At 38.2% G+C, this 72,089-nt stretch overlaps 1 long non-coding RNA gene across 1 annotated transcript; it reads left to right on the forward strand.

Moving 5' to 3' along the window:
- The first annotated feature begins 31,167 nt into the window (after positions 1 to 31,167).
- On the forward strand, positions 31,168 to 40,468 carry LOC136748858 (uncharacterized). The gene is made up of 3 exons (XR_010816630.1): positions 31,168 to 31,373; positions 39,561 to 39,676; positions 39,981 to 40,468. It is a non-coding gene; the product is annotated as an uncharacterized LOC136748858 (long non-coding RNA).
- Positions 40,469 to 72,089: the final 31,621 nt, after the last annotated feature.

Consider the following 72,089-nt stretch of genomic DNA (forward strand, 5'->3'; position numbering starts at 1 on the left):
TGACATAGGTTGGGAAACATGACTACCTTTTTCATAACCTCAGCTTTGTTGTCTAATGACAAATCATATTGATTGTAATGGAATAAATACATTTACCATGTTGCAGTTTTACACTTTTGCTATATGGAAGAGTGCAAATAATGCCATCATTTATACATGTTTATAACCACATTAATAATGCATGTATTGTTTGTAATTCATATTTTATTAATGGCATATAGACTGTTTAACTATCATTCATGTAATGTGTTAACAGACTTTAAACAGACAGTCTCCTATTCAATTCCAAACCAGAGAAAATGTACTATGTATTACATATTAAGTATTACACTAGTCTATTTTTGTAATGAAATACATTGTTTTGCACACCTTATTGACATGACCGCACACCACTTTTAACAATCTTTAAAACGGCAAAAGCCTTTTCAGTGTCAATCAACAATGAAATGTTGCCTCTCACTTCATCACTAAGTTGTTGCTGACATGATTTTATTAATTTGTTAGCTTCACATCACTTTTAAGGGTAAATAGCAACTCACTGCCATCATTTTTTCTCATGTCCATTCAAACAATAGCCATGTAGTTTTAAACACAATTCAGTAATTTTTACCCAGAACAAACAAAAAAACTAAAAGAAAGCCAAAACCCACTGAAAATATGTAATTAGTTAAGGTGCAATGATTTTTGTAGATCTTATATAGTATAGATAGATTTGTTAAGTAATATATTAAGTTGTTTTAGTCACACTCAGAATAAGCAATCAGTGGTGCCACCAAGGGGTGGCCAGGGGGGCCACGGCCACCCTGATACAGTCACTGGCCCCCCCAGTGGCCCGCCCTCGCAAGTCACATATGTATAATATGCTTCTGAGTATGGATAATATGCTTCTGATATTTTACATTAGGTACTATTCATTTAAATCAATGAAGAACCCAGTCTGGATGCATAGATGGTAAATGTATTTATTTAACATACCAGGCCTGGAAGGGGCCCGACATGGAAGCATTCTACCTCAGCAGAGACTTATTGAACAGCCCAAGTAGTCAGCCTTATATACATTGCAGGACATGTGGATCTGTGGCTGGGGTCTGCCAGAGTGTTATCTCGAGATCAGATTTCTGACCCTGGTAATGTTCATGGTAGTCTTCCTCGGAAGAGGTGTGGGATCCAAAGAACAGATGTCTTCCTTTGATATACTAGGAAAGGTCCGATCCCACGGATCTTATTTAACAACTGTCAATCGCTCATTAACAAAAACAGTTCCTGCCTATCTGGAGAAAAGATTAAGTCCACAGACTTTTAACAAACAGCTGTGGGCCCTCTCTCTCTCTCTCTGCAGTTTGATCTTTTCTATTATTGACAGAAATGTCTAGAGGGTATGCCCTGAACAACTTGCAAAATGGTTGTTGCTACCATAATACATTTACTTTGCTTGGTCTGCATATTATTATTAATATAAAACATAATACAGTTTATATAAAACACTAATAACGGCTCTTCAATCAATAATGTATATTTTTTATAATAGATCATGTGAAAGAAAATAAATGCATAGCCAGCCAGCCGCTTTTGACTCTCATATTGACATGGTTTTCAACTAGCCTATACACTCACCTAAAGGATTATTAGGAACACCATACTAATACTGTGTTTGACCCCCTTTCGCCTTCAGAACTGCCTTAATTCTACATGGCATTGATTCAACAAGGTGCTGAAAGCATTCTTTAGAAATGTTGGCCCATATTGATAGGATAGCATCTTGCAGTTGATGGAGATTTGTGGGATGCACATCCAGGGCACGAAGCTCCCGTTCCACCACATCCCAAAGATGCTCTATTGGGTTGAGATCTGGTGACTGTGGGGGCCAGTTTAGTACAGTGAACTCATTGTCATGTTCAAGAAACCAATTTGAAATGATTCGACCTTTGTGACATGGTGCTTTATCCTGCTGGAAGTAGCCATCAGAGGATGGGTACACGGTGGTCATAAAGGGATGGACATGGTCAGAAACAATGCTCAGGTAGGCCGTGGCATTTAAACGATGCCCAATTGGCACTAAGGGGCCTAAAGTGTGCCAAGAAAACATCCCCCACACCATTACACCACCACCACCAGCCTGCACAGTGGTAACAAGGCATGATGGATCCATGTTCTCATTCTGTTTACGCCAAATTCTGACTCTACCATCTGAATGTCTCAACAGAAATGGAGACTCATCAGACCAGGCAACATTTTTCCAGTCTTCAACTGTCCAATTTTGGTGAGCTTGTGCAAATTGTAAATTTGTAGTGGAGATGAGTGGTACCCGGTGGGGTCTTCTGCTGTTGTAGCCCATCCGCCTCAAGGTTGTACGTGTTGTGGCTTCACAAATGCTTTGCTGCATACCTCGGTTGTAACGAGTGGTTATTTCAGTCAAAGTTGCTCTTCTATCAGCTTGAATCAGTCGGCCCATTCTCCTCTGACCTCTAGCATCAACAAGGCATTTCACCCACAGGACTGCCGCATACTGGATGTTTTTCCCTTTTCACACCATTCTTTGTAAACCCTAGAAATGGTTGTGCGTGAAAATCCCAGTAACTGAGCAGATTGTGAAATACTCAGACCGGCCCGTCTGGCACCAACAACCATGCCACGCTCAAAATAGCTTAAATCACCTTTCTTTCCCATTCAGACATTCAGTTTGGAGTTCAGGAGATTGTCTTGACCAGGACCACACCCCTAAATGCATTGATGCAACTGCCATGTGATTGGTTGGTTAGATAATTGCATTAATGAGAAATTGAACAGGTGTTCCTAATAATCCTTTAGGTGAGTGTATATATATAATTAAACTGATTTGAATAGAAGGATAGAAGAATACTCTGCTATTCATCCTGGAGTGCTGCAGTTTCTAGTTCACTAAAATCAGATTATTTCAATACTGTTCTGCTCAGTATCTGTTCAATACTCTCAGTTTTGAGACCCATTACTTTATCCATTGTTATTGAGGTTTGTGAAGTCAAATCACTATGGGACTGATGTCACTCTAACAACATTACATTCACAGTGAGCCCTCTTCTAGTACACAATTGTTCATGTGGTAGTCTGCGACTGAAGTCTTATGTAAACGCTTGACAGAACTGATTTGCTTCAGTGGATATAGTGTAAATATAGCTTGGTGTGTCCCACATGACAGGAAGTGTGCTGTTAAATCTGAATGCTCTCCAGCACACATTAATTTAAGGTTATAGCAAAATAACCCACCAGTGCTGACTGAGGTAAAGACCTCTATCTGTCATTAAACTGCAATAAATTCACCCAGTCTACCTCATTAGTCTATTAGGAATCCCAGCTGCATAGTTAAGAAAATAAGGGTCACCAAAAGTTGAAAATAGTGTTTCCTCAATTATCCATGCTGCAGTGATGATATATATAAAAAAAACAAGTATGTAATTCCCTTTATAATCACCTGTTCTATATTTAAGATGTAATTCCCAGCACTGTCACAGTTGTCATAGACTATTACCAGTGTATTTATTATTTGCTATGATCACAAATACTTCCTATCCACTATCCAGGTGCTAGCTATGATAAAATCCTGATAAGTCATGGTATTTATGCTGTTAACGTCAATTAAACTAAGGCAGACACTTGCTTAATTCTTAATAATTGCTTGTTGCTTGTCATTGTCAATGGTTGTGTACAGAGCCCAAGTATTTTAAAATGAGAGTGGGGACAAAATACCAAGTCCAAAATGGACTAGAAACAATTGCATGTGCATCTATTAGCTTTGCCTACAGGATTATACATGGAGTTGCCTGACACAAGTACAGAATGCAGATGCAGGCATTTCTTGTTCATTCTTTTTATGTTAGAGATGCATTAATTTCAAGTGTAAGAAAAAAAATCCTTCTGTTGATTTCTCAATGTTGGATTTTAACTAGAAATTTAAGCCCCTAGTCCTGATATCCATCCAAACAAATCCTCTGCAACCCAATTCAAACTGGAGATGGGACGCCAAAGCAGGTGTTTTAGCTGGGAATCCTCATGTCCAGGTAAGCCTGTGGTGACAGTTCAAGCTACAGCAGCACTGACCACAGGTTCACTATGAGCACACAATTTTACACCGACTATAGTCTTGGATATATGCAAAGGAAAAAATACAAAAAAAATGTGACTCATGGGATGAAAGCCAGGAAGAAAAACTGAAATCAAAAATTCTGCTATACCCTCCCCTTCTCCTACTTTACATATCGTCTCCTGAATTATGGGTTTTCAAAATCCAGTAAGTTTCTTGTCAGTGCCCTTTGACTCCCATCTTATGTTCGCCATGTAAAGACATTGAGAGAGTTTTTGAATAAAAAAACAAAAGAGAAACATGTTTAATAAACTGTATGTGTGTGTGGGGGCATTGCTCCATTGCTCTGACTGCTGTTAGGATCCTGGCAGTTCCTCTGCCAAATTGTGTAGGTAACATAGTAAAGAAAGTGACATAGCTCCCAAATCACAGCGGTGTGACCAACCCTGACTGTATTATTAAAAAATGCCATTTAACATGAGGCTTCTTGGCGGCTCATTCTGGTTAAAAACCTCTACTCAGAGGACAGGTCGAGCCCTTTAGTCCAGTGCTGGTGTGAACTGGAACTCCAAATCGAACTCCAAACTCCAGTCTGAATGTGTCATAGCCAAGATTCCCTATGGGGCTGAATGCAATCATATAATTTTTTTTTGGAAATGTATAAATAAGTGTATATACAGGTGTTTATGCAGGGTTGGGTGGGCTTCGGCTGTCCAGAGTTTCCTAAGCATATCAGTCAACACCATTCCCTGCAGATTATCGATCACCTGTGGGCCCTCCATGGTATCAGTGAGAGCTGTTTTAACTCCACTAGAAGAGGCTTTAGCTGTGCTGTTTGCACTGCATTCTGGCAGGATGACATGTTTACGGCCTACATCTCTTAAGTTTCATAACCTGTTTTAGGTCTGCCATTTTGAAGCAATTTTTTAGAGGGTATATCTATAAATTTGATTATTTTCTACTACCGCTAAAGGGACAGTCTAGATACAGGGATGGATTAAATCAAAACTTTGACCCACCCACTAATAGAAAACTACAAACCTGTACAGCAGTTACATTTATGATTAGAAGAAAGTGCCATCTTACTAAAAATGAAGCCGCAATTGAGAACAATTCTGTACAGTTTTCTATTAGCGGATGGGTCAGTTTTAATTTAATCCGTCCCACAGTCTCTAGCTTGTTGTCGGGATCTGTTGTATTTAGCCTATAATAGTCGGCTACAATAGTTGGTTCAGCTTCATATACTCGATGCACCTAATCATGCTTGTTTAATAATGTTTGACCTATTTAGGGACAGTTTTATTCTAATTAGGCACATGACATTGTCCCTTATTTGCAGTCCCACATTTTTAACACCGAGTCAAATAAGGCTTGCAAATTGCCACCTTACCTGCGAAAAACGATTAATGTTTTGTTCATATATGACAACAGTTTAAGTTTCATGACAAAAAAATATCTCTTTGAAATACATCAAATCCTGTATCCCCCATTGACTTTAATTGACCACATATAGTCTTACACAAAATCCAGTCCAGGGCAAATGCATGCATAATTGATGAACATCTTGTGAATCCAGAATCACCGCTGAGATTTAAGTAGGATTTAGCTCTTGGTAAGCAAGCTGCATTACTCCCTGCTCGGGTTTTAAATATAACAAATTATCCAGTTTCCAAAATGTGACCTTCTTTCAAACTGACATATGATCATAACAAGTATATATCTTTATAGTGTATATGTCCTCCAGCCTCATCTCTCTCTGCAGATGATTTTGCCTCCTTCTTCTCCTCCAAGATCACAGACATCTGCAAGCTCCTCAACAGTCCCCCCTCCTCTCCCATCCCACCCAAGTCTCCCACTGATCAGGCTTCATTTTCTTACAGTTACCTTAAGACCCTCATCTTTCTATAAATCCCCTCCAGACCACAAAAGTCTTCCGGTGCCAGAAGACTAACTCTGCCTCCTCTTTACTCCTCTTCCTCCAGAGCCCGCTCCTTGTCATCCCTGGCCCCTAAGTGGTGGGACGACCTTCCCACTGAAGTCAAAACAGCAGAGTCCCTGACCTCCTTCTGGCGCTTACTCAAAACAAATCTTTTCAGGCTGTACTTGTAATTTAATAATTTACTCTCCTGTATGATTGCACAATGTTTTGTCATACCATTTACATTGCATTACTAGTACTTGTATTGTTTATTTTGATTTCCCCTATGCTGCCTATCCCTTGGCCCTTGACTGTGACTTAACATCTTGTCTGTATTTATCAGCTTTTAGCATCTAGGATATAAGACCTTATATATTGTTTACTTTACATCTCGTACACACTTGTGTAAATTTGAATTTGTAAAATGTATTATGCCTTGAACTGCACTGTATTATTGCACTTGCTGTATTGCTCTTATTTTGTAAGTCGCCCTCGACAATGGCGTCTGCCAATAAATAAATAAATAAATAAATAAAAACACACACAATAAAAACACATCCACACAACAAAGACAGAAAACTGCAGTGATACTCGGCAGTCACAACATGCTTAGAATATACCAAATGACACTAGACTAGGGGTGCAAGATACCAGTGCTTCAGTCATCAGGGCATCAGCCCAGCAGGGTTGATAGGTTTCTTTTAAATTGCCAACACCTTAAAAACTGCTGTATAAATTGATCCAATTCTTCCAACAATTAATTGAAAAAGGCAACTCAGGTGGAATGAAAACCCAAGGTCAACGCAGTTCTCCAGGGTGAGGAATTATATCTCTACATTAGATTAACACAGGGGGAACCTATTATCTTGGTTACAAAGGTACAAGTAATTCTTAAAGACCACCAGAAACAGATTGGTCTCAATGGCATATGGGAAGAAGTGACAGAGCAAGACGTGGCACTATGACACCAATGCAAAATGTGAAATTAATCATATCCAATTACTGCCCTCAGTATATACAGTTAGGTTCATAAATATTTGGACAGTGACACAGTTGTCATCATTTTGGCTCTGTACGCCACCACAATGGATTTGAAAGGAAACAAATCTAAAATTGGGGGAATCACATATTAAAACGGGTGTAATTCCTACACTGTTCACCCAATTTGGATGTACAGGAATTCTACATTTAAAGCACATTTAAAGCACATCTTGATTGGTTCCTTTCAAATCCATTCTGGTGGTGTACAGAGCCAAAATTATCAAAATTGTGTCACTGTCCAAATACACTGATCAACCATAACATTATGACCACTGACAGGTGAAGTGAATAACACTGATAATCTCGTTATCATGGCACCTGTCATTGGGTGGGATATATTAGGCAGCAAGATAACATTTTGTCCTCAAAGTTGATGTGTTAGAAGCAGGAAATATGGGCAAGCGTAAAGATCTGAGCGACTTTGACAAGGGCCAAATTGTGATGGCTAGACGACTGGGTCAGAGCATCTCCATAACTGCAGCTCTTGTGGGGTGTTCCCGGTCTGCAGTGGTCAGTACCTATCAAAAGTGGTCCAAGGAAGGAAAAGCTGTGAATCGGCGACAGGGTCATGGGCGACCAAGGCTCATTGATGCACATGGGGAGCGAAGGCTGGCCCGTGTGGTCCGATCCAACAGACGAGCTACTGTATCTCAAATTGTTGAAAAAGTTAATGCTGGTTCTGATAGAAAGGTGTCAGAACACACGGTGCATCGCAGTTTGTTGCCTATGGGGCTGCGTAGCCGCAGAACAGTCAGGGTGCCCATGCTGACCCCTGTCCACTGCCGAAAGCTCCTACAATGGGCACATGAGCATCAGAACTAGACCACGGAGCAATGGAAGAAGGTGGCCTGGCCTGATGAATCACGAGTTAAAGGTGTTGACTTGGCCTCCAAATTCCCCAGATCTCAATCCAATTGAGCATCTGTGGGATGTGCTGGACAAACAAGTCCGATCCATTGAGGCCCCACCTCGCAACTTACAGGACTTAAAGGATCTGCTGCTAACGTCTTGGTGCCAGATACCACAGCACACCTTCAGAGGTCTAGTGGAGTCCATGCCTCGACGGGTCAGGGCTGTTTTGGCGGCAAAAGGGGAACCTACACAATATCAGGCAGGTGGTCATAATGTTATTTATTAATGTCTATTTTTGAAAGCATTCTTACTTTACAGCATTTTTTCACATCTGCCTAAAACATTGAATCATTTTAAAAATCATTTGAAAATCCATTGCACAGTTAAATCAAAAGGGATGTGTTTAAGTGCTGCACATTGTAGCTGTGTTAATCCATTGTTTACATCTTGAATTTAGAAAGAGTTAATCAATTTATTTTCATTTTAGCAAGTGGTCTTAAATACTCATTATTATCTATATTTACTGATTTGCAGGATTTGCTGCTGACTGATGAAAATAACAAAGGTCACACAATCATTATTTCAACTTCCATCTGATTGAATATTCTACCAGAAGGCTGAGTGGCATAATTGAATTGCATTTTAAATAAATACATTCAGAATTAGCCTTATTTTATATAACCACAGTTATAGTAAAATCATATTATTTTTTATATTTTAAGCCCTTTCCTTCCAAAGTGAAGCATAAGCAAAACATTTTTAAAAAGTTCCATTCGAACACAAGTATCATCCTGACTACAAAATACTTTGGTCATACATTATTTTTCTGCCACTTGAGGCAACCAAACTCCGGATGGTACAAACCCAAAGCAAAATGCTTAAATTGCCTTACAGATTGTTGGAATCTTGTATTTTCTTCTAAGGGGAATAATTTAATGTGCCTCCAGTGTTTATGGCAGCAAAGACAGTTTCAAAAGACATTCAGCTACCTCAAAGTGTTAATTGGAAACCAAGCAAATAAGATGCAATTTGATTAGCACGATGATTTACATAGCCTCTTTCGATGGTTTAATCCGGAAGTTGCAAGACACAAAGGATTTTAAAATAAATAAATGATTTAATACTTTTATGGAAAACATATTTATATTTTTTCTCATGAAAATAAAAGAAGGGTGAGGGAACAGCTGATAAATGTATTCCTAAAAAGTCACCCATGGCTAACATTCTTCAAAACAAATGCATTCATGCAATCCATCTGCAAACTATATTAAATGGTTAGTAGGTAAGGGAACTTTCAGTTGGCAACTCTCTTGTTTGGGGAACAAGAAGGATGTAACTGACTTTCAGGCCCCAAGAAAACAGTACAAACACGATGGCTTTCATCTGTGATAGTAAGCATAAGTAAATGGGACCAAGGAAGACCAGTCATCAGGGGAGTAAATGAAAACTCAAAATCACTGTCTTTCAAATTTGCTTATCAAAACACACAGTTGATTTGAGTTTCTTCAAGTGGTTGACACAATTATGTGGTTAGTGGGATTGATTTATGTGAGGAGAAAGTTTTGATTTTATGGCGGACTTTTAGAAAAGTGGTTTATCTGCAGTGACTCTGTGTGCAATGGAAACCATTAGATTAAGAGAACACAGCCTCTGGAGGGTTGTGGATTGTGTATGTGTAGGCTGACACGGCAGCATTTTTGCTGAATCAAATGATTCCTTTGGTGGCAGCTTTAAGAGGTTTCTTTTTCAGCATGGAAAGCCCTGTGATTCAAGCACAGGTATTGACTGTGTATTCCTCTTTGTGCATAGCAGTGGTCTCCAACCTTTGAGGTACCATGTTACAGCTCCAGGTGGTCAATCAAAGGTTAAATTAGTTAATGAAAGCAATTATTGTCTCATTTTGATAAGATCAATGTTATCTTTAGCCATAAAGATACCTATAAACCTGAAGCATTGCAGCTCTTTGGTGTCTAGGTATCTAGAGCTCTGGTACAGTCAGAAATAACTAAACAAAAATAACCAGAAGTTATTCAGTTACCAAGTTTCTCTTCCTAAACAAAATTAAAAATCAATAAATAAATAAATAAGTAATTAAAGAGAACAGGCTCTGTGTGAACAGTGTGCACATTTTTAAAGGGTTATGTTTTAATTTTTTTTATAAAGACATCATTAGTTCCTGCAAAAACATCAGGGGGTTCTTAGCCCACCCACATCATGACTGAGGTCTAATGCACAACTGTGTATGACTAAAGTTAGAAATGGTCCCTGTTTATTTCCCGTTATTAGCATTTTTGACTTTCACCCTAATGAACTGCCTAAAGGAGATTGAACATATCCCACAAATTAATAGCCAGGTTTAATGAGCTCGTAAGCACTTTTTCAGCATTGTGCTGATCAGAATTGCTCATTTGATGGTTGCCTACTGGCCAATCTGTTTTTTTTTAAGGATCCTGAAGCCAAAATAGGCATTTTCCCAACCTTTGGACTTGCTTTTTATGGTGTTCAGATGTTTGTTATTCTGTGCAAACTTTGACCACAAGTCTGCAACTTGTGTACTCACCCATAGAAAATTCACAATATTCTTTTCCCTAGATGTAATTCTGGATTCAAAATACATCTATAATAATAATAATAATAATAATAATAATAATAATAATAATAATAATAATAATAATTATTATTATTATTATTATTATTATTATTATTATTATTATTATTGCTGTTTGTTATAGACATTACGATTTGAGATATTTGAGCTATTAATAATGAATCCCCAAACAAGCACATAAAACAAGCCCTAAAAACGCAAACTGCGACTCTTACAAAATTCAAGCATTTGTAATATATATATATATATATATATATGGTGTAAGTTCATTTTAAAAGCATTCTGCTATGAATAATGGACCTGCTGCGATAGTATTTTATTAAAATGTTACTTTGCTCATATTCATAATTTCATTGAATAATAGTGTAGCTGAGCTGCAGTTCTGTCATGTTTAATAGAGAAAATTGCTATCAATAATAGCCTGTAATCAAATATAATTTGCCCTAGTAAATAATTGCATCCAAGGATAATAATAATAAAAACAAACCGGGTTGGCATCTCTACAACTGCCACATTGTGAAAGAAACGTGAAGTGCTATGGACATGCAATTGTTTTCCTTATGGTTCTGTGTTTCCTCTATTGTTGTGAGCAGCACAAAGCTTTTCATTGGTCACTTCCCTAAATGCTGCGCGACAAAATCTCAGACTTGGAAACAGTTTCTATTTTAATTGCATCACTTCAGTGTCACTACAATGTCGCTTCAGTGTCGCGTTCCCAATCTAAACAATGAGTTATATTTTTTTTGTTGCATTGCGTCCGCTGTGAATAGACCTTAAGAGTTGACTGTATTCCCCATGCTTTTTCTATAGCCTACTGGCCATGCTGTAAAATGTCTGTAAATGTATTTTCTCATTAGAAGTCTAGGGGCTGCAAGGCATGCCAGTCACAAAGGTCCAGTCTTCACAATGACACACTCTTGCAGTCCCCTCCCTCTGAGACAGACTCTTCAGACTAGGGGAGCTGGCGGGTTGTCTCCTTACTCCACTGGAGAGAGCAGAGTACTGCCCATTAAGGCTTCATGATTGGCGCCTAATTCCAAGAAGACAGCCTTTCAAACCTTGCATGAGGAACACAGAGAAAACTAAATTAAAAGCCAATTTACCCAATTACACTAATAAGCCTTACTGACTGTTTCATATGCTCTTCTTTTGTGTGATAACAGAAACTGACTGAATACATTTATTCAGAGTTATAGGAAGACTAAGCTTGACTTCTTAGTCAAGATAAAGTTATATTCTGCTTTGCATTTTTTTGAATGTTTGTCCAGCTTTCTTGGGTTTCTTAGTCTTGGATACACTAGATGATCCTTAATCAGTGGTCCCATGTAGCCCGAATCCTTTATAATTGTATAGGTGTTTTTAATCTTTAATCAAAGATAATACTAATCTTGAATAATTAAGCCAATCATTGCTTGCATGCATTAAAGGAGAGCTGGATCGAAATGAGAATTAGAAGGCACTGTATCTCTCCAGGACCAGGGTTGGAGACCCCTTTCTCCAATAGTAAAAAATGTATATTTCATTTTTTCATTTATTTTTCTACCTTAGAACATTATTACACGTCCCATTGCACTAAAAATCAGCTGACATCGAGGACATCATTTGCAATAATTAGATAATCTGTTCCAGCAACAAGGGGTTACAAATGCTTGTGTCGTATTTATTTTTTATTCTTTTGGCTAATTCACAGTCGTACCTCAAGGGATTAATCAAATGTAATACAATTAGGCTGGAAAAGTCAAGGCTGTGAGAGGACACTGATTAAACCTGCCCCTGGTGTACAAATCATTTTTCAGATCACTGCATCTCATATTTACGAGTAGTACTTAGGGAACATTGTGTCTCCGGCCATAGAGATAATGTTGAGGAAAAAAAGGGAAATAAATTGACTAACATATACTATGTACACAAGTTTTAGGTGAGCATTCTTACAATAAATACTTTTTTATTGTATGGATTATTGTAATAAACAATCAACCAACAGCAATATTTTTTTGTGAGGGAGGGAAACACCCCAAAAATTGGTTTTGAATTCAACAATTTAAATGTCTTTAGTGCTCTCTCTCTCTTTCTCTGTCTCTCTCTGTCTCTCTCGGATTTCCATTTAAAGGCAGTTTTTGAATTCTGTCCTGTCTCATGTTGTCCCAGTGACTATGAACTCCCTTGGTCTTAAAATACAACCCTCTTTTCTAAAATGCAGATGCTAAACCACCCTTAAAGAGTGAGATCTTTGATGTGATTACTCTACACGATATGAAAAGGAGGGTTTGGTTCTGATGTATACCTCCACTCATGTAGATTCAACTTCTAAATCACATGACTGTGAGTGATGACACTGATTTGTTCAAGCTGCAATCCCTTCAATCACTAATTTGCCTGCTCCCCTTTTTGCTACACAGAATAAATAGAGTTGTATTAATCAAGGTGCTTTTGTCATGTCTGATTTGCAACATGTATTTGTAACAGTAGAGCTCAAAGGCTACTCTATTCCCTCATTATTGTAGGGCAAGACTGCAATTGCGATGCTACCCAGAGGCCCTTTGCCCCTGGAATCTGTTCTGAGTTTGTATAAAGCCTGGATAATAGAACAGAGGTGCATAGCAAGAACACCACCATGAGAAATCCAATCTCAAAATAATAAAATGTGGTTTTCCACTAGTGTCAAAAACAGATTCAGATTTGCATTACTAGCTAGAGCGAACATCAAATTTTCATCAGATGCTAGATCTTAATTTCATTCAGCTATATAGTTTTTAATCCCATGTACAGGATAGAGGAGTTGAGATGAGACTGATCTCCTTCAACGATAAGAAAATGAAAAATGAAACATAAAACAACTGACATGTGGAGAATATAACAGAAAGGAAGAGGAAGAGTAAGTTAGATTGAATGCATCCCACACAGAAGGGAATTGTGATGCATATGGCATTATACACATCTTTAGTTTTTAACAAAGAACAAATGGAAATGGCATGTTGCGATTTGGAATGTGGACAAATAGTTGTAGTATAGTTTTACACTGGTTTATTATGGTATTAACACGTTACATTTACTACTTCATGGGTAAATCATGGTTCTGCTATACTGAACATGCCTTATCATGGTATACTATGGTATTGCTATGTGTAGTAAAGCACAGTCAAGGCATGTACAACCCTTAGGAAAGCACTGTAAAACTATTGTTAAAAAAAAAACTAAAATCAAAAAACATTAAAATCATGTTCAAAGTACAAGAACCCTGTGGTAAATTTACCAAGATAACCTTTCATAAGGGATTGTGAGCTGGATGTGGTATCCATAGTGTTTTTTGTTTTCTTTTATCTTCACACATTTTGAGTCAATGGGATCTCTTCATTTAAATATAAGAAAATAATCACTGGCTGATCAGTTTTCTTCTCCTCAATATAATAACCCCATTTGGTGATAATAATGCACAATTAAATGAAACACCTGATTCAAATGTTAAGATGGTAATTGTGTGTGTTTGTTTACCAGATTCTGAATTTAAGAAAGAAGGAAAAATTCTTATTTTTATTATTTTTATTTTTCTGTTTATCGCCCAGACATTCCCACATTTTATATTTACAGAAATAGCAGAAGAGATGTGGTCTAAGCTATGTCACAAAATAGACTGAAACTCCTCTCACTTTTAATAGGCATCACTGCATTACATAAGGAATAGATAGCTTAATAATAGTAATTGATTAGAGCTATAAAGAGGCCTAGTTGCGTGGCAATACATAAGCACTGAAAACAAAGGGCCTGGGATAGCATAAGGGTTCTAACAATACCATATGCGTGTGAGCAGGGGGTTAATCAGGGTCATTACATGGCATTAATTAAAGCTCTCAAAGATGCAAGTCTTCAGCAGAGGTAATAAATTACAGCCAATGTAAACACGAATGAGATTTAGCACCAGGTCAGATTGCATATTGATTGCCAAAGATAGTGGGATTAGTGTGAGTAAGGGCACCAGTAATTATCCTGTAAATCCATCAGAAAGTTTGCCAGCCTGTAGGAGAGTTCAGTCCAATAGAACTTCTGTAAAGACCTGAGTTGGACACAATTCACAAACTGCATAAAGGGCACCAAAGTACCTGCTGAGATAATTTAATGAATACCACACGCCTTACAGCACTTCCCAGACGGTCACAGGAAATCAAGGTCTCGGTCTCCATCTCATTATATAACACGGCATATTTTATAATGTCAATGTGATATTAACTGGCCTCTACTAAATGTAATATTCAAATATTAAATTAATATTAAGTTCTGTTGGTTGATTTATTTATTCAGTGTTAATAGCTTGGTCACTCTACATTTATAAACTACCATGTGTGTACCTGAAGCCAAAGAGTTGCCAACGAATTGAACATAAACCAACAAGGGCACAATGTTGCAGAATGCCAAAAATGTATGAAACAAGCTCTAGGACTCAATGTACAGCATTCTTGTATGGAGTCACAGAAATCAGTGTTAAGTTAAAACTCCCCTCTAAGAGTAGGGAACAGAGCAGGGCAGAGGGCAATTCCAGTCCTCGTGGGCTGGGTTCCTGCAGGTTTCCTAGGTACTTTTCAATCAGCAGCCAATTAATTGGAATTGCCCACCACTGGAATTGAGGCTTGAAAAAGCTTCCGAATATGCATGCCAGGATTCCACAGTGTCACTCTTGGTCATCAGCACTGATTTATAATACTTTAACACAGTTTTGAAGGGAGCAATCAGCTTCAGTGGAGCAGTTGATGGTAAAACTGCTGAAACATGATAAGTCTGCCAAGCTGCCTTTTGTGGCATAGTGCTAATGCACTCGCCTAAGACGGGAGGTGTTTGAAGCTTAAGGTCAGGCATCCCGAGTGGCTGATCCAGTGAAAACCTCTGCTCAGAGTGCATGCATCCCTCACAGAAAATACAGACTTCTGCTTGGCCATAGTCTGTAGCCCAATAGTGGTAGTGCAAAACATGTGCAGCAATATTTGGTTAGCAGAATAATTGTATATATATCATCATCAGCAGCAGCCTTTATTGATCCAATGCTGGGTCAAGGACTCCCCAAGAAGTTCCCACTTGTTTTGATGGACAGTGTCTCTTTTCCAGGTCACACCAGCATATCTTTTTACCTTACTTGCTGCTTATGGAGTGCCCCAGTCCAGCAGGTTTTGCTGGCCACCCACTGAATCATCAATTTATTGATTTAAATTGAGATTTTAAATTCTGATACAGTAAGCAGGTGTTTGAATAAATTCACTAATGTAGAGATTCCCTTAATTGGTGTGGGGGGGGGCAGCCCAGGACCAGGTATAGAAATCTGTAGACCAATAGATATGTGTCAAATCAGGAAATACAGAATCTACAGAGTTTATTTTGCTGATACTACAGTTAGCTGTATGCCTTGTTCCGGTCCTGTCGATATTAATGTACATCGGATTAGGGTTGCCGCCTGGCTGACTTTTCAGCAGCCACACAAATATTTGTATGGGCTTGTCAATTGCTGATGAGATAGTGTAAACAGGTTCTTCAAATGTGAGTGGATAGGTTTGCACGTGGGGATAGGTCATCTAAGCTGTGTTTTTATCCACTTAAAGACTACAGTATGGCCTCTTTTCCAGCTGAAAGTCCTGCTGACAAAGACAACTGATAGAACACTTTGTTAATACTATTGTACAGCTTGACAGTGAGTTACTATGAAGTGAAAACGTATATACCCTCCAATGGCATATTATATTGATAATATTTGATGGGGACTTCTTATACGACAGGAGATTCTTTCTTTAACCAAATGCAAATCTAATATCAAGTTTCAAGTTTTGTTATGATTATTGTGTATAAAGTGAGGGTCTTCACTCACTGGGGTGGTTGGGTGGTGGTGGTGGGTGAATGTACATGAGAGTATCTTCCCATTTCCAAGGTGCCAACATGACTGTTGCTTTTCTTTTAAGAAAATGGAGGGTTTAATACCAGCAATACCTACACCACCAAGACAAAACTGATAAAATACACAGGAAAGTCCTTCAGTGAAACTTACTGTTTGTTTTCAGACTTCTTTTAAGAAGCACAAGGCAAGCAAAATTACCATTCAACTCCCTAACTTTCCAAAGCCATCTTTAACTGTATTCAATTTGAATGAGTCACTTCCACATCTTTTTAACCAAACAGAAGTAAAATTCCCTTGAAAAAAAGCCTCCCTCCTAATTAATTAAAATTATATTTAAATAGGTCTTTGCAAGTCAAAACCTATTTGGTTGCCATACAAGATGTGAGAGATGGGGATTGAAAAGAGAGGTTAGAAAGAACAGAGACACACAAAGCAGCAACTAGCCCCCATCTGAATATATTTAATTGCATTCCCAATCAGCTAATTTAGATGAAAAGTTATCAAAAGCACCTTAATGGAATGTTAATTGTACAAAGAAAGTTATTTAATGAGGTAAATCTGCCTACATTTTTTAAAAATAGACTGACCTCTTTGACATTGTCTGTTTAATGAATAATGGATCTAATATTAACCAATTAACATTATTTTAAAGGTGAGTGCAACCTTTATGTTATTTTTTCTTGAGCTCTTATTCTTTTGATCTAGACAGTTTTATAGTTTTGAGGATAACGAAAATGTGCAGATACAGAAATATACTACTCCAGTTAGGAAAATGTGTAACTATACTTATGCCTGCTTCACACACATTTGCTGTTAGCAAGACAACCATATAAATGTGTAAGTGTGTGAAAATGTATAGCCAATATGATTGGCAAACATCAATCATTGCTTACTTACCTTTTGTTACTGAACTGCGTGAAGACATACACTATTAAGAGCAAAATATGAACTTGCAACTGTATTTAGGCTGTATGTGTAGGAGGCCATAGTAATCAGGTGGGTTAGTATTATTTGTTCATATTAATGTTACTGGTTGGATACAAGTAGCACATTTTGCAAGTGGATATCTTGGGTCCTAACTTCTCAGTAATCTCAGTGAAAATGGTAATGGTAACCAAAAAGATTCTTACAGTCCATAACTGTATTTTAATTACACTCTTACTACCTCTAATACAGATGCCCTTATCCAAGTAACAAACAGCATGTTTCTTTTGGTTTACTTATCAAGACAAGAACTGATATAAAGTGGTGGTTCTTTAATTCTACTTCCAACTACTTTAAAGGTGTGCTGTGTCTCAAAAGTCCATAGTTAAGGGGTGTATGAACATCTTGATAGAAAGCCATCATTCAGGAGATGAAACTTCTGCCAGCTGCAGCTGAGCAGTCAATTAGCACTCAATACTCAAACATGGGATCCACCAAAAGGGAACATATCACAAGTGCCAGGACCACAGCCCACAGCTGTAAGTAAGCTTAGCGCTCGCATTATAGCTAGTAAAAATGACCCGAATTACTTGAATTCACTGCACCACATGCTCTACAGGCTTCCAGAATAAGTGTTGCCCAGATATACAATAATTATCATATGTGTACGATATCTGAAGCCTCTGTACGATCAACGCTTTAAAACATTATCAAATGTAACTTAATTTCACCTGTGCACTGGACAGTCAGGACATGGAGTCAAAGGCACCCAACCACCCCCTTGAAACTAAACAATGCTGCTCAATTTCAGTGCTGGTCCCTGGGTGGAAGTAAGCATAGTAAGATGAACAGCACATTCAGTGCTTTTTGGGCAATATTATGCAAATCTAGAATGTTACACTTTTTATTGAAAAGCTGGCAGTTTGTGCAAATTGTGCATGTTGCCTGGCCTTTGGACAATTACCAGCCGGCTAGATGATTCTGTTGATGAATTTGGAAAAAAGTAATTCTGGATTCCTTGAACGGTGGAGGGACAAGATCATGCAGAACATAAAAAACGAAGTGATGAAAGTATCTAAATATAGAGGGTGTAATTGGTGCAGTTTGTATGCATCTGATAAGCTCATTCCACCACGGTGGGGCAAAAGTTGAAGAATGAGCCCAGGCAGTCAGACATCTGACATCTAATGTTATCAAACATTATTACAACACCATTGGAATCAGAGTATTATAATTGTGCAGCAAGACAGAATGTTAAAGAGATCACCATCATAGCCTCCTAGACAGCTTTCTCAACACTGAAAAACATTCAGCATAGATCTGAGCTTTACTTTGATGTCATCATCAGATCTGATATGGTAAAAAGTGAGGCAGAAAAAAGTATTTTGTCGTCTGTAAAATCATCACTGCTACGCTTTGCAGAGAAACTTCTTAAAGGACCAACTGTGACTTTCAAATGAAAAACTAAAACTGCTATATCCCTTTTTGAGGAATTCGTTTTCCAAAATACGTGAAAGCAAACCATGGGAAGCTTGCACTGAGAAATCAATATGTCCTTGTTCTAATATAGATGACATAAAAGGCCATGTAAAAAATGTAAATTCACCATGTATAACACCAGATTGTTTCTTTTCAGTTCTAGACTACATAATCAAAGACCCTCTGGCCACTTGTTTAAAAATGCAGTGTGATGTTTTTCTGCCAATTAAAAACTCACATTCTTTTACATATAAAATGGCAATATTAGCTTTCATAAGCTTGGAGGTACAGTATTTAAAAGGAATATACATGCAATACATTAAGGAGGGAAAACATTCTCGGAATATGTAAAATATTATCTCTTAGTGCAGTTTGTAATTCATATTTTTGAGCAAGAAATAATGTATATCTGATATTCACCAAATGGGCAATTATACACATATTAATGTATCATGTTTTTTTCAGACTTAATAGGTGATATTTTACCTTTTGCTACCAATACATAATTAATTAAATACCAATTATTGGATTAGGCATGATTTAAATTGTATGGAAGCTATATGTTCATGTAGTACAGACTCTGCAGATTTGAAACATGTTACACATGGGGAAAGAAACCTGGAAAACAGGGCTTATCAAAAGACATGCTTGATAAGGAATGTATTCATCTCTGAATCCCTGGGTTTGTAATTATGTATACTTCACCATGAATAGCTGAATTAGGCTGGATGTTGCAGCAGCCTACACATTATGCTAAGATATGTGTAGATATGATAATAAGTTGTATAATTCCTAATATATGCTTGTAGGTGTCATAAAGTAAAGTCTCTTTTTAGCCGATTGCTTAGTCTTACAAAGAGGCATGCTGAATTAAATTTGATAATAAAAATCAGCAACAATCATAATAAAATGAATACATCTTGTAACTACAGCTTGGACTAAACACAATGTTTGATTGTCTCCAATTCAAATATATAATGGTATAATTTTGTCTCAGAGAGGAATTTTCCTTCTACCTAATGCAAATCTGCAATAAGTGCTTTACTTTGAAATTTACATCTGTTTTGTTGGTTGAAATTTTGAACTGGCCTGCGTGTTATATATTAAATTGTGATGTTTTCAGCACTTAAATTGTGATATGTATAAATATGTCAAGATATTGTGACATCTATACACATCAGAAATTAACCCTTTACACAGCAATGGATCAGTTAAGCCGTGCTTTAATAAAGGAAACATTAAAAATCTGTTGGAATATGTGCTATTTTTTTTTATTATTTACAAGGCATTTACAGAATATGCATGTATTATTGTACTACCATTTAGATGATAAAGTGGGGGGTTGAGTTTTTTTCTCTGACTTTGAATTACAGCAGACACAGAAGGATAAATTGTAAGATTATTACAATTTAGTAAGAATTTAGAAAACACTTAAGACTTCTTGTTATTCAGATATATATATATATATATATTTTTTATTTTATTAAATTTTTTCATGAAAACAGAAATTAATACATACAGTGAGGGAAAAAAGTATTTGATCCCCTGCTGATTTTGTACATTTGTCCTCTGACAAAGAAATGATCAGTCTATAATTTTAATGGTAGGTGTATTTTAACAGTGAGAGACAGAATAACAACAACAAAATCCAGAAAAACGCATTTCAAAAAAGTTATACATTGATTTGCATGTTAATGAGGGAAATAAGTATTTGATCCCCTATCAATCAGCAAGATTTCTGGCTCCCAGGTGTCTTTTATACAGTTAACGAGCTGAGATTAGGAGTACTCTCTTAAAGGGAGAAAATCAAAGGGACGATGGACGGGGCCATGTACCATCAAATCTTGGGTGAGAACCTCCTTCCATCAGCCAGGGCATTGAAAATGGGTCGTGGATGGCTATTCCAGCATGACAATGACCCAAAACACACAGCCAAGGCAACAAAGGAGTGGCTCAAGAAGAAGCACATTAAGGTCCTGGAGTGGCCTAGCCAGTCTCCAGACCTTAATCCCATAGAAAATCTGTGGAGCTGAAGGTTCGAGCTGCCAAACGTCAGCCTCGAAACCTTAATGACTTGGAGAGGATCTGCAAAGAGGAGTGGGACAAAATCCCTCCTGAGATGTGTGCAAACCTGGTGGCCAACTACAAGAAACGTCTGACCTCTGTGATTGCCAACAAGGGTTTTGCCACCAAGTACTAAGTCGAAGGGGTCAAATACTTATTTCCCTCATTAACATGCAAATCAATTTATAACTTTTTTGAAATGCGTTTTTCTGGATTTTTTTGTTGTTATTCTGTCTCTCACTGTTAAAATACACCTACCATTAAAATTATAGACTGATCATTTCTTTGTCAGTGGGCAAACGTACAAAATCAGCAGGGGATCAAATACTTTTTTCCCCCACTGTAAGTACCCCAAGTCTGATATTTGGTAGGTGATAAATGAGCATCCTTGATTATGTAAGTACTTTATTTCAAACTTATTTTTATTAATATGGGCACATATGATGTCTCTTCTCTGGAATAACAGCATCAACCAGTCAATCTGTTCATTCGAGCCAAGAGAAAATCTGGGAGAGATTACAGCCGACATCAAGACTAGCCTGGCTGACAGATTGGACAGGCACACAAGAGCTGAACTGAGAAAAATACTATTTCAGATCTCTGACTTAAAGACACGAGTGATAAACTGCAAGTGTGACACAAGGTGACAATTTTTAAGTGGCTATTTCCATATTTTTCTGCATGATTTCAACTGAGCAGGGTCATCCTGTGTCTCTTGTCAGCCCCAATAAGTGAATCTGTCAAGGAAGCTGGCAAACACAAAGAAGGTTAATTCAGTGGCAAGACAATGCACAGACATACACATGTAATATATATGGTTATACAGGAAGTTCATTTCATTCAGATTCATTTTTATTTTTACCATGCCCATCCTATGTTTTGTCTCCAGTGGAATTAGCTAGCATATGTTTCTTCTTTATTTCCAAATGCCTGTTGCTAAACTGGGTATTTTGAACATGATTTTCTTTGCATTGAATTTTCAAACCAAACAGTATAGTTTCACTGAAGTTAAATTAATAGAGTGGAACATTTCACTTTAAAAAATGTCAAATGTTTAACTTGTTTAAATTTGAAGTACACATTCACTTTATTTCTCTCATTCTCTTCAGGATAACCAATATATGAATAGAGTATGTCCTAAATATGCCTTTTCTTTTTATCCTACTGAAGAGATAAGCATTATATTTAGCTGATGTCTTGATAATGGACTCAAGCAAACATCCCTTGTAAAATCCAGGCTCTATCCTGATTAATGAAATGCAAGGTTGCTGTCATTGGTTCCTGATAAAGAATTATATTCCATTTGGACAAACAAAGAAAGCAATTGAATTAATTCCCAAAGAACCAAGCCACTAAGACTAATTTATTTCCTTTACTTCTCAATTGAGTGTTGCAGGCATCTTAAAAGCAGTCTATTTAAATTTCCGAAAAGGGCAGAGAATATCAAAAATAAGAATTGCTTTTGCTCAGGCCTGCTAGACAAAAACATGCATCGTGCCGAGTTTCAAAAAGAGGGGTCTGTTCTCCATCATTAAACATTATGGAAACTGAATGTGCTTAAATTGATGTATGTATATATTATGTCTGTTAGTTTAGGAAATATCTGTGTAGACTTCTTTCCATGGACAACCCAGAACAGTTCCTCACAATAAACTTTCCTCATGATGTACAACATAACATATAATGTAAAGGATGAATATAAAAACACAAATCCTGCCAATGTTAGAACAGTTTGCAGTTAATGGATATCCTTGTTTTCAGTCTGTGGCTGCAGTTTGGATTGTCTTCTCATATGTAGACAATTAAACACCATGAAACTATAAAAGTATAATATAGTTAGAATCAGGTAGTGTTCCCTTGCACATTGTGGCTGTCCTTTTTTACAGGTTACCACAGTAAAGTTGCACAAGAATTTGGCAATTTTCAAATGTTTTTCTCATGCATGTACTTGCTTTATTATGACCTTCCATGGTGATTAACATGGTTCAGTATACCTCACAATCTTTACACTTTGCTTTTGCAAATTTTACTGTGGTTTTACCAGTGTATTCTCCAAAGAGCATTGATTACAATTATGTGTAGATACAATATGAGACATTTCAGAATGTTTGCACATGTGGCATATTCTAATATGTGATATACGGTACTAAAATAACTCATTGGATAGATCATTCCAACCCTTGCTAACATACAGCATGCATGTACACAGGAACACAGCCCTACGGTATTTAAGCTTTGCATTGAGTAGTTTGGAATAGACAAACATTTATTTATCATGGAAAAATACATATGCAGAACCGTTTTTTGCCTATAACATACTCTATTTGGATAATTATGACATAGCTGAGGAGGACACGGTCTTGATTAATTATAATTGCCATTTACTTTACAGGAAAGTGTTTCAATTGGATTGTAAATCCATCCTCATTTAATAAAAATGAATTGCTCTATAAATAAAGGTCTTAGTAACCGAACATAATACGGCATTTGTAGATGAGGCCGTATAGAATGGAAGAGTTAAAATTATTATTAAAATGCATAGAGCATATGTCCCCTTGTAACAGCGCAAATACATTTTTTATTTTATAGCATGCATCATTGAAGCTGACAAAATGTAAAACATATTTGGAGGACCCCATTAAATATGTATGAAACAGGATTTTCAAGGTGGGTAAAGACAAGGAAATCCATCATTTGGTTTGAAATGTGTAATGCCATAAAAAAAATTATTAACTTATATCTTTCATAACACAATGCAGTGATCCTAAATTTAATGTACATTGTGGGTGTTGTTTATTAGGCAAAATGTGATTTAAATGTTTTTTTTTTCTTCTCTCCTTCACTCTCTCTGCCTCAGTTTTATTTTCTTACTTGATATTTAGAGAGACATGGAAGCAGTGGAACAGTTTTGACTTTGGACTTTTTATTGTCTATGTCTGTTTTTGAGCATTATATCCATTTCTAAATTACAATTGTTGAGTTTTATTTAATGTGAACTGTCTCAAAAAATGAATGTGATATAAAATAGAAGTAGCTATTGTGTGCAACAGAATGCTGAATGAGTTGCTCAGAGGGTAGGATTTATTTCATATTACGTCCATCCATCCATTTCTACACCGCTTGTCCTGGTGAGGGTCGCGGTGGCAGCATACTAAGCAGGGCAGACCAGACAGACGTGTAAACCGTGAGCCTTGTCCGAGGTCTCAGCTCCTGCTTTACTACCACAGACCGAAACAGTGCCCGCAATACTGCAGATGCTGCAGCGATCCACCTGTCAATCTCATGCTCCCCCTTTCCATCACTCATGAACAAAACCCCGAGGTACTCAAACTCCTCCACTAAGGGCCGCTCGAGTGCGTGTCGGAGATCACAATAGGAGGGGGCAAGAAGCACAACATCATCTGCAAACAGCAGCGGTGACACCTCCAAGCCCCCAAACTGGATACTCTCCCTACCTCGGCTGCGCCTTGATATCCTGTCCATGAAAATCACAAACAGGAGTGGAGACAAGACGCACCCCTGGCGGAGTCCAACACCCACCTTGAATGTTTTCAACACCAAGAATACGGACACAGCTCTCGCTTTGGGAATAAAAGGATTGGATGGCACGCATGAGTGGCCCCGGAACCCCATACTACCACAAGACATCCCTGCGAACATGGTCGTATGCCTTCTCCAAGTCCACAAAAGACATGTACAATGGATTAGCATACTCCCATGCCCCCTCAAATATCTGTGAAAGCACCTTGAACAGGTCCGTTGTTCCACATTGTTCCTCCTGAATCCATGGTTCAACTATCGGGCTAAGACTCCTCTCCAGCACTCTGGCATAGGCTTTGCCAGGGAGGCTGAGGAGTGTAATCCCTCTTTAGTTGGAACACACCCTCTGGTCCCCTTTCTTGAAGATTAATTATTTCATTTATTTCATTACGGTTTTATATTTTTTTTTACAGTTTTATTGTACAATTCAACCACAAACTATAAGGATGTTTATGAATATGTTAATTATGGTGGCTTGTTGAGAACATGACCCTAGATCACATGATAATTTACCTTGCTATCTCAAAAGTGAGATATCTTGTGATCACAAGATAATTTATTTACTTTCATCTCAAATTTGACAGTTGTTATTGCAGGATAATTAAATATTTTGTCCTAGGATCACAAAGTATCTGTTCCTTTATCTCATTATCATATCATAAAGCAGATAAGTCCTGTATTTCATAATCAATATATAAGTACTTAAACATCATATAAAGACTTAGGTCAGGTGTGTTAATTGTTAAGCAATTTAAAGCCTGGGCACATGATTGCAGCCCCTCCAAAGAAGCCTCTACATTATAAGGTTTGAAAGGAAATATATATCTGGTCAATAGGATAAACATTTTAACCAAATATGATATGCATATGTTCCTACATTGACTGGTTACAGTGTGACTGACCAATTTACAAACAAGCTAAAACATCCTTAATATTAAAGCTCAATGCAAATTTCTTTGTTACTTTCTAGCCATTTTCTGTTCGTGTTCTGTGTGATGGGTGTAACCAGAGGTCCGCAGTGGTGACAGTTGGACAACTGCAACAGGAGATATGCCAGGGCCATTGTGGTTAAAATCAAACCAACCTGGCTCACCAATTTGGGATGGATGTGGGGAGTGAGCGATTAATTTTGGGACCTGCTGTTCTAAACCAAAGAGAGAGTCCCTTGCAAATTGGTGGAAACAGGAGGTTTCTCTGAACGACAAGGACTTGGTTGAAACAGACGGTCTGCAACTCCCACAGAGTAGAAGTTAAGGCCTCTTGGGATGTGGATCAGTAATTGCATTTTTCTGCAAAGCTGCATATTGGCAGAACAAACACTACACGCATTAAAGGCTTGTTAGCTTTCAGGGGAGTTTAAAAATAAATAAATACATAAATAATGACATTAACACTGCATGTTTTTTCTTCACATGGATTTAAATTGTCTTTAAAATTGCAATTCATATATTTTTGCATTAGTCTCAAAGAAGTAGGATCTCAATGCCAAATATATTGATCTTTGAATACACTGTGATCAGCTATATACTGTTCGGCTTGTGAAAGCACAAGATGCATAAAAACAATGAGAATGACTTATTATTACGAATAAGTAAAACTATACTGCAGTTAAATTTACTTTTATAACAGTTCTAGCAAAATAATTGTACCATTATATTTGTGACTGATTGGTTGGAATGACTGTAACCATTTCTAACGTACTCTGTTATTACTAATGTCACAGATAGAACTCTGTATCAGTACAAAGTGTCATTGTGACTGTGTCTACTGCCATGGGCTGTTCCTTAGTAGTACATATGCAATGACAGCACCTTATTTGTACTCTAAAACTGCCTGAAGGGGTGTCTGTTACTACACTAAGTAAACTAATTGAACCAATTACTGTTTAAATTAGGTTTTTTTATCTTGAAACTCAATTTAAGCTGCCTCTCGAATGAGCCCTACTAAGACCAAGAATACTGAATGCTAAGGTTTTGTTGTATTATTTTTTTTTTTGCTGCAGCTAAGACAATGGAAAAGTACAGAATGATTCCCTGAACGATTTAAACAGCTCTCAACCTCTCATCCTGTGAAGTGGGTGTAAGCACCTCACACTTCATTCACAAGGAAGCATAGTGGTTCAAATCAAGCAGCAGCACAACAGACATTTATTCTGAAGGGCATGCAGAAAGAAGCATAATAGGGAAATCAGAAAACGGAACGATGTAGTTGTTACAATGTTAAAAAGTTTTTACACTGGATTCGCAGGCAAATGCAAACACCTTGAAGACATTATTCAGTTTCTCTGCATAATTCAAGGTGTTCATTTTGCCTCTTAGAACCGCAACTTGTTACCCATGATGCCATTTATATAAGCTTCCTATATCTGTGTCCCCCCCCCCCCACACAGTTTCCCATCTTTACTGTCTTAAAATGTCCCTTTAAAAGAGGAGCATTCTTGTACTTTTATCTCCCTTTCAGGTTAATAAAGTTAATCATGACATTTTCCTGTTGGTTTCCATGATTCTTTACATTGTGCTTAGTAACACAGATATCCTTTACACGGGTGAACATACTCAGGTACAGCAACCACAGCAATGACCAGTTTTTGGGCTGCCAGTTAATAAATGATAATTCCCAATGTCTGTAATTTCTTCCTTTAAATACTCGGCCTCAATGAAATACTGTGCTGCAGTCATTCCAGAATATATTAATAATTGCTTCATTTAAAATCTTTATTTAGCCTCTACTAGTTAAAGAAAAAACAAACAAAACAAAAAGAAAGGAATTATGCAGCTTTGGTCAAGAGCAAGGTTATAAGACATGACTAGTCAATCATTCTTTATCCACTGGCACATCTATTGGTAGTACCTTTTCAATTATGCATCACTTAATCAAAGAAGCAACCTTTAATTGCTTTCCATGTACTTAAAACTAAATAAAATGTGACTTTATAGCTTCACCAATATCATGAATTTCTGTCGTGTCATTGCCTCTAGGAACACTGGTGTTTGAAATATATCTTCTTCAATATTAAAAAAAAAAAAAAAAAAAAAAATCAGGGTAATGCTGACATGTGAACACTTGTGATTCACACCATATATCACAACTCCAGGTTGGGGTCCAAAACCTCTAAGGGGTTATAATAATAAAAACAAGTCACCAGAGCATTGTGTGTGTATGCATATGTGTCTGACCTTGTAAGGTTTTGGGAAACTCTGCCATTTGTTTTTAGCATTGACAAACTAAAACAGTAAAAGTAAAATATGCTCTAGGAATTTCTCTGCATTTCTGTTCCTATATTTAAGACTTGAATAGAACTGTGATTCCTAGAAAATAGGTAAATTCCATAGCACTGTTGCTGGGGAAAATTACATTATTTTGCCACTTTCAAAAAGCTGTTAATTATCTAAAAGATAATGTGCAGGGTGGATAATGTATGTGTAACATTTTTTATTGTTTATGTCTAAGAAATAGGTTTATATGTGAATAATTATTTTTTCTCTTTACAGGGGGAAGCTGTAGAGATTTGAATAATGGCACATTATGATGTGTAAACACCTATTCATACATCTTAAATATTGCACTGTTGTTGCCACTCAGAGAGAAGTAGACCTGGTTTAGTGCAATACTGTGAATAATGTATAGTAGCATATTCCTATTTCAGACTGAGACAAACTTCCCATGCTTGTACTTCACTTTTATATAATTAAAACTTTATGTTCTTTGTTCAGTTTTGTTTCATTTCAAAAATAAATATGTCATATATAAACAGCCCATCCTGTATTTACAAAAAAATGTTTCCTTTTTGGTTCAGATATTTCTCACATACAATTTCAATGGCACCCCTGAAGCATAAGAATAGGCTTTATCATACTGCACTACTGCTGACGACTCCTCCCCAGCTTCCCACCCCTGCTTGGGTCACATTCAAAGCTTTCATTCATCCTGAAACAGGCCACAGTAAACTGGTTTTTGTGGACCCCACACCAAATATAACCTTCGTAGTATTGAAATTTGAAACTTGTGCAACTTGACACTGGAGGGAAGAGCATATTAGGAAAGGTAGCCTTTGCTTAAAGATGTCAAGAAACCCTTGAATCTAATACAAATACATGTGAAGTATGACTCTGCTGTCACAAGCTAAGGTTGGCACAAGCAGTGAACACAATCGACTACACCATCCAACCACCGCACATGCAACAGGTAAGTTATATGCAATTGTTTTATTATAATCGTCAGCAAACAACAGTCAGTATGGCTCCTCTCGTTTATAAACGTTCTTATGTTCTAATACTCAGTACAAGGCAAGAAGTCTATACCAGGCAGTCTTTTACCAATGGGGACAACAATATATAAAACCTAATTAAAACACCTTTTAATAGCCCAGGGTAAAAATACTATAAAATCCCTACCCAAGAATAGAAGAGAAAAATACAAGAGAAAGAAACAATATAATAAGGATCCTAACTAAAATGTATAAAAGGATCTAAGAAATCCCCCTTATTTCAGATTGTATGAAGTGCAGAGAGTTCAAACTAGTCTTTGGCTTGTCCCCACAGACAGCAACACCACACCACCACCACTAGGTGAGTATACACTCACCTAAAGGATTATTAGGAACACCTGTTCAATTTCTCATTAATGCAATTATCTAACCAACCAATCACATGACAGTTGCTTCAATGCATTTAGGGGTGTGGTCCTGGTCAAGACAATCTCCTGAACTCCAAACTGAATGTCTGAATGGGAAAGAAAGGTGATTTAAGCAATTTTGAGCGTGGCATGGTTGTTGGTGCACGCACAACTATTTCTAGGGTTTACAAAGAATGGTGTGAAAAGGGAAAAACATCCAGTATGCGGCAGTCCTGTGGGCGAAAATGCCCGGTTGATGCTAGAGGTCAGAGGAGAATGGGCCGACTGATTCAAGCTGATAGAAGAGCAACTTTGACTGAAATAACCACTCGTTACAACCGAGGTATGCAGCAAAGCATTTGTGAAGCCACAACACGTACAACCTTGAGGTGGATGGGCTACAACAGCAGAAGACCCCACCGGGTACCACTCATCTCCACTACAAATAGGAAAAAGAGGCTACAATTTGCACAAGCTCACCAAAATTGGACAGTTGAAGACTGGAAAAATGTTGCCTGGTCTGATGAGTCTCGATTTCTGTTGAGACATTCAGATGGTAGAGTCAGAATTTGGCGTAAACAGAATGAGAACATGGATCCATCATGCCTTGTTACCACTGTGCAGGCTGGTGGTGGTGGTGTAATGGTGTGGGGGATGTTTTCTTGGCACACTTTAGGCCCCTTAGTGCCAACTGGGCATCGTTTAAATGCCACGGCCTACCTGAGCATTGTTTCTGACCATGTCCATCCCTTTATGACCACCATGTACCCATCCTCTGATGGCTACTTCCAGCAGGATAATGCACCATGTCACAAAGGTCGAATCATTTCAAATTGGTTTCTTGAACATGACAATGAGTTCACTGTACTAAACTGGCCCCCACAGTCATCAGATCTCAACCCAATAGAGCATCTTTGGGATGTGGTGGAACGGGAGCTTCGTGCCCTGGATGTGCATCCCACAAATCTCCATCAACTGCAAGATGCTATCCTATCAATATGGGCCAACATTTCTAAAGAATGCTTTCAGCACCTTGTTGAATCAATGCCACGTAGAATTAAGGCAGTTCTGAAGGCGAAAGGGGGTCAAACACAGTATTAGTATGGTGTTCCTAATAATCCTTTAGGTGAGTGTAGTATATAGTATAGTACTGAGATGCATACACTACATAATGAGATGCATATACTATATACTGAAATGCATACACTACATACTTAGATACTTCGGTATGCAGTGAGATTTCACATCCGTTTACACTGAGATTTGACTCCGCATACAGTGAGATCAGTCATCAGTCACATGTCCGCTCAGCTCCACCCATTAGGCACACAAGAGCCATTTTTACGATATAGCGGGAGGTGTATTAGCCAGGGCAGGGGTTTATTTCTTTAAAAATCCAGTCTTATCTGACAATACGTCCCACTAGAATTAGCTCTGTCTGAATAAACAGCTGTCTCCACAACGAGTGTATGCATAATTACGATAATGCTGCCGGGCTATATAAGTGTACTGGTGCAGTCCAGTACAATCTCGTGTGTTTCTATTGATCGCCCCTATGTCCCTCCCCTGAGTGACCTCAGGTGAGGTCACTGCAATGCGGCGCACGGAGTCCGGGTTCGCGTCCCTGCCCTGACAGAGACTTTATAAGTGAGATAATATAGCTTTTAATTTTCTTTTCAAAGATTTTTATAGCCCGGCAGCATTATCGTAATTATGCATACACTCGTTGCGGAGACAGCTGTTTATTCAGACAGAGCTAATTCTAGTGGGACGTATTGTCAGATAAGACTGGATTTTTAAAGAAATAAACCCCTGCCCTGGCTAATACACCTCCCGCTATATCGTAAAAATGGCTCTTGTGTGGCTAGTGGGTGGAGCTGAGCGGACATGTGACTGATGACTGATCTCACTGTATGCGGAGTCAAATCTCAGTGTAAACGGATGTGAAATCTCACTGTATACCGAAGTATCTCACTGGATGCGTCTCAGTATAGTGTATGTACCACGGGTTGAATTATGTCCCTAACGGCGCCTCATAGATACGGGTGGATGCACGTTGGAATGCTCGGCAAATAGAATAATGAAACACACGTGCAAGTAATAATGAAAAGAACATAAATCCAAACACACAACCAATATGCCAATCATAGTATATAATTACTACCAAACGAAAGAAAACCACACAATAATAAAATATCATAAGCAAGTAAATATAGTGAGGTTGATACATTAAGAAAAATAGAATAAACACAAGGTGATTATCGCCAAGTCACAACTACCGTGTATGACGCTGCATCTACCATTATCCTCTATCCCCCTTGGGTTAGTCTCAGGACCTGGAGCTCTTCCTGTCTCTCTCGGCTTTGGCCTTTGGCTTAGACACATGGATCCAATAGAACCACTGGTGAGGACAATTCGTTTTTCACTCTATAAACTGCACTGAAATCATGCACATGTTAATTAGAGAAGTGGTGCATCCCTCACTGACAATGCCTTGCAAATCACTAGCAGTCAATGCTTTAGTTGTAACCCAAGGAACCCTAGCCATCTGAAGCTGATTGTATCCCAGCACTTGGAGAATAATGGTCAGTCAGCTAATGACAAGTGCCTTTTTGAAGTTTCCCAATTTTGGAATTTTTTTCACAATTTAAAGAGAAAGTAATAAGTGCAATATGGCATCCAAGTTCCATTCACCATTTAAACACTTTCAGCACCAGTCATATGAACAGGAACTTTCTGTAACAGGTTACAGATTGCTTTCATATGTATTATTTATTCATTAGCAGACCCCCTTTACACATAGCGACTTACAGTTACCATAAATATATATATTTAACAAACGTTTTTTTTAAATTGGGCAAAGAGTAGAATTCAAAATATAGTCCTTAGAAGTCATTTAAACTGAAGTACAGTGCATGATTCTTATACTAGGTAGTGCTGAAGTAACTTTAGCAGAGGTGTAGAGCTATGTGCAGTGGGGAGAAAAAGGCATAATTTACAAAAGGAAGGAGGTTAATTCAGTTAAGACAATTTAAAATGTTAGAATAAATACATCTCAAATATGAGCAATAGAGAGTGACAGGGTGAGGAGTAGACAGGCGCCAGTTAAGGAAGCACATTCAAGTTTGAAGAACATATTAATCAAATAATTGCATTATTAATTATTGTATACATTTCAACTTGTCACAAACTCTTATAGAGCATGTAACCTCTAGTGCAATACATTAACAGCATAGGGAAGCTTTTCCCAGTCCTTTTTGTAATATAAATTATGTAAAGTCCTATTGAAATAGCCATATTATTTTTTGAAATATTCTTAAGGGTACGCCTGTAGCATCCTAGAAAATATAATTATAGGAATATTTCATACAACAAAAACATGTAATCCCGGCACCACTGGGATTTCAGCTGGGGGTAAATAAGCTGGCAGGCAGAGACTTAAATACTGGCGCAAGTACACTGACTGATATGTTGAAAAAAGAGCTTGCAAAAGCTCATAAAAAAAACTACAAGTTGTTAAAAAAATCAATAAGATTGAATGGGAGTGCATTGTATTAGGCACGTTCTCATTGTGTGATGAAATACTAGCCTCGAGTGCTTGAGTTTCCTAGAGTATCCACAGAAATTGTGTTTGTCATCGTGTTGAGTTGCAGGGCAGTGCATGTGGGATTACAAAGTAGCCTTGAATGCACAGAGCTCCTTGAGAAAAGACATACACATCACAGTTTCTCATAGGAGGTAGTAAAGCTCTCTTGCAGTTCTATGCTTTGCTTTACTTTTTAATCTGTATATTTCAATTCCATGCATTAATTACACAAATTCACTGGTTATAACTAGAGAGCAATATTAATCATCTTCACCACAATGGTGGGACCTTTATTTTCTGCATTGTCATTTATTTCATTGTCACATCAGATTTTCTTCTGTCCTTACATTCACAGCTAAAGCCAGTGCCCAGTCTGCATCTCGAAAAGCTTCTGTCTTTGGTAAAATTGCTTAGACATTCAGGCGCAAGTAACAAGCTTGTTCTTCCAGACTGGAGCTGTTCATTTGGCTTTTATTGTAACCAGTTATCACACCTGTTTAGACTGCACTTGTTGATCTACCACTCCTCCTCACACCTAGTAATGAGCTTCAGCACTGAGTTACTTGACTCTTCCGATTACATTTTTCTTCAAATTTTGGAAACAAGAACTGGCTTGCTGCTAGGACTCGTTCTGGCACCTGAGAGATAAAAGCAACAGCTGCCTGTCTTTTGAAACACACACTGACATTTCCATTTGCTGCTTTTAACACAATGAGACCTTAAGGCAAACAGCAGAAATAAGGCCTTCTGAAAAAGAAAAGGCAGAAGCTGATAACACTGCACGCCCAAAGGGATGCAAACTTCTAGAAGAGCAGCCATAGCAAAGGCAGTAGTGCCCTCTTAGGGCATAGCGGTAGTAGAGGGTTCATCTCCATGACTGGGCATCTGTGATGCCTTCTCTGGGCATGGCAATACTGGACCCTCTGGTGGCTCCTCTGGCTATGGCAATGACTCCTTTAATTTTGGCAGCCCTAAACACCAGGAACACCCAGGAACACCTTGGCCCTCACTGGCATTGGGGACAAAAGCTGCTGCTCCCTCTTCAGCCCAGGGAGCGTCGGCGCCTTCTCCCACTTCAGCCTCTTTATAATAAGTCAATATTTTTTTATTTTTTTTAGCAGCTTATGCTTTTTCTGTTAAATATTTATGAAGTTTGAAGTGCTGTTAATTAACAGTTAAATTTCACTTTAACCACCAAAACCAGGCAGGCAATAGAATAATTAATTGCATATAAAAGCTTTTCCAAAAAAGTAATTATTCAACACAATTAATTTAAACACATTAATTATTACCATAATACTACCCTGTTTAATATAACTTTATACACATAGACATCAATAGATCGAGATATATAAATACAATTAAACATCATAGGAGTAAGTCTAGATGTGCCCATGCATGGTGACACTAAACAATTGTAAAGCCTATTGTTTTGTTCACTCCTTCAGTATTTCTTGGCTGCTCATTTCAGGTCCAATGCAGAGTTATATGTGATTCAAGAAATCAGCAAATACAGGCTATAATATAACCACTTTCCAGACCATACCTGTAATACTGTAATGTCTTGTTTTCAGTTGATCAATTTTAATAATATAGGCAAGCATTTTGTTCTTTTTGTATTGCTTCCTCCACATTGTCTAGATGAGGAAAGGGTTGAGTCTATAAATAAGATATTTGTGTGTTGCTTCTTGTAGATCTAGGCCTCCCATTTCAGATTTATATTCACCATTTTTCTTCCTTGCATTTAATACATCGCACTTGCCTATATTCAATTTAATTGGCCAGGTGTCAGCCGATAACTGAATCATCCTCTTGTCTAATAATTTTTCAAATGTAGTGGGGGACTGTGGAAAACTATTACAAACACCAGTCAGTCAAATTACTTTTTATTTACGTTTTACCAAAGCCAGTCACTGAAAATGCAGCATTATTCTGTTGCTTCATGTGCACTTTATCTCTTATGTAATAGACCAGGAGACATCAGTTTGATTAATGCAAGTGGAATCGACTGGTTTGGCTAAATGGATACTTTCTTTGCGAAGCTGTCTACATTGAGTGGGAAATGAACCTAGCTAACTCTCACTGCCAAAAAGCATATGTTATGAATGCACAATCAGGATTCCTGTATGACTGGACAAACAATTGCAAGGACAGGAGGCTTTGTAATCTATTGACAAGTCTTGAAAAACTGATGATTAGGCCGATACTGAAATCCCCTGGCCGCTCTTTTCCCCTAGCTTGTGAATCTGCAATCTGGTGAAATAACAGTTCAACCATACACAATACATAAATTAATAAATAAAATCTCCAAGGGACAACTAAACAAAATGAGAGGTAGGCTTTTTAAACAGGGATCTCCAGTACTGAATAGTTCAGCTACATATTAAGTTAAATTGGTATAATTGACTGTAAATGAATGTTATTTTTCTATGGTGTCCTGAGGTAATGGTAATGTTTTCAGGTGGTGAAGATGGTGAAATGGATGATATTCTACAATAAAAAATACTGATAGTGCAAACTGCATTTTACTTCAGCATACTGCATAGTGAAGTATAGTTAAAATATGGATTTGATCCAAAACTTTGATCCAACCATGAATCACACATTACAAAGTCGTACCCTAACATGTTTTGATTTACAAACAATATAAAGTAGATTCTAACAAATTAACGTGATCTGGTACAGATTTGTACTTCGGAATTCATGGGAATGTCAAAGTTTTGATTTGGTGCAGCCCTTTCCCCCCGTTTGTTAGTTTGGTTTCCTATATCCAACCATTTTCATCACTAATTTCTAAAGACTCTGAGCACTTGTTAAATAGTGATTATTAAGTTAATCACTAGGTTTAATTAAAGGAAAACTGGGCTCAAAGGAAATACAAATTATTTAAAAAATGACTGAATTTACCAAAAACAACTGCTGAATTGATCCAAATGAAATGTTTCCCAGTCTTTGTATTTTGATGATTCATGGGTAACCTATAAAACCTATTGGATTGGGCTCCTCCATGATTTGGGTTGGTCACCCCTGCCTTGTAGGATGGCAACTGAAACTGCAAGGGGAATGGAAAATAGCACAGACAAGAAGCCAAAAGAATGCCACGTAGTATCTTCTTGACATAGCTTTGGTTTTAAGTTGGGAATAGTTTAACGAGTTTGGAAAAACAAAATCGAGCAGATTAGCTGTTGTTGTGCTCTTTGATCCACAATCCCTGAAGAGTTTTAATACAGTAAAGAATCCCATGGTCTTGTTTGCTTCTGCTTCGACCCATTCCTTCAGCATGTTCAGAAACACAGTTCTCACCATGTGGTCAGTGTCACCCTATTACATCAGAAAGACTGTTGAGATTCTTATGCTAAAAGATGCAACTTTCGCAAAGTGAGTGAGCACTATGGAAAGGAGCATCTGATCTATCCTCTGCCTCGATGACTGATTGATAGCATCACTCAGAAGAATAAGGGATGTGCCAAGTCTCTTAGATTTATTAAATTAACACTGCAGCAATACATGTTAAGAAATAGCCTTGAGTTACAAATCCAAGAAGGTGTGACCTTAACATCTGGAGCTGACTGGAAACACAGGGAAGAAACCAAAAAGGAAATGTGACCTGAAACTTTATTTCAAACATATTTACATGATTTATTCCAGATTATTATTTATAAGATAAAGATCTGGATTCATGTAAACATTCATCCCAGCTGTAATAAATAGGGTATAGCACTAAAAAAAAACTAAAAAACATGTCAACGTGTCCTATAACCAACGATTAAACTTCATCACAACTTCAATCTCAAAGTAATTAAAGTACCCATCAGAGAAATGTAGCTATAAATATACAAACTTTGGTTCATATATACTGTATATATATATAAAACAGATGATAGTAATTGCCATTTCAGGAGCCTCATTTCCTTAATGGACAGGTATTCATTCTGTCAAGGTTGCTGAAAATCTATTCTGGTGAGATTGCTTCTCTATATCACAAGAGAAAAGGGTACAGGTTCACTGGCTTAGAAATTGCCAGGGAAGATTTGCGTGTCATTGGATAATAAGCTATTGAAAATGACTGGGATTTGCTGTCGCTGTTCATAAAGTTTATAATGACTGCTATGTAATTTGAGAATTCATGTTTTGTAAAGAAAAAAAGCTTTTACTTTGGGTTTAGCGTAAGATTGAGGACACATGTATGAGCTCCTGTTTGGCAAAGGAGCTATAGTTTTTAGCTGATAATGTTCACAGCTTTCATTTCAAACAATGTTACTCTGTATTTCAACTAGCTTTATGTGCCACTAATTTCACTGCATGTCTTTGTCTTTTTGAGAAATAGATGGAGCAATCTTTTCAACTTTGCTTTGGGCTGAATCAGTGTTCAATAAAATCTGAAAATATATAATTGATACAGAGGTGTAGTTTAAAGCATACCATGAAGAAACGTTTGCTATGTAAGAGTAGCAGGTATGTTTGTTAATCATTTGCACCAACATGTGGGAAGGTAGTTATCCATAGTTTTGTAACTAGAAACTTGATCTATATAAGCATTAGTTCAGCCAACAAACACAGATAATTTACTAAGAAGAACAGACATCTTAACGGAGCACAGTAGCTTATCCCCCATACACCCCCACCATGAAGACAGAAATATCTGATATGCCAAATATGCTGCTTACAGTTTTAGTTGGTTTATTTTACAAGTGAGAGGCATTGAATTGCAGTTTAATTTTTTTTTTTCAAACACAGGCATGTAACCATCTTTTTAATACTTGTGCATGAATGAAGATTATGGAGATTCAAGAATCAAAAGGATTTTTCACATGGCATTGCTGCTGGTTTTCTTTCATCCTCTCTATATATGATCATATATCCAAGCACTCTGTCTCATCTGAATCCTGATGTGTGTATTTTATCACAAAGGATTTCATATGATCTAACAGGCTGCCTGTGAATCACTTAAAGGTTTACAAAAAGATTTGTTTGCACAAAGCAAAACATGTTCTTGTAAGACAAGCTCCTTGCACAAAAGCACAGTTTCTGGACAACAATTTGGATCACAGACATAACATCCCATGTTTTCCTCTCTTGTATGTAAATAACCTGTGGCTGCAAGTCAGTCCCTTTCCAGTAATAAGATACAATAGAAGAAATGCAGTCATCCATTTTCTTGAGGATACACTTTGCAAGGCCAGGGACTGCTCTTTATCTTAACATAAAGGTGCTCTGTCTGACAAAATATACATGTGACTTCATGTACTCTGAACACACTTGATATAGTGAGGGAAAAAAGTATTTGATCCCCTGCTGATTTTGTACGTTAGCCCACTGACACAGAAATGATCAGTCTTTAATTTTAATGATAGGTGTATTTTAACAGTGAGAGACAGAATAACAACAAAAAAATCCAGAAAAACGCATTTCAAAAAAGTTATAAATTGATTTGCATGTTAATGAGTGAAATAAGTATTTGATCCCCTATCAAACAGCAAGATTTCTGGCTCCCAGGTGTCTTTTATACAGGTAACGAGCTGAGATTAGGAGCACTCTCTTAAAGGGAGTGCTCCTAATCTCAGCTCGTTACCTGTATAAAAGACACCTGTCCACAGAAGCAATCAATCAATCAGATTCCAAACTCTCCACCATGGCCAAGACCAAAGAGCTGTCCAAGGATGTCAGGGACAAGATTGTAGACCTACTAAAGGCTGGAATGGGCTACAAGACCATCTCCAAGCAGCTTGGTGAAAAGGTGACAACAGTTGGTGCGATTATTCGCAAATGGAAGAAACACAAAATAACTGTCAGTCTCCCTCGGTCTAGGGCTCCATGCAAGATCTCACCTCGTGGAGTTTCAATGATCATGAGAACGGTGAGGAATCAGCCCAGAACTACATGGGAGGATCTTGTTAATGATCTCAAGGCAGCTGGGACCATAGTCACCAAGAAAACAATTGGTAACACACTACGCCGTGAAGGACTGAAATCCTGCAGCGCCTGCAAGGTCCCCCTGCTCAAGAAAGCACATGTACAGGCCCGTCTGAAGTTTGCCAGTGAACATCTGAATGATTCAGAGGAGAACTTGGTGAAAGTGTTTGGTCAGATGAGACCAAAATCGAGCTCTTTGGCATCAACTCAACTCGCCGTGTTTGGAGGAGGAGGAATGCTGCCTATGACCCCAAAAACACCATCCTCACCGTCAAACATGGAGGTGGAAACATTATGCTTTGGGGGTGTTTTTCTGCTAAGGGGACAGGACAACTGCACCGCATCAAAGGGACGATGGACGGGGCAATGTACCGTCAAATCTTGGGTGAGAACCTCCTTCCCTCAGCCAGGGCATTGAAAATGGGTTGTGGATGGTATTCCAGCATGACAATGACCCAAAACACACAGCCAAGGCAACAAAGGAGTGGCTCAAGAAGAAGCACAGTAAGGTCCTGGAGTGGCCTAGCCAGCCTCCAGACCTTAATCCCATAGAAAATCTGTGGAGGGAGCTGAAGGTTCGAGTTGCCAAACGTCAGCCTCGAAACCTTAATGACTTGGAGAGGATCTGCAAAGAGGAGTGGGACAAAATCCCTCCTGAGATGTGTGCAAACCTGGTGGCCAACTACAAGAAACGTCTGACCTCTGTGATTGCCAACAAGGGTTTTGCCACCAAGTACTAAGTCGAAGGGGTCAAATACTTATTTCACTCATTAATATGCAAATCAATTTAGAACTTTTTTGAAATGCATTTTTCTGGATTTTTTTGTTGTTATTCTGTCTCTCACTGTTAAAATACACCTACCATTAAAATTATAGACTGATCATTTCTTTGTCAGTGGGCAAACGTACAAAATCAGCAGGGGATCAAATACTTTTTTCCCTCACTGTAAACTTGATACTTTTAAGTAAGGCTTATACAAGTCTTTCATTATAACGTGTGTTTTTCCCCTCTGATTATGAATAGGCTCTGAGATTACCTATGGGTAAGCCTTAGGGAATTCAGTCATGCATACTTATAGCTAAGTCTTTCAGATGAGACAAACTGAAGTCCTGGCTGCCTTTGGTCATTGAAGATGTAACTTTTTGGAGTAAGGGTTGGAAAATGGCTGCTGTGCATCACCCAACTCAGTCCATTTCAACTGTGGATGGTGAGTCTTTTTTTTCAATTCTAATATGCATTGAACTGACTCGGGATTAATAAATGCAGTGTATAAAGGCAAGTCATCAATATTTACTGTTTTCTAACAACATTACAGCAAATCAAAGACTGTCATATGAATTTATGTTTTCAAAGAAAAATTAAATGCATAAATTAGGTTTAAAAATAACTAAATTTAACACATTTTCTGTTAGATCTAGAAAATGCCTTTGTGCACATACTGTACGAGGTGAAGGGCCGGGTCTTGGATCACCGTTATGTGTCTGCTCAAATGCTCTTTTTGCCACTGACAGGACCACAGACAGCACAGTCAGGATCTCAGTGGATCAAGACCTTGGACAGCACAGTGAGAAACAAAACCCCACCCTGATGTTTCTTCTTTGTCTTAGAAGACAAGGAGGGCAGCTAGAGGAGCAAACACAAGAGAGAGAGAGGATTAAACATACTGGATTGAATATTGGATGACAAACTGAACTGGTTGAGGACCCTGAATGGAGTTTAGATTGTTTTGCAACCCTGGTAACGCTCCCTGGAAAGATCCATTGACCACGAGACTGCCTGACCCCTCAAGGCTGTTTTGTTTGCTGTGCTGATCATTTATTTTTGTTTTGTTATCCCTGGGAAACAGCTTAGCTATCCAGGGCTAGCTAGGTTTTGTGTGTAGTATACCCTCCCTGCTACAGATAGTGCTTCCTACAAGGAGCTAGGTTTTGTTTTGATTTATTTTCATTTTCCAGAATGGAAACAAATAAAACAACCGCATGTGGTCTTTTTTACACTATTCCTCTTCATGAGTTCTGTGTTTTGGCTTTGTTCCCTGACCTATCCATCATAGGCTACATTAGCCCAACCCCGCACCTTGTTACAGTGGTGAAGAATGTGGGCACAGGTGATGCAGACTTCACATCATTGAATAGAAAAGGACAACATGGAAGATCTGCTAAAACAACTTGTCAAAGGCAATCAGTCCCAATAGGAGACCAACTGCCTTCTGCTAGAAGAGCACTGAAGATGTCAGCAGAGAATGGAAATGGAGATGCAGAGGATGGCTGCTGAACTAGCTGCTGCCAATTTCAACTTACAAGCAGCCTCAGAAAGACAGGAGTGATGAGCAACACCACAAGGGAAGCAGCGCCCACCCGGAACCCCAGGGGACAACCAGGGGACTGGTTGAGAAAGATGGTCAGGAATGTTTCACCTGTGGAGACATAGGACATATATCATGGAACTGTCCCAAGAGTGAGGAACCCATTATTATTATAATAATAATAATAATAATAATAATAATAATAATAATAATAATAATAATAATATTATTTATAATAATAGGGCAACATACAAAATGTAAGAACAATACAAATTGCAAAAATACAGTGCAATTCAAGGCATAATACATTTTACAAATTCACAATTTGCGCAAAGTGCAGACAAGATTTTAAGTCAAAGTTAAGAGCTAATGGAAAGGGAGCATAGGGGATATCAAAATAAACAAAGTAAGTAATGCAAGGGCAAGAGTAGGACCCATGCAGATTGGCATTGCCTCAGCCAAACCTTATGTGATATCAACCTATAGGAGTTCCAGTAATTAACCTTCCTGTCTCAGCCCAGTCAATGTTGGGGGATGCAGCATTGATGCACTGCTGGATTCAGGCAGCATGGTGACCTTAGTGATCCTGGAAATTTGTCCCAAAACTCCTTGGAAGCTTCTGGCTCCTGTATCGATCACCTGCATTCATGGGGACATGAAAAGCTACCCCACTGCCCAGCTGATGATCTCTATGTCTAAAGGACGATTCATGGAAACAGTGAAGGTAGTCGAAAAACTTCTGTATCTTGTCTTGTTGGGGAGAGACTGCCCATACTTCCAAGAGCTCAACCCAGTCTGGACTACAGGGGTAGGATGGGTGAAGGACCCTCTTCCCCAGTCCAGGTGCATTTGATGGATGAGGACACCAAGGAGAATGCAACAGACAAGGGCCCCGTAGGAGCCCCTGATGACCCAGGGCTGACACAGTACCGTGGCAGGTTGGGGAACTCCCAGATGGAAGACCTTACCCTCCAAAACACCCAGCAGATTGTGCAGGTAATAGATGGGACAGATGTGAACCCATGTACGCTGATGTTTATCATTATTGCCAAGGCTGTCCAGACTGCCAGCATACTGCCCCCATGCCATTGTTCCGCAACCTGAAGTATTTACACAAAACAGAAGTATTAACAAGTTGCCACAGAGAGACACAGGAGAGTACAGGTGAGAGGCAGCCATCTTGTTGTTTGACTAGTTTCAGACCAGTCTTTGCATTGCTCATTTTGTTTAAAGTTTGCCTTAATTGAAGTTAGCATTGTCTGTAGTTTGCCTAAATTGAAGTCAATTCAGTTCAGCTGCCGAGTTGGTGAAAGTAAACAGGTTGTAGAAGGGAGATTTTGTCTAGGACTAGCAGGAATTCTGTTGCAGGAGGAGCCAGGTGTGGCCTGTTAGGTGTGAATTGGAGGCAGGTAGACAAAAGCTACTTAAAGCAGCTGTTGAGAAAGAGCTGCGCTGTTTCTCGCTCACAAAAGTTAAGCAGTTGACAAGGCAACAGGAACCAAGAGACGTAAAAAAATATATATATCATTTAGAAGAATGTGGCCACTACATTGTCAGGTTTGCCAAATGATTGCCTTCCTGGTTGAACTCATCCAAAAAGGTTTCATTTGTGAACATTGTCAACAGGTTGAAATCCTAGAGATCAAGGTTTGTGATGTTGAGGCTCAGCTTGTCGATCTGCACTGTATTAGGGATATAGAAGAATTGGTCAATCAGCCCATGAGAGAGATGGTGTGCACGCCAAAACCTAGGAGAGTTGAGACCTCAGAGCAGGACAGTGTAGAGAACTGCTGGGTTACAGTAGGTTGTAACCGCAGAACAGGGCGTGCACAACCCCTAGAGACACCCAAAGAGCTAGAATTGCCCAACAGGTTCCAACTGCTGGACACTGAGTTGGACAGTGACAGCTCAGAGGGTGATGGGAGGGCAGTTGAGCACCAGAGCACCATGGTGCCCACTCCCCCCAAGAAGATGGAGGTAGTTACAGTAGGAGACTCGATTCTTATAGGTGTAGATAACACAGTGTGTTCTATTGACAAGGAGACCCGCATGGTATCTTGCCTGCCTGGTGCTCAGGTTGCAGATCTCCCTAAACTAAGAGACGGGCTACTGGCCAAAGCCGGGGGGAATCCACTGGTCATGGTCCACATTGGAACCTATGATATAGGAAAGGTAGGACAGAGGTTCTGCAAGACAAATTTAAAGAGTTACGAACAAAACTAAAGAGCAGAACCTCCATGGTAGTTTTCTCTGAAATGCTTCCGGTACCACGTGCCAGGCCAGGGAGACAGCCAGAGATTAGAAAGTTTAACACGTGGTTGAAAGCTTGGTGTAGGGAAAAGGGGTTTAGGTTTATGGAGCATTGGTCTAGATGGGACCTGTACAAACCGGACGGTCTACATCTAAACAGAAGGGGGGCTAATGCATTGGGAGAGCATATGTGCAGAGAAATTGAGAATCATTTAAACTAGGGACCAGGGGGTCAGGGAGCTCTGACAATGAGAGTGTTCCTCTAAGGAAAGAAAACCAAGGGAAACTGCTAGTAGGAAAGTCCTGAAATGTTTGTACCTCAATGCTAGGAGTATAAGGAACAAGATGTTAGACCTAGAAGCCACAGTGCTGGCATGTGACTATGATGTTGTAGGAGTGACGGAAACATGGCTTTCAGTAAATGATGAGGATGAATACAAGGAAGGATACACACAGTTTAGGAGAGACAGGCAAAATCAAACAGGGGTGGGGTAGCATTATATGAGAAAAATGACATTGAGGCAGAAGAACTCAAATTAGATCCCAGTAACAGAACAGAATCTTTGTGGGTTAAACTTTTGAAAAAGAGATCTGGAGGATTAGTGGTAGGAGTGTGTTACAGGTCACCAAACTCAGATATTCAGAAAGATGCTGCATTGTACAGTGTAATCAGGACTGCAAGTAGCAAGGGTGTGGCTGTTATAATGGGGGATTTCAATTTCCCAACTTAGACTGGGAAAGCCCGGTTGGGACTACAGAAGCAGAAATAGAAATGGTTGAGATGGTAAATGATTGCTTTCTAACTCAATTTGTCAGGGAACCAACCAGGGAGAGTGCATGCATTGACTTGATATTTTCAAATGAACAAGACGGAGTCAGAGGGACAGTAGTTAGAGAACCAATGGCAAATTGTGATCACAATATGGTTAGCTTTGAGGCATTCTTTCAAAAAACAAGGACCAAGTCTAAAACAATGGTCTACAATTTTAGAAAAACAAACCTTGAAGGTATGAGGCGGCACTTAGAAGAGGTAGACTGGAGCACACTGGATACAGATTCAGTTGAAAATGGATGGGTATATATTAAGAATATACTACTTGAGGCTCAGGAGCAATTTGTACCAAAACTTAGCAAATTGAGGACCAAAAAACATTGGTTTAATAGAAGTATGCAAAAAAATATCAAGAGAAAGAAAATGTTGTATAGCGCGTACAAAAGGGACGGAGACAAAACAAAATACATAGAATATGTTGAGCTGCAAAGAGATCTTAAGGAAGGGATCAGGAAAGCAAAGAGGGAAATAGAAAGAAACATAGCTCTTGGAGCTAAAACTAATGCAGAGCTTTTTTCAATATTACAACAGCAAGAGGTTAATAAAGGAGGAAGTGAAACAGATAAAGGCCAAAAATTGAAGTATCTTGGAAAACGAACAAGATGTGCCAAATGTTCTAAATGAGTATTTCACAGAGGTTTTCACAAAAGAAAAAATGGATAACATGCCACAGGTTAACAATCAGGGAGATCAGGATAATTGAGGAGGAGGTACTAAAGGGACTAGCAGAACTAAAAACAAACAAATCACCTGGGCCAGATGGGATATTTCCAACAGTACTTAAAGAAATGAGGGAAATTATTTATAGGCCACTAACTCAAATATTCCAAATGACACTTAGAACAGGGGATGTGCCAACTGACTGGAAGACAGCAAATGTCATACCAATCCACAAGAAAGGGGACAAAACAGAGCCAGGAAATTACAGACCAGTCTCACCTGCATCACTTGTGAAATGTTGGAAAAAAAGATTAGACAGAAAATAGAGGAGCATATTAATGAAAACCATATTATTGGAGATAGTCAACATGGGTTTAGACGAGGCAGATCATGTCTTACTAATTTATTAGAATTTTTTAACATGCAACTGCAGCTGTAGATCATGTGAAAGCATATGATATGATATACTTTTGATAAGGTTCCACACCAAAGACTGATCCTCAAATAGGAAGCTGTAGGCATTCAGGGTAGTGTAAGTAGATGGATTATGAATTGGTTGATGTATAGGAAACAGAGGGTGTTGATTTGAAGAGTTGCTTCTAACTGGAGTGAGGTTGTTAGTGGAGTTCCACAGGGATCAGTACTAGGGCCTTTACTTTTTCTAATCTATATTAATGATCTGGACTCTGGGATAGTTAGCAAACTTGTCAAATTTGCAGATGATTTGCAGCACAGGCTATTCAAAGGGACTTAGATAACATTCAGTTGAGGGCCGGCACCTGGCAGATGAAACTCAATGTGGACAAATGCAAGGTAATACATGCAGGTTACAAAAATGTCCATTATAATTAAACTATGAGAGGAATAGAACTAGAGGAAGTAACGCATGAGAAAGACCTAGGAGTCTATGTGGACTCCTCACTTTCTCCATCCAAAACGTGTGGGGAAGCAGTAAAAAAGGCAATCAGATTGTTAGGGTATATTGTCAGAAGTGTAGAATTTAAAACAAGGGAAGTAATGTTAAGACTGTACAATGCGCTAGTCAGACCTCATCTGGAATACTGTGTGCAGTTCTGGGCACCACACTTCAAGAAAGATATCGCTGACCTAGAGGCAGTTCAGAGAAGAGTAACCAGACTTATTCCAGGTTTGAAGGGAATGTCCTACTAAGAGAGACTGAGGGAACTGAACCTTTTCACCCTGGAACAGAGGAGACTTGATGTAAGTCTTCAAAATCATGAAAGGCATCGACCACATCAAACCAGAGGAGCTTCTACACAAAATGAAATTGGGCTTAAAGACATACAAAACAGAAAATAGAAGACACTTCTTCATACAGAGAGTTGTTACAATCTGGAACAAACTCTCCAGTGATGTGACTGAAGCCGACAATTTGGAAACATTCAAAAATAGACTAGTTATTAATGGACACCAAACAAGCACGATGGGTGGAATGGCCTCCTCTCATTAGTAAACTTTCTTATGTTTCTGATGTGTCACCTTCACCAAATTAAACATCTTCACACCTCTGTTTATCAGCCATAGACCAATGGGCTAGTAGAACACTTCAGCAAAACTCTAAAAAGTATGCTGAGAAGAACTATGGAGAGGGATGGACGTAACCAGGATCAATTGTTAGCTTTTCTCATGTTTGCAATCTGGGAGGTACACCAATCCTCCATGGGTTCCTCCCCTTTTGAACTTATCTTTTCCCACAGACCCCAAGGTCTCCTCAAAATTGCAAAAGAAAAAGGAATACAATTATATTGTTGTAAAATCAATTAACATAAAATGCAAAAGGCCAAAAGGTCATGCATAGTATGAATACAATAGGGATATCTGGGTAAAATTGCCACCCACATACAGAAAAATACATCTGATGAGTGGTGCCCCAAAACAAAACATCAGACCATACCAGATTAAACTACTAAAGCCTCATAACTCCTGATCACAGCCTTATTTATATTAGATAATGCATGACACCACACAATGTGGAACTGTACAGTACAGTTATGAGTTGTCTAGAAAATATGTAAAACCAAATATATTTTAAATTAACAAACCAATAAAAAATAGACTATGAGGGCCTTTTTGAAAAGCAGCTTTGTTGTATCACTGTAGTGTTATATCCAGTAGGTCATTAATTAAGAACACAATAAAAAATCACTCTTTATGAAAAACATACATTTGTCATTTGTCAAACTTTGTCACCCAATGCCAAAATAGTGTGATACAAGTACTATTAAATAATGTGTGGCCTTTATACAATGGGGTTCCTACATTGCCTCCCCTTTGACACCAAAGTTACCTTAATGTTGCTGCTTTGTGTCTCCTTTGATGTATCCTTTGCTGTATATACACATACAGATGGGTGACAAATTAAAAGAAAAACCTGAATAAATTAGTGGAGGAACATAATGAATGCAGTTGCCTCCAAAGAGGTGTACCGCATGATACAATTAACAATCCTATCATGCTCTGTGGCATGTATGAAAATGCTGAGCAGGCCCAGTTGACCTTGATTATGGATCAAGATGGCAAGAGGAAAGGATCTAAATGACTTTGAGCTTCTAAGAGCTTCAGTCACAAGGACTGATCAACTGGCTAGTGTTCTCGGCAAGTTGGCAAGTGTATGTGTGGTGACACCAAGAGAAAGGTAAAGGCCTGACTGCTTGACCCCTACAGTGAGGGGGTCCGGAGGCTCTGTTATGCTGTGGAGGGCATTTCCTGGCATGGTTTGGGTCCACTTGTCCCCTTAGAGGGAAGGGTCACTGCAAATCATTACAAAGTTATTCTTAGTGATCACCTGTATCCTATGGTGTAACATTTCTATCCTGATGGGAGTGGTCTCTTCCAGGATGACAATGCCCCACCACAGGGCACGAGGGGTCACTGAATGGTTTGATGAGTATGGAAATGATGTGAATCATATGCTATGGCCTTTGCAGTCACCAGATCTCAACCCAATTGAACACCTGTGGGAGATTTTAGACCGACGTGTTAGACAGCGCTCTCCTCCACCATCATCAAAACACCAAATGAGGGAATATGTTTTGGAAGAACTGTGTTCCATCCCTCCAGTAGAGTTCAGAGACTCGTACAATCTTCGACAAGCTGTTCTGGTGGCTTGTGGTGGCCCAACATCTTACTCAGACACTTTATGATGTTTTTTCCTTTTATTTGTCACCCGTCTGTATATGCACATACATACAACAACATAAAAAAATGCTGACAGGAAGGAAAATGACCAAAACACAACAATCATCTAATATCAAATAAAAAAATAATGTGATACCTAACAATTATATGTCACCCTGGATAAGGGTGTCTGTTAAGAAATCGAGTAATAAAATAATAATAATGAAAATCAAAGCTGGATTTTTGATTCTGCAGAATGAGTTTTAAACATCCTATATTTTAAATCCTTTCTCAAGGAGCAAATACATTACACTAAGCATATTTTGTCATCCAGGTTTATTTCAGAATACAGTCGAGGCATTCCACTCTTTCTTTCTTCTTTTTCTGTATAGCCTTTCCACATTTCCACAGAGTCTACAGATATTAATAGCCATTCATTATGGATACTTTCACAATGAGAATGAAATGAAGATTTATTGCAACTGTTTCAAATTAACCATTTTTTTTTGCTTTTCTCTTTCTTTTTCATACACCTGGCCTTGTGTGGGTTCTTAAGATGACAAAAGACAAATGATGATGAATACGAGATACATAAATGAAATAAAGCCGACAGGAAGACAAGTGGCTCTCAAGGCTACTGTCCTCCTAGTGAAAAGTCTGTATCATGGAGGGGTAGGTTGTATGAACAGATACATGGCAGAGGCCAGAAAGGTAATAACTTAGTTTGCTACACATTCCAAAATATATTTTTAGTATATGCTGAGGTGGTGAGTTGTGGAGAGTTTTTCTCATAAAATGCTTAAATAGTTGTGACTATAAAGTAAATAAGTGTCAGTAAAATACATATACTAATACACATAATCTAACCTCTAAGTACATAACTGAATGCATAAATAAGATTTGTTCTTGAGTGTTTATCAAGTACCCAGTAAGACACAGGGGTTGATGTTCCTTGGGAAAGAAACATAAGTTGACTTTGAGAACTACTCAACACCTGGCATGTGCTTGGCCAATGGGGATCCACCAATTCCAGCCAGAAGCAGCTATATCATACCACAAATTCAAGACAGCACCCTTTGGACTATACAACCAAGCCTCAGCTCTGAACAAAACTTTATAACTGTTGCGGCACTGAGGACCCTTTACTGTTGTCTTATAGTAATAATTAATGCAGTTGTCTTAAGCTTTAAAGTGGGATTACTAAAATAATAATAATAATAATAATAATAATAATAATAATAATAATAATAATAATAATAATATAGATGGCAAATGATAAATGAAAGACAATGTCTTCAGACAGACAGTACAGCATCAGATTAATGTAAGAGGGATTGCTTGTCACTAAAGAAGAGGAAGGAGATGTGAGAAAATTAAATCTTGCCATTAACAGGTTTTTAAGTCACTTTATATTTTCACTGATAACCACTAGCTAAAACTGATCAAAGGTTATCATTGGACAATCCAAAATACTTGTGTGGCCTCAGTTTTGTTTGCACACACAAGAGTCACTGACATCCACAGACTGCCTTTAGCAGGAAAATTAAGCAAGATCCTCGATGAACCAACCACTTCATAGGTATTCATTACAAATATAAGAAAAAAATCAGCAGCAAATTACAGGTCATAGTTTCCATGACAACTATGAAACCTGTTCCAACACTTGAGCTTAAGTAAGAGAAGACGGCTTTGAAATCACTCAGTTTCAATAATGTCCTCTCAGTGTTATTATAATTAATCTGCACATCTATATTATTATTATTATTATTGTGAATATGTAAAAATATGTCTTCAGATCAAGGGCCCCCAAAGGTGAAGGAACAAACTGTGTCACCCAATGGCAATTACTTCTAAGTGCAGTGTTTTAACTGTGGAGGAATACTGCATCATGGGCAATAAAGCCATAGGCCTGACCTTTGAACTTGCAAGTGGAGCATTACATAGGACACTATTATGCATGTTTCTTCTTTCCTTGATACTGAAAACACAAGAGAAAACAATTGTTTCATCAATACCTTTGTGTTGTTTTTCTTATTTTATTTTATTTGGGATTGCTTATATGTAGCCTGGATCATAGTGCTGATGAACTGTATGGAAGCTGCTTTCTGCCAATCAGTCAGTACGTTACAATAGGAATACATTTCTCTGTGTAGAAATATCTACGTCCTTTGACTATATGCCTACACAACTCTGGGACTCGGGAAGCATCAGAGAAGCTGTCAGCGTCTGCTTGTTTTAACAGAATAATAAATAGCCTTGCACTGAAAAGATGGTTCTGAGCCAGGGGAGGTACATGGGGAGTTCTTAAATGATTTGTTCTTAGCATTTTGTCTAAAAGCAGTTGTACAACATAATTAAGGCAAAAAGGCTGATGTTGCATTTAAATAATAAACTCTAGAGAAAAGGATAGTTCATTTGGTTTGGTTTTGCATCTTACAGGGCAGAATACAATGAGAAACAAAACAACAATGCTTTTACACAAAGAAAGATTAATAGGTTGTGTACATTACAAGAGTGTATTTTGAAACTCAGAGCTGGAATGAAATAATGAATTCCGAATTCCAAAAATAAGTCATAAACCAAAGTGGATATATCATATAGCAGAAAACAAATATTCATATACCAAAATGTATATATGATATGGCACAAAAATATAAATCATATACCAAAATGGATATTTCATATAGCAGAAAAAAAACAAAAACGTATACCTATACCAGAAACAAATTGTCACGTTGCACAAAAAATATATACCGAAGTCATGTGGTGGAGATGTTGCGTTGGACATGCGCAGTGTGCCCAGTTGTTTAGAGAAGAGAGTGGATCCTTCACAGGGTCACAGGCATTAGAGCCGAATGAGGGAGAAATCGATGCGAACATTTACACGCATGCGATGATCATTATTGCTGATTGTACATCTACATTAATATACATACACCGATCAGCCATAACATTATGACCACCTGCCAAATATTATGTAGGTCCCAAAACAGCCCTGACCCGTCGAGGCATGGACTCCAGTAGACCTCTGAAGGTGTGCTGTGGTATCTGGCACCAAGACGTTAGCAGAAGATCCTTTAAGTCCTGTAAGTTGCGAGGTGGGGCCTCCATGGATCAGACTTGTTTGTCCAGCACATCCCACAGATGCTCGATTGGATTGAGATATGGGGAATTTGGAAGCCAAGTCAACACCTTGAACTCGTGATTCATCAGACCAGGCCACTTTCTTCCATTGCTTCGTGGTCCAGTTCTGATGCTCACGTGCCCCTTGTAGGCGCTTTTGGCAGTGGACATCGATCAGCATGGGCACCCTGACTGGTCTGCGGCTACGCAGCCCCATACGCAACAAACTGTGATGCACTGTGTGTTCTGACACCTTTCTATCAGAACCAGCATTCACTTTTTGAGCAATTTGAGCTACAGTAGGTCGTCTGTTGGATCGGACCACACGGGCCAGCCTTCGCTCCCCACGTGCATAAATGAGCCTTGGCCATCCATGACCCTATCGTCAGTTCACCGCTTTTCCTTCCTTGGACCACTTTTGATAGGTACTGACCACTGCAGACCAGGAACACCCCACAAGAGCTGCAGTTTTGAGATGCTTTGACCCAGTCGTCTAGCCATCACAATTTGGCCCATGTCAAAGTCGCTCAGATCCTTACGCTTGCCCATTTTTCCTGCTTCTAACACATAAACTTTGAGGACAAAATGTTCACTTGTTGCCTAATATATCCCACCCACTGACAGGTGCCATGATAACAAGATTATCAGTGTTATTCACTTCACCTGTCAGTGGTCCTAATGTTATGGCTGATCGGTGTATATTATATTAAAATTATAACATTTTTAAATTATTGGTACTGTATTTGTTATTTATAATTTATTAAAAGCTCTATTTGTTTTCTAATGTAATTTGGTGGTGAATTGTCAATTTATGACCAATGTGGTGATGTTCAAGTTTATTACAAATGGAGGCAGCATCACATTGACAAAATATATCGGCTAATAATCAAAATCAAGGCAAGCCAATTTGAAAAGTGAAACCAATCTAGTTTCATGACTGTACAGTACTGACCTTACATAGTTATTCTCAAACTCAAACTCAAACTCTCTGCCACACCATTTGTGCATATACAGTATGTTAATGTTTTTTTTTCTTTTTTTAATTATATTAACTATATCACCCAGCTGTAGATCACCTAAAGATGTTTCCATTTACACAGCTAATACACAACGTTGCAACGTAAATTACGTTGCTACAATGTTGTGGCAACATTGTGTGTTAGCTGGGTAGTTACTTCAATCTAGACTATTGCTGTGTATAGAGTACATATACATATAGGTAGGCTATATAAATATGTACACATATATATATATATTTTTTTTTTCTGAATTAATACATTATTTGGAGATTCCAATAATTCAATATACAAGTAATCAGGACACCTGTCTGTGGCGGCTATATATATATATATATATATATATATATATATATATATATATATATATATATATATATATATAATTTCCCTGTGTTTAACGGTGTCAGAGTAGAACAAACAATTATAATGGGATTAATAAAGCGTTTACACAGCTGGTCTTTATTAGAATGGCGTGTCAGTATCATGGTTCAAGGACTAGCCCTACACCACTAGAAATGAACATGATGCACTAGATGTCCTTTCATAAATCTTTAATTCGCTACGAGTGAGATTTTGAGTCCGCCACCTTGGGTAATAATGACCCTTCTTCTGAAATCACCAACATGATAAAAGCATACCCTATTAATAATAAAGTACAGCATACAATAAAACATAACGAACAATTTCTACACTAGCCTCAGAGTGTACTCTTTAATTTAGGCTTCATGAATGGTATCTTGATTAATGTCTGCGCATGAATGTCCACATTGATTTCTCCCTCATTCGGCTCTAATGCCTGTGACCCTGTGAAGGATCCGCTCACATCTCTAACCAACTGGGCACACTGCGCAGCAACACCATGTGACTTTGGTATATATTTTTTGTGCAACGTGACATATTTTTTCTGGTATAAGTATACAGTTTTTTTTTTTTCTGCTATATGAAATATCCACTTTGGTATATTAATAATTTTTTCTGCTATATGACATATTCACTTTGGTATGTGATATATCCATTTGGTATATTACAATTTTTTTCTGCTATATGATATATCCACTTTGGTATATGAGATATCCACTTTGGTATATGAATTATTTCTTCTGTTATTTTTTATTTGAACGGCCCCTTGTGTGTGTGTGTGTGTGTGTAGGAAATGGGGTTTGTTGCTTTAATTCACAAAACGAATAACAGGCACATTATACATGTATGTGCATTTGGCCTTATTACTAATTAGGTGTTTTGATGTTCAACATTTCGGTATGGGGTGGGTTTGCATACCGGTGTGTCCTTTGATCCTTCTATCAAGAGGTAACAGGCTGCAGTATCTTGTAACAAAGCAGTGTGTCACAGAAGAAATGCTCTCAGACTAATTTTAACTTATCAAAAGTGAGAGGGGCACTATGGCCAGGTCGCCAGGTCCTATGGTTGTGTATTTTCGTGATGCAGTCATTGGGCCAAGTGGTCACTGTCCACTTGGTATGGTTCATGAGTGTAACCCCAAAGTATTGTGGGATACTCACAGAAGTGAGTGACTCCACTTACAGTGAGGGAAAAAAGTATTTGATCCCCTGCTGATTTTGTATGTTTGCCCACTGACAAAGAAATGTTCAGTCTATAGTTTTAATGGTAGGTGTATTTTAACAGTGAGAGACAGAATAACAACAAAAACATCCAGAAAAACGCATTTCAAAAAAATTATACATTGATTTGCATGTTATTGAGGGAAATAAGTATTTGATCCCCTATCAATCAGCAAGATTTCTGGCTCCCAGGTGTCTTTTATACAGGTAACGAGCTGAGATTAGGAGCACTCTCTTAAAGGGAGTGCTCCTAATCTCAGCTCGTTACCTGTATAAAAGACACCTGTCCACAGAAGGAATCAAACGATCAGATTCCAAACTCTCCACCATGGCCAAGACCAAAGAGCTGTCCAAGGATGTCAGGGACAAGATTGTAGACCTACACAAGGCTGGAATGGGCTACAAGACCATCGCCAAGCAGCTTGGTGAGAAGGTGACAACAGTTGGTGCGATTATTCGCAAATGGAAGAAACACAAAATAACTGTCAGTCTCCCTCGGTCTGGGGCTCCATGCAAGATTTCACCTTGTGGAGTTTCAATGATCATGAGAACGGTGAGGAATCAGCCCAGAACTACACGGGAGGATCTTGTTAATGATCTCAAGGCAGCTGGGACCATAGTCACCAAGAAAACAATTGGTAACACACTATGCCGTGAAGGACTGAAATCCTGCAACGCCCGCAAGGGGCTCCTGCTCAAGAAAGCACATGTACAGGCCCGTCTGAAGTTTGCCAACATCTGAATGATTCAGAGGAGAACTGGGTGAAAGTGTTGTGGTCAGATGAGACCAAAATCGAGCTCTTTGGCATCAACTCAACTTGCCGTGTTTGGAGAGGGAGGAATGACCCCAAGAACACCATCCCCACCGTCAAACATGGAGGTGGAATCATTATGCTTTGGGGGTGTTTTTCTGCTAAGGGGACAGGACAACTGCACAGCATCAAAGGGACAATGGATGGGGCCATGTACCGTCAAATCTTGGGTGAGAACCTCCTTCGCTCAGCCAGGGCATTGAAAATGGATCGTGGATGGTATTCCAGCATGACAATGACCCAAAACACACAGCCAAGGCAACAAAGGAGTGGCTCAAGAAGAAGCACATTAAGGTCCTGGAGTGGCCTAGCCAGTCTCCAGACCTTAATCCCATAGAAAATCTGTGGAGGGAGCTGAAGGTTCGAGTTGCCAAACGTCAGCTTACCAACCTTAATGACTTGGAGAGGATCTGCAAGGAGGAGTGGGACAAAATCCCTCCTGAGATGTGTGCAAACCTGGTGGCCAACTACAAGAAACGTCTGACCTCTGTGATTGCCAACAAGGGTTTTGCCACCAAGTACTAAGTCGAAGGGGTCAAATACTTATTTCCCTCATTAACATGCAAATCAATGTATAACTTTTTTGAAATGCATTTTTCTGGATTTTTTTGTTGTTATTCTGTGTCTCACTGTTAAAATACACCTACCATTAAAATTATAGACTGATCATTTCTTTGTCAGTGGGCAAACGTACAAAATCAGCAGGGGATCAAATACTTTTTTCCCCCACTGTATATTTATGAAAGGCTGACATACAGGCACATATCTAATTCAGTGTTATTTGGTTAATAAATGAAGATCAGTTTGGTTTTTAGTAATTTACAGATGTTTTACAGTTTAATTTCAAACTCTTTTTTGGATCCTTGCTAGGACAGATTGTCAAATTAGACAAGTTTACAACTCACAAGATTATTCATGATATGATGGCTGCAGGGTATCTTTGTGAGGGATATTTAGTAACTGTGAAAGCTAATACCACACCACTCTGTACAATTATGTGAAGAAGATTTTGCTCCAGTTAGGAATAGGAAGGTGTATTCTTTCAAAGGAAAAACAGAAATGCACTCCCTGGGTCCTTAAAACAGACTTTCACATACCCTAATTACAAACAAAACAAAAAACAGTTAAATGGGCACATTATTATTTTAATGATTTTGACTGGAGGCATCCACTGTTACCATGATGCAGCAAGCAATGTAGTCTACTATTCCCCATATCAAGCCATATCAATAATTAATTTGACTGAGAAACAAACCCCCATAGCAAGCTGTAACCTTAGGGAATAACCTCTGCAGCAGGTCTGAGCATTTAAAAAATATACCCATATTTTTGTTTGTAAATTGTAGCATGTCTTCATTTAATCTCTGGAGGTTTTGCGAGCGGTTTGTACAGCTTTGAAGTCATATGTGATATCCTTCTGACAACATTTCTAGATGAATGAACTTACAGTATTCAGAATGTATCCTGTAAGCACCCAAAATTGACCAGGAAAGGGGGTTTGTTTTTGGACATTACTATCCTGAAAATAAATAATACATAATAGTTATACTAGTGTAACTACTAGTAAACCCCAGCACTACCTATTAAAGCCATAGACATATTTGTATTTGTATTATATATATATATATATATATATATATATATATATATATATATATATATATATATATATAAAAGTCCTTATTCAGGGCAACTTACAAATCATATCAAAACCAGGTGCTTAAGTCAAACCAGAAAAAAATAGAATAAACAAGTATCATTTAATTTCATTAATTCACATATACAATGTAGCTGATGGACACACAATAAATAAATAACATTTTCCCATGTTTCAGTATAAACCAGTGGCGGTTCTAGACCATTTTAGCTGTGGGGGCATGGCCGGGGCAAGCTGTGATTTTGGGGGGGCCATCATCATTCCTGACGGTGTTTTGTCCACGGTGCTAGCGGGGGGGGGGGATTAACGGTGTTTGGGGGGGGCAGCGGGGGTTCAGGCACTACATTTGCCCCCCTGTAGATCCGTCCCTGGTATAAACTAAAATACAAGTATAACTGTAATAAATATAACTATAATAAGGAAACTACATGTAAATATCTCCTGGAGAGGGAAACATCTAATCCCAGTAACACTAAAAGTAATACTGAAAGAGGTATGAAAGTTATGTCTAGAAATATAATTTAAATAAGAGGGAAAGTATGACAAATATGCAAATAACAATTAGAGGTTTCTTACTGTATCAGCTGTTGCAACACTCAGACATGTAGTGTGGTTTTAACTTGTAGTTGAAATATTAAACTGTAAAATCACAAATGTAAAATCCCCTCCAAAAAAGGGAATGTTCATCACCTGTGTGTAGAGGGATTCGGTCTTTTGGGCAGAACCTGAAAAATAAATCAATGGTAACTAATAGTACCTGAAATACACTGGTCCAACAGAAATGTGCACTAAAATGTGTTGTAAATTAAGTTAACAAGGAGAACATTAATAACTTTACAACGGACTTCTTTATCAGTGGAAGGGAACAAATATGGGATACAATGGGATACAATTAATTGTTTCAATCAACAGTGAGTGTATACAAACACACAATTTCTCATTGATGAATAGACCAATATTGTATGTGTATAAAATAAAATTAATATAATAACAATATTAATAATAATAAACAACTTATGAGGACTTGTGTACTAATAATATCTAGACCTAAACTAGGTGTTTGTAATTCTGTAGGTGAAAAAAAAAAAGTTTTCCACTTCCTGAAACACAGTTATTGTTTTAAATGTTAGTTACTTCATTTATAGCAGTGACTAAAGTGATGAACACCAACCAGGGAAGCCACCCCATAGCTATTGCGTGACACAGCCCCTAAACGTGATTTCAAACTTTATTTTTAATACATTCCTGTCTAACCCTGTGGTGTCGCCTGCAGTGCAAAAGCCTTAATGAGATATTGTTTTCTTCTTCTGGCTCATCACAGTGTAGTGCACAACACACAACCCTGTCAATTTGCATCTGATATGAATACACCTTAACTATTTACATACTTTACCAACCTCCACCATGCTTGACTCTTTCAAAGTCACATATTACAGATATGAAACCATCATCTTGCCTATATACACCTATGGCCATTCCTCCAAGGTGCTAAATTGTATTACTTTATAACAAGACATCCAGTACATTAGCCACAAGACATATCTGGTTCATTGGGTATCATTTTTATTAGTATAGGTGAAAATATGTACATTCAAAAAGCAGCTTTGAGCATGTGATCTCAGTTCTTATATTGAATGGCAAATGTTGTGTGTAATACACTGAGTTTCAGTAATAATATAGAACGGCTTTTATTTTTAGGACTGAGCTATATATTTTTTTGTGGAAAACAATGGCTATTTATAGAAAGATTCATTGGAAGACCAAGCTATGCCAAGCTATGAAGAAGAAACAACCCCTGGCTGTTGTTTTTGCCCCTTGAATTTAAAGTCATTCTTAAGGCCACATTTACCTTGCTAATTCACCTTTCAGCACATTAAAGCTTGCAAGATGAATGGCAAGGAAGTACCACGTAATGCATAACTTTGCAGCCTCAATGGACAACACATATATTAAGGTGGGAATGACTCGCAAGAGCTACAGTCAAGTAAATTATGCCACCTCGTTTTAAAATGACAAATAAAAAATGTGTCCTATGGCTTAAGAGAGGGGCTGTCAAAACCATATCAGATGTGCTTCATCATACTTGGCTTAGCACAGATTCCTTGTGGCAGGTCTTTGACATGGCCCCAGAAATGCAGATTACTATCCATTGGCTTCCGCAGAAAAGCGCATAGATTAATGCCAAAAGAAGGCCAATGGCAATATCCCACAGCTGCACACAGTCCATAATATATAACCATGTCATTGTTTTGTTACATTGCCTGGCCGCTGTATAACGACCCTTGCCTGAAACAAGTTTGATAATACTTAATGTGTCCTAACATAAAAAAATGCTAATGTTATTGAAACGTGTCTTGAGGGATGTTAGCCCACCCTGGCATTAATATTTCATGCAGTTGGAGGCGAGTGAAAAGCAGGGCACCATTGTGATGGATGCACAATTAAGGTTAATCCCAGAGATCTCTGTCTGATTTATCCATACCTCAGCCACTGATTATGGATGTCTCTGAGGTTTTCTACCAACATGAAAGACCTTGCTAGTCTCACATCAGTATGATGGCCCCTACTGTTATACCCCCTTTATCATTTCAGTAGATATCTGTTGATTCTTCCAAATGAACTAATTGTAAAAGTACTACTGTGTCAGTGGAATTATATAAAGGTAATCAATCCCTTTAGGAGTGTCAAATTCAACCTACTATATTCAATGGGGTCAGTGGAGAAACGTCCATCAGTTTCCAGACCTGTTGTTTAGGTGCAGTCTGGTATTATGATATTATTTGTAGAAATTAACTATTTACTAAAAAAAGGCAGAGTGCTAAAGTAAAGGTTTTGCATGATGCTGAATAATGGACTGATATAGTTTTTTTTTTACTTTGGTTTCTGCATCTACATCCTCAAAACCATCCAAAACCCTTAAGCTACAACTTCCACATTATCCTTTAAACATAATGCCACATACCAGCCCTCTGATCTGTATTGCTTATATCCTATACACATTTCTCAAACACTTTTTATTGTGTCAATAAGTGTTCCTATGATCAATGTTCATAGTTCAGGGTCCATTCTAGAAATTTACTCTGGTTCTAATGGGTTTTTGTGAGCTGCAACATCCTATCTTATCTACTTAAAGTTGCACCTTTGCAGTTTTATGTGAAACAGTGAGATTGGACATGGATGAAATTGAGAGCTGAATTAAAAAAAAAAAAAACTCTTTCAGATATTATAGTAAACTCCCCAAACCCTAGCAAAAGAACACTTATTTTTGAACTGCTCACACATGCTCTAATAAGAGCATAACAGGCTGTACACTGAGAGAAACCCAGACAGAGGGGAAAGGCAGGAAGGCTATGACAGGCTCAGCTTGTCACAGCCAGGGTGGGACAGACAAAGGTGCTCACATTTGTCAGTGGGGTTCACAGGACACAGTAGAACACAAAATAAGTCCACTTCACCTATTTACAAAGTTACCACTCCCCCCTTTCATTTTAAGGACAATTTTAAACAAGCTAAGGTGCCAAAAAAATATCTAAAGATTAATTTTAAATGAATTATGGTACTTAAGGGTTGGGAGTTACTGATATACCTAGGCAATTATAACACCTTCATTTGCTTCTTTTGTTTGTTTTATAGGGCAGACAGATACAGAAGAATGCTTCCACAGAGCACTGAAAACAGACTATGAATTATGTCTAACTTCCATAGCATGCTTTATTCCTTTCACAGCTCGCTTTACAAACGGCCTCAACATAAATGCAAAATTGACGATGCACATATTTTACTACATGTGCATCATATATTTTAGATAAGCGAGGAAAGGGGGGAGGTAGTAGAGACCCCAGGCAGAAAGAAACATTATAAATGCTGTCAATTGTCTTTTAAGGGGAGAATGCTGTGGCTGATTTAGGCTACGAGAACAAAATGAATAGCTTTCGCTCTCTAATCAAATGTGAAGGCTAGTTGTTTTATCATCCTGTTATATATTAAAGAAACTGTTATCTTTCTGACACTGCCTAGGAAGACAGATACAAATTTAAAAAAATCAAATGCCAAAGAGGTAATTTATTTCAGTAATGGCCTTTTTTGCTCCCAATAATTAAAACTGAATTGGCCCGATGGATATATAAGTAACTGGTGAGCCCAAGTACAATGCTATTACTATGCATGAGAACAGAAGCCGGACGAATGGTCTAGACTGCTAAGAGCCTGTATTGTACAGGAATTTTAATCAAAGACGCTCACTTAATTTCATACTTGTCTCCTTCAACATCATTATCTTTCGTCGATTACCATTTATAAGGGTGACAATATGTAAGATTGGAGTCACAATCCCCTTCTCAGTTCTCACTGACAGGAGTCTCGAAGCCTGTTGATATTAAGCTATTTAATAATACCATGAAATACTGGAGTACAGGCCTGTTAAAGAAAGAAAAGAGAGAGAGAAATAATGATGACCCTTTTAATAAGCTCATCCAGTCATTTCAAACGGGACAAATTCTGCTTAGTGAAAAAAGATTAGATTTTTTTTTTCTTTTTTTTTTCGGTCATATCAAAATGATTCACAGGGTCATTGGTGTTATTCAGCTCTGTGATTTTAAGAGCATGTGTTGTGATTTATCCTGTGTAATATTGCAGCACTTCATCTAGCATCATAACTCCTTTTTGAAGATGCCTTTGAAGATTCTGGCTTGAAGGTCTTAAGAGCACTGTCATTGGTTCTTACCAAATGTTAACAGTTATAATTACCTAAAATGAATATCACCTTCCCTTTCACTTAATGTCCCACATAGGTTAAGTGGAGGCACTGTTTCTGAAAGAAGGCTGAGAGAAACAACATTCCCAAAATGAAAGATATATATATATATATATATATATATATATATATATATATATATATATATATATATATATATATACACTCACCTAAAGGATTATTAGGAACACCATACTAATACTGTGTTTGACCCCCTTTCGCCTTCAGAACTGCCTTAATTCTACGTGGCATTGATTCAACAAGGTGCTGAAAGCATTCTTTAGAAATGTTGGCCCATATTGATAGGATAGCATCTTGCAGTTGATGGAGATTTGTGGGATGCACATCCAGGGCACAAAGCTCCCGTTCCACCACATCCCAAAGATGCTCTATTGGGTTGAGATCTGGTGACTGTGGGGGCCAGTTTAGTACAGTGAACTCATTGTCATGTTCAAGAAACCAATTTGAAATGATTCGACCTTTGTGACATGGCGCATTATCCTGCTGGAAGTAGCCATCAGAGGATGGGTACATGGTGGTCATAAAGGGATGGACATGGTCAGAAACAATGCTCAGGGAGGCCGTGGCATTTAAACGATGCCCAGTTGGCACTAAGGGGCCTAAAGTGTGCCAACAAAACATCCCCCACACCATTACACCACCACCACCAGCCTGCACAGTGGTAACAAGGCATGATGGATCCATGTTCTCATTCTGTTTACGCCAAATTCTGACTCTACCATCTGAATGTCTCAACAGAAATGGAGACTCATCAGACCAGGCAACATTTTTCCAGTCTTCAACTGTCCAATTTTGGTGAGCTTGTGCAAATTGTAGCCTCTTTTTCCTATTTGTAGTTGAGATGAGTGGTACCCGGTGGGGTCTTCTGCTGTTGTAGCCCATCCGCCTCAAGGTTGTACGTGTTGTGGCTTCACAAATGCTTTGCTGCATACCTCGGTTGTAACGAGTGGTTATTTCAGTCAAAGTTGCTCTTCTATCAGCTTGAATCAGTCGGCCCATTCTCCTCTGACCTCTAGCATCAACCGGGCATTTTCACCCACAGGACTGCCGCATACTGGATGTTTTTCCCTTTTCACACCATTCTTTGTAAACCCTAGAAATGGTTGTGCGTGAAAATCCCAGTAACTGAGCAGATTGTGAAATACTCAGAACGACCTGTCTGGCACCAACAACCATGCCACGCTCAAAATTGCTTAAATCACCTTTCTTTCCCATTCAGACATTCAGTTTGGAGTTCAGGAGATTGTCTTGACCAGGACCACACCCCTAAATGCATTGAAGCAACTGCCATGTGATTGGTTGGTTAGATAATTGCATTAATGAGAAATTGAACAGGTGTTCCTAATAATCCTATAGGTGAGTGTATATATATATATATATATATATATATATATATATATATATATGCTTGCCTATTGCCAGGGGTTCACATAAGTAGTATGCAGGTATACACGCAGACCGATAATGTGATACTGCATGCCCGAGTGAATGCATGCAGCGTTCAGATGTGTACCAATAACTTGCTAAGCAGTTACAGAGAGAACATGCAGAGATAATTAGGTGGAAGAATTTTAATTTAAGATACTCGATAAGCAGTAGCTGTGTTTTATCAATACCTGATTTTGGTTCGTGGTGAAGGCATGCGTAGGAAGGGCCACAGACTGCTTGACAGAGAGGAAGATAATGCATTTCTATTCCCTTTTATGGCAGACAAATTGAAATGTAAATAAAATAAAATAAAAATGCATACCACTTTGTTTCTGCAGGTATGTATACGAGAATCTTTGAGTAAAAGTCAGGGGGTGAACCCTCTGCCTCCTGCCCACCGTCACTCTGCCACTCTATATATTCAGCACCTTGTCTCTTCCTATATTTCACCTTCTCCTCAGAGTCAGTTACTAATGAATGCCACAACTTTGAAAACCTACCTCCAAATGGCACTACTTCACACTGCAGGAATTGAGATAATACGCTCCCATCACTTCCTTATCTAAATGATCTGCATTGAAGCATATTATAGCACCCTGCAACTCTTTTGCTATATTGCACTATTTTGCATGTTACATGATGTAAAATGAGCCCAAATCTTTGGAAGGTGGAACTGTAGCAATCTTTTCTTTCAAATATCACTACCACTATGGGTACCATAGGGTTTTACAATACAGCATCAATGAGTCATTATCTTTTATTTTTTTATTTTTTTATTTATGTCATTCATTGTTGATTCTTTTATTTCCAGACCAATTGGTCACATTTACCTATTTAGAAATAATCTACACTTCTCTCAAAGCAAATTTTCATGAGCCAAACCCGATCTTATATATTGCAATGAACAAAGGTCACCTTTAAGGATTTAACATTGATTCTTCTCATATCTCAAACTGGATATAATGTAAATTATTAATCATATTCTGTGTTGGAAATCTGCTTACAGACAGATAGATAGATATGCAGGACAAATTGTCATGAGAATGTTTATCATTATAATTGTAATGGTATATTTATGATTAAGACAATGCAATAGGGGAATATTAATGTTAGGATCTAAAATACTTGTTTGTATGCTCAATTTAAATAAAATATTCTCAACCATGCTCAGATTAGCATACTATTGTGGAAGAGAGAGAGAGAGAGAGAGGGAGAGAGAGAGAGAGAGAGAGAGAGAGAGAGAGAGAGAGAGAGAGAGAGAGAGATACAAGCACCTTGTAACAAAATCAACTAGAAACATTTACACTGCCGACAGGGACTCTTAACTTAGTATTGTGAAAGATTTATGTGACACTTTACAACTTTATGGTGTTGTTGTCTTATTAAGAAAAAAGAAAAAGAAAAACAGGTGTACACTTAGTCTTGTGGTAAATGTTTTATGAGTATGGCCCAAAGCCTTGTGTTCATATTATGACAAAGGGATGGGGAGTGTAAACTAACTTAAAAACAGTGACAGCTGGCAGAGAGAGAAGGGGAGAGAATCAGAGACTTTTACTTTATTTCAAGGTTCAAGAAAAAAGGGGTTAAGCGATTCTGCCTCTGTGGGAGCCTTATATGAGCATAATTAAATCTTAATGACAGGTTGCACTGAGAAACCTGCTGCTGTGGAAATCATCAAAACGCTTGGAAACTCATTGTGTCGACAGAGTGAGTGCATAAGCTTTTCACTAATGTGGAACTGGGACCATTGTATTTGCCATGGAAATCGTCATCACCATGGTGACCTTCACATTAAAATGCACTTACTTTTAATGTCTAAATGTGTGTAGCTCACTTACCCTATTTCCCATTTCTGTCCACCTCAATCTGTACTTGACTCAAAACAATATATTTTCGTTAGTTTTTGTAAAACATGCAGACCTGTCCTGACCTATCCTGCACAACAAAAGAGCGACACATCCACTACACCAGACAACCTGTCCCCTGACACGTCAAGTCACTGCAGATTAATTTAGCACAGAGCTCTCTTATAGTTAACTTACATCAGTTCAAGCAAAACATGAATACAAATACAAGTAAGAACACACATAACTCTTTTATTTATTATAAACATCATTATTAAAGCTTATTAAAGAGATTTCCAAAAATTAACTTTACAATATAAGCATAATCACTTGTTGGTTTGTATTGATAGTGATAATGTTATTATTCCCTACATGTTTAGCTTTTACTTGCCTTTTTTCTTTTCAGTAACAATCCAGAACTCTCCAAACCAAACAACTGGCTACATTACCAGTATTTGGGAACTGGTATCATACATTCCTAATATGGTGCTTAGGTAAAGCTAAAAGCAGACAACGTATGCAACGTTTCCTCTAAGGCTAAATTGTGCACCACCACCTGCCAACAGCCTTCACAAAGTTAAACTTTCAAAATATATTATCACAAATATAAACATATCTCAAAATAGACATTGTGAAGGTATTCCTGGAAAATATTAATCTAAACATATTTCAGTCTGCTATGAAGCAGATGCATACAGAGCTCAACCTGGCCCTAGTGCATCTATTTCTGTGGACTTGTCACGGTTAAGTTTAAGAAAGTTTAGCTGCATCCATTGTTTTATGTCCTCTAATTTTGGGGGGGAATATCAATTGAGATTATTTTCCGGTCCCATTTGCTTGTCTTTTGATTTCTCCCAGTAAGTGTAAAAAAACCTATATATTAACCCTCTGATGTTATTGTACTACCTCTAGTACAGAGTTAATCTACATTAAATTGTATTATTTTGTTTACACAATTTCCCTGCCTAGTAATATTACAATACTATGGTTTCAATGTTCTTATTATGTGCCTATACGATGGTTTTAATGTTCTTTTTTTTCTACTAGTAGTAGTAAAAACGATTGCTGTCAGTGAAACTCACTTTCATAAGACATTGAAATGATATAGACAGTACTAAGGCCACAAGCCACTTTAATCGTGAGTCTTGTGGGATATGCAGATTTTCAGCACTAAACTGAATCCGTTTTATGTTTTGGTGTCTACATTTATTAGGTATATTTAATTTTTTAGTGCAGATAAATATAAGCTTTGATGGTATCAGCACATTGTTCCTCCGACTGACCTTGTGTTTCAAGACAATGTAAATATTTCAGTTCACTTCCGAATGATGGATGAGAATATTTTACACCACCAGCAAACCTATATCGTGACACCTTCTTGCCTTGCTTTGAGGAACTAACCTCTAATTGACCCCATTTGATTTCATAATGTGTTTCAAGCCCTGTGAGGCATACCTAGCCATCTTTTCTTTTTCTTTCCTTTTTTCCCTCAAGCACAGAAAAGAAAAAAACATCTTTCCTGGGCTTGTCTGAGAAATGTATTTATTATCTTTAACATCTGTAATCATGCCATGTGCACTACAGCAGTTGGTACTGCAGCAGCCTCTTCCCTTTCTCCCACCAGACTTCCAAGGCTTCAATAAAGTCTACTAGTTAAGGAGAAGGTCACAAGCCCTCTCTTCTCTTAACAGTTTTGCCCTCCAGTTTGTTTGTTGAAGGGCAACGTTTGGCTTTGAGGTTTCCTTTAATATACTCTTATTGTTCCCAATGCCTGGAGGCTTTGGCACCAAGCACTGTGAAGAATGCATAAACTCTACCCAAGGGGTGGCACCAGCCTCACTATGCACTCTAATTTTGGTTAGGGGTAGACTGACATGTACAGCAATATTTATTATCTATCGGTGCAAGCTCAAAGAAGAACATGCATCATATTCATAGCACTGTCTGCATTTTGTTAACATTTGAATCACCAACACTTGGGTCAGAGGCCAAGTTCACCTTCTTGGGCCCAGACCCAATCAAAACGTCAAACCACCCACCAACTGCAAATGAAAAATGCAGTACTTGATAGGCCGTCTTGAATTAGATTGAAGAAGTCTTCTATCAAACAAAACGGAAGAAAACAAAAATTCTATCACCTGAAAGAACTGTATTTTTGAATTGATGAGTATATCCTACATGAAAGGTATCACTATGTAATCAAATCAAGTAGGCTGCATAAACTGCAGGATGTAATGTTGTCTACCAGATGAGAGTTTAATTGACCAACATGAAAATACTTTATTGTGATGACCTTATCAATCAGCCAATCACACAAATCAGGCCTGTCAGGTCAAATTTGTTTCTGTTTGATTGTGTTTGACTTTCTACTATCTAGTCCCGTTGTTTTTGACAAATTAGCTACTCTGCTATTTGTTTTCTTAGTGTTTTGCTTCTTTGCTTACTTAAAAAACGTCAAAGGTTTTGTGCAGCAGGTTTTCCAGCTCTCTATAAATCACAAACACTCTTAGACCTGCACAGAGTAGTTCAATTGATTATATCTTGCTGAGGTGGAAAGAAAACCTGAAAACACTGTGACCCTCCAGCACCATGACTGGGGTCTCCTGTTTTGCTGTTTGCAGATTGTGTATATTTTTCACATTTGAGGACTGTAGGGGTTTGTTCAACACCGTGAAATTATCATCAGCTTTGTAAGCTAAGTAGTTTTTACAGAAACAGTTAGCTAGACATGTGAACAACTTTAACTAGTTGCTGTATGTAATTTATGTTAGATTTCCTTACATACAGAACATATACCACCAGAGGAGGGCCCTCCAACCCTTTATTGGCTTAATAAGTCAAGGTAAACATGATATTTAGCCACTGATTGAAGACAACTGACAGATTGGGGCTATCCAGGACCATGGTTGGAGACCTAGGCAATTTACCATTCCAGAGTAAGTAAAGTGGTGTATTTCAAAAACAATCTTGATATGAAATTCAAGCTTCTGTCTTAGTTCATCTTCTGAATTGCATGTACGTGCCTGAAAATAAGCCTTGTTGCGGAATTCCTTTAAATTCCCAAGTCTAAGGCTGCTCTGTTGATCGCATTTAAAGTGGACACTTTCCATCACAATTTATGTAACACAAAAGACATCTTTCAAGTTAATTGTTGTTGTTACTGTTGTACTTAACTGTGTCTGCAAAAGTGAATGTTTCACTCACGCTGCATGCAGGCTACCGAAAATGCAACATCGAATTAAAAATTACATCTCATGAACAGATGTTGCCGCAGCAGGGATATTAAATGAATATGGCAAGAATGGTTTTCTAAAGGAGTCCAGGAGGTGACGTCCTTAAGAAAATGAGTCTGTGCATTTCTAGGTCTGGATATTGTGTGCGAGTTTGACATCATGGAGTCAATCAGCATCTCAACAGGATTGTGTGAAGTTATTAAACAGGTTCCCAATTGGTGCATCTGGTTAGGCCTCCACCTGGAGTGCAGAACACACACATCCTATAGCTAGGATCAACCTGGCTTAAGATCCTAGCTATACTGTTGATGGCTTTGGCTGGGGAATTCCAGGAGGCCAACTTAGAAAAAGTCGACTGTTGCTAGGGACAGGTGTGCTAAACCTGGCAGGGGTCGTCTCTTGTGGCTTCTCGGACACCCACAGGTTCAAATTGTTAACAGGTCCTGCTGTATCAGATGCTCTGATTGATGTAATAGCTGGGCTGAGGGCATACACAGAACGTGTGTGAAAAATATCAGTTGGCCTCGACAACGCGTGTTTCAGAGGAATCATCTCATGTCTCCTGAAGGAACAGGTTGGTATCAGTGACCAGGGTTCAGTAAACAGTGATTAAGGATTGAAGTGAAAATGCTTTTCCAAAAAAGGGGAAATAGGAAAAATATGTAATGAAAGAGTTGAATTGTGTAAGTCTCTCTGCTAATAAATAAATAAATAAATAATAAAGCAAACTTACAGTGACACAAGAACAATCCCATACATTACTTTTAAAACATCTGATGGATGATAAGGAATCAAAATAAGGTGGGACTCAAGGTAAAAATCTGACCAATAAACTCAGTCTATCCATGCTGGCCTTTCTCAGTACATCTAGCTTTTTGAACCAACCAGCCTTCAAAACTGTGTCCATTGAATTTATTTTGCTGTTGCGTACATTGCAGGATTGGAAATTATAATGGAAAATATAAGGGATGTTTTAATAAAGAGAAGTGGATCACTCACTGTTCAGAAGTGACTAGAAATTAAAGGTGACAGTTGACAGCTTATCAGGTGTAGTCGATTTAAAATTATCAAGGTGTTGTTTCAGAAAGGACTACAAATCACGAGAGACTGAGAATGATGATGGTAAGATAGTAAGATAGACAGTACAGAGGAATTGTAATTGTAATTGTTAGCTAAACAACTAATTCTATGTGGTTTTGCAGAGTGAACTACCAGAAGTCAAACACTTGGGCAAATGGGCAAACAATGGGCAAAGAAATATGGAATGTTTTAAAGAACAATCATCTTTCCACATTCCTCTATTCAAATGTTGTGAATACCTGTGATTATCAACAAAAGGCAAAAATGTGATTATCAATAAAATGAAAATTGCATTGTGGAGCAATTGAAAATCATTTATTCACCGCAACAAGAGAGATTTTTACACAACACCAGAGGATACAAAACGTGTTCTAATGTCGAACTTAAATATAAGACGATATATATATATATATATATATATATATATATATATATATATATATATATACACTTATATACACTCACCTAAAGGATTATTAGGAACACCTGTTCAATTTCTCATTAATGCAATTATCTAACCAACCAATCACATGGCAGTTGCTTCAATGCATTTAGGGGTGTGGTCCTGGTCAAGACAATCTCCTGAACTCCAAACTGAATGTCTGAATGGGAAAGAAAGGTGATTTAAGCAATTTTGAGCGTGGCATGGTTGTTGGTGCCAGACGGGCCGGTCTGAGTATTTCACAATCTGCTCAGTTACTGGGATTTTCACGCACAACCATTTCTAGGGTTTACAAAGAATGGTGTGAAAAGGGAAAAACATCCAGTATGCGGCAGTCCTGTGGGCGAAAATGCCTTGTTGATGCTAGAGGTCAGAGGAGAATGGGCCGACTGATTCAAGCTGATAGAAGAGCAACTGAAATAACCACTCGTTACAACCGAGGTATGCAGCAAAGCATTTGTGAAGCCACAACACGTACAACCTTGAGGCGGATGGGCTACAACAGCAGAAGACCCCACCGGGTACCACTCATCTCCACTACAAATAGGAAAAAGAGGCTACAATTTGCACAAGCTCACCAAAATTGGACAGTTGAAGACTGGAAAAATGTTGCCTGGTCTGATGAGTCTCCATTTCTGTTGAGTCATTCAGATGGTCAGAATTTGGCATAAACAGAATGAGAACATGGATCCATCATGCCTTGTTACCACTGTGCAGGCTGGTGGTGGTGGTGTAATGGTGTGGGGGATGTTTTGTTGGCACACTTTAGGCCCCTTAGTGCCAACTGGGCATCGTTTAAATGCCACGGCCTACCTGAGCATTGTTTCTGACCATGTCCATCCCTTCATGACCACCATGTACCCATCCTCTGATGGCTACTTCCAGCAGGATAATGCACCATGTCACAAAGGTCGAATCATTTCAAATTGGTTTCTTGAACATGACAATGAGTTCGCTGTACTAAACTGGCCCCCACAGTCACCAGATCTCAACCCAATAGAGCATCTTTTGGATGTGGTGGAACGGGAGCTTCGTGCCCTGGATGTGCATCCCACAAATCTCCATCAACTGCAAGATGCTATCCTATCAATATGGGCCAACATTTCTAAAGAATGCTTTCAGCACCTTGTTGAATCAATGCCACGTAGAATTAAGGCAGTTCTGAAGGCGAAAGGGGGTCAAACACAGTATTAGTATGGTGTTCCTAATAATCCTTTAGGTGAATGTATATATATATATATAAAATGGGGATTCTGAAAGTTCCTAGAAATTCAACATTCAGAAAATATGCATGTATGTATGCATTTATTGTAAATTATATTTTCAAGAACATTTGGAGAAAATATTTAAAGAATGAACAGCCTCTGGGCCTATGCAATGGCAGAGACTGCCTTCACAGAGTTTCTTAGAGTGTGGTTTCTAACCTTTGTGGGCTGTTTCAACACATATGGAAATGTGGCAGAAAATAATGCTGAAGGCCACCAGAGGGGTTTCAAAACAACGCTGGGGAGCCATTGTGCATTCAGGCATGTTATCATCCTTTCAGGTATGCTAGATCTCTAAAAACGAAAATATATCACATTTCTTGAATTCCCTTAGTTGTAAGAGATAGCTTAGAGACATTAATTCATTGTAGTTTTAGGTGAAATATAGGAGTATTTTAAAACTACAGGACTGTATATAGGATACAGTCTTTGTCTCTTTATCTGGAATTTATTTGCATTCACTGTATTAATCAAAATTTTAATTAGTTTAAACATAAAAACACATTTAGTTCAACAGACATCATATTTTAATTTACATATTTTTATAAGTTTTAATAAGCCTGCAAAGTTTAATCTCAAAAATGTATAGCACATTTCTATCTATGTATGGTAGGCTAAATAAGTAAAGCATCTTTACAATATTAATATACCACTGCTTTTTCACTCCTCTACCCACCTTTTTCTTCAGAAATCAAAATAGTCACCTCTTTACAGCCCACCAATGACTGTCAAAAAAAATTGAACCTGCTGTTGTGAGAGAGTTTTCTCTCTTACATCTTTGCTAGTGTCACCTGAAAAGTAACCCCACTCACTCTAACTCAGTTCCTGCTTTTAAATATTACCCTTGTGTCTGTTTTTGAAATCACAGGCCATTGTCAATCTGCTGGAATCTGTTCAGAACATACAATGTACCATCCCTTCCCACATCTGACATTGTGTTATGAAAAAGGCTTTTATTTGTGTAGGTGCGTGTGTGTTGCTTGACAAGTCCTCAACATTCCTTTTTTAGGAGCACTTAAGTGTAAAATGCAACACACTGCAAGTAGAAAGTAAAGGCTAGGGCTCAGGGGATACTCTGGGACACAAACTTAAGTAGCAAAAATAGTTCAATTTTCACAGCACATTGTTGAAATGCCAGAAATGGTTATGTGTGTTGTGAAACAGCATTGTCACTTTCAGCATAGGGAGAATCATTAAAAAGTAAAACAACTTTTCATTCACTTCATTCAGGAGGTGTAACTCACATGCCAGAGCCCTCTGCAAAACCACATAGAATTAGTTGTTTAGCTAACAATTACAATTACAATTCCTCTGTACTGTCTATCTTACTATCTTTCCATCATCATTCTCAGTCTCTCGTGATTTGTAGTCCTTTCTGAAACAACACCTTGATAATTTTAAATCGACTACACCTGATAAGCTGTCAACTGTCACCTTTAATTTCTAGTCACTTCTGAACAGTGAGTGATCCACTTCTCTTTATTAAAACATCCCTTATATTTTCCATTATAATTTCCAATCCTGCAATGTACGCAACAGCAAAATAAATTCAATGGACACAGTTTTGAAGGCTGGTTGGTTCAAAAAGCTAGATGTACTGAGAAAGGCCAGCAGCACAAACATACCACAAGTAGGGTCTTTGTTTTGCACAGTCTCGAATTAATTATGGTCCTATGTACTAAGAGAAAATATAACGAAGACACCTGCAAAGTACAGATTTACATTTATTTAATGGCATTGCGTGTGCTTTGCAATATTTTAATAAAAGCTGACAGCTAAATTGTGCTTAGCCTGATGTGAATAGCCTACACTACTCCAGCCTGGTCTTTAGCACCAAGATTCACTCAATCACTGATCTGGTCCATAGGTGCACCTCCTGTAATTTTTTATACTTCTGCCCCATGGCCCCCAACTCGCGACAATATTATGGAAATGTGACTGGCTATTAAGTAAGTATACCTTCTTTAACTGTTCTTAACTCACTTCACCTCCATGGCAATTATCTGTAAAAGTAGACTAATGTAACTTTCTTAAACCTATACAGCATAGTAGGACATACTATAGTTCTTAAAATTCTAACTAGCCAAACAACAAAAAAAAAAAAGAACAGCAATCTCACTAAATGTGCTCATAAAACTTCTTATTCAAAATAAATAAAATGTGTGCCTGCTGTTCCTA

Source organism: Amia ocellicauda, chromosome 4, assembly GCF_036373705.1.
Source record: "Amia ocellicauda isolate fAmiCal2 chromosome 4, fAmiCal2.hap1, whole genome shotgun sequence".
Lineage (NCBI taxonomy): Eukaryota > Metazoa > Chordata > Actinopteri > Amiiformes > Amiidae > Amia > Amia ocellicauda.